Source organism: Cibotium barometz, chromosome 14 (genome assembly GCF_041138505.1).
Source record: "Cibotium barometz isolate CiBa-2024 chromosome 14, ASM4113850v1, whole genome shotgun sequence".
Classification (NCBI taxonomy): domain Eukaryota; kingdom Viridiplantae; phylum Streptophyta; class Polypodiopsida; order Cyatheales; family Cibotiaceae; genus Cibotium; species Cibotium barometz.
Window position 1 is genome coordinate 46269400 of NC_141059.1, and position 72089 is coordinate 46341488.

Sequence of the window (72089 nt, forward strand, 5' to 3'; positions counted from 1 at the left end):
AACGAATTGGATAGAATATCCACATGGACACTCTTTGGGAGGGTAGGGTCTATATAAGATGTGAATGGCGAATCTACTACCCCTCCTTCCTCATTTACTTCGCTTGTAGCATGTTCAGAGCGTGTAGCTCTACTAAAGGTCTCTATTAGACGACTAAACATGCTAGATCCGGGTTGTGGGGCCCACACTGGCATGTTTTGGCTTGTCTCCTCAGGGTTCTTGGTAGGGTGCCCTTCCATGGCTTCTGAGTCAGAAGATGAGTCACTATCCACTATTCGTGGATCTTGGGTTGCACTCCCTTGGGTTCCAGCCGAAGGCCAAGATGCCAACGTGGAGGGATGGTGTGAGCCTGCGTAAACTGAAACGCTTTCTAGTGGCTCAGGCTCTAGTACCCGACCAGAACGTAGATGCATGTGACGTGGGTACCCTACGTGCGTTGGTAACTACCCTTGAAACTCACACAAGTGGTTTCTTAGGTGTTTCGCACCCCGTTTTTACTTGTTTTTGTGTTGTTTTTAACCCGTTTTTGACCCCCTTACTTACGGTCGTTACTTACGGTCGAACTTGGACTAGGGCGTATGATAGCTCAAAACGAGCGTATCGTTCAAAGGATCCTAGTGTGCTTTACAGCACCGTGTTCGCCTATCTAGAGCTCCTGTAGTCCTCAAAACAGTCCGTTTCCCTTGGGGGGAAGGGGCAAAAGCCTATTTGCTTGTAGAGGAAAGGGTGAGGGCTTTATCCCACATACTCACTTTACTCCTTGGGGAGTGGGCTGTTGGAATTAGGGTTGCAGGAATGCACACACAACTTCAAGAAGATGAGGAAGCTTGAGCACAACACAGTAGTGTATTATGAGTGCCAAAAATGAAAGATAACAAGCCCTAGAAGATAATGGGCGTATATACAATGCACGGGGGAAAAAACCTCCTAGTGAGGGAAAAAGTGCCCCGGCGGTCCTAAGTGTGTTCACACACATCACTACTATAATATGGTAACAAATCCCCCCTGGAGTGATGCGGTGAACAAGAGCTAGCACTCATGTATAGGGAAGTGTCTAGCTATGTGGACGAATCCACAAAAGGGAGTAAGCCCAAAGCTTTGCGAAAAGCTTCGAACTTCTCACGAGGCAGAGCCTTTGTGAAAAGGTCTGCAAGGTTATCCTGTGTTGGCACATAAGCCAAACTGATCTCTCCTGCAGAGAGTCTCTCCCTGACATAATGGTAGTGCACCTCAATGTGCTTCGTACGAGCATGGAACACTGGGTTCCGCGCAACTGCCAATGCGCTCTGACTGTCAGTGAAGATGGTGGTGGCAGATGGCTGCCCAACACCCAAATCAGCCATAAGGCGTCTGAGCCACACACACTCAACCGTAGCTGTGAAAGCTGCCCTGTACTCAGCTTCACAACTAGAAGTGGCCACAGTAGGCTGCTTCTTGCTCAACCATGATATGCATGAGCTTCCAAGCATGAAGCAAAAACCACTCGTGGACACGCGTGTGTCATAACAACCAGCCCAGTCAGAATCTGAAAAAACATGTAAATCTGGCGGCAATGATCCCCCCTTGGGATAAAACAACCCAAGATGCCGAGTACCACTCAAATAGCGAAAGATACGCTTCACTGCCTGCCAATGCTTAATGCCTGGGCTATGCATAAATCTGCTCACCTGTGAGACTGCAAACTGAATGTCTGGCCTCGTAATGCATACATAAATGAGGCAACCAACAGCTGTCTGATAGAGTGTGACATCAAAGTGATCTCCAGCATCATGAAGACTCAACTTCAAACCTGTCTCCATTGGAGTAGCAATAGGCTTGCAGTCTTCAAGGCCAAATCTCCGCAACAATGTTTCAATATACTTTGTCTGACACAAAGCAATACCTCCATCACACTGCTTAAATTGTATCCCCAAATAATGATGCAAATGCCCCAAATTTGACATCTCAAAAGAGGCATTCAAATCAGCCTTAAAATCAGCAATATGACTCTCATTTGGTCCTGTGAGCAGCATGTCATCGACATAGAGAGCAATGATTAGATGTACACCATCCACACGTTTAACATACAAAGTGCTTTCTGTTGGACTATTCTGAAACCCATGTGCAGTCAAATATGCATGTATTTTTTCATACCAAGCTCGTGGAGCTTGCTTTAAACCATATAAAGCCTTTTTTAACCTGCACACTTTGTTTTCCTGCCCTCTTTGAACAAAACCACGAGGCTGCGATACATACACCTCCTCATGCAAATCTCCATTTAAGAACGCAGTCTTTATGTCCAGCTGATGTACATTCCAACCATTATGAGCTGCTAATGCACAGATGCTACGAACAGTGGTCATACGACATGTGGGAGCAAAAGTCTCATCAAAATCAATGCCCTTCTCTTGAGCATAACCTTTTGCAACAAGCCTAGCCTTATGGCGATCCACTGTGCCATCAGGCTTACGCTTCAATTTGTATACCCACTTAGTGCCAATGGCCTTCTTGCCAGGGGACAAGTCACATAAAGACCATGTACTATTCTTCATAATAGCATCGTATTCTGCTTGCATAGCAGCCATCCAATTTTCTGAACTTTGTGCCTCATCAAATGAAACAGGCTCACTTTCATCGCACATACTAGAAACAGCCAATACATAACAATCTGACGCATAAGAGGCACCATGAGAGCCAGAACGAGTGCGACTAGACAAAGGGGCATCCAACTTGCTGTCACGCAAAGTCTGCACCAGCCATCTAGGCATGTTCCTAGAGCCCTCAATCTCTTGTCTCTCATCCTCAAGTGCATCATGCACATCTGCATCAGATATAGGCTGATCTGTGCCATCATTTAAAACCTGCATAGGCTGAAAAACTGCCTCATGAGGTATTGCACTTGACTGTGCACCACTGAAAAGAGGCAACAATGTATCATAGACATCACGTGAGCTGATATCTGTCTCCTTAGTACATGAAACCAAGGGCTGAACTGCATCTTCCACAAATACAACATCACGGCTAACCAAAATGCGCTTTGTCTGTGGATGATACAAACGATAGCCTTTGCTCTCAGCACTATATCCAACAAAAATACATTTGACAGCTTTGTCATCCAATTTTCTGCGATGTTGCACAGGCACTAATGCATATGCCAGGCAACCAAAAACACGTAAATGGCCAACAGATGGCTTGCGGCCATGCCAAGCCTCATATGGAGTGACAACCTGTAATGCTTTGGTGGGACACCTGTTTAGTACATAAGTGGCACACATGACAGCCTCAAGCCAAAAACCATGTGGTAGACTTTGACTCTTAACCATACATCTTGCCATTTCCATGAGAGACCTGTTTTTTCTCTCAGCCACACCATTTTGCTGTGGTGTATACGGCACTGTACATTGGTGTTTTATCCCACGCTCAGCCAGAAATGCATTAAATTCTGAAGACATATACTCCCCCCCTCGATCTGAACGGAGGGTGCCCATCTTACTTTCTGACACATTTTCAGCCATAACCAAAAACTGTTTGAAGCACAAAAACACTTCGGACTTTGCCTTCAAAGGATATACCCATGCATGCCTGGTAAAATCATCAATGAAAGTCACGAAGTAAAGGTAGTTTCCAAATGATGGAGTTTGCATGGGACCACAAACATCACTGTGAACAAGCTGCAATCTGCGTTCAGCTCTCACTGATCCATCTTTGGGAAAGGAAGCACGCTGCATTTTACCCAATATGCAGCCCTCACAAACATGCTTGACAGGTGCCTCAAGCTTAGGCAAAGAAGACACCATTTCAGATTTCTGCAGGCGCAGCAAACTTGCAAAATTCAGATGACCAAAACGTGCATGCCACAGTTTTGCATTTGAAATAGCCTGCGTATCCATAATAGCACATGCTGAATCCTCTACACATTTGCCATCCATATTGAGCTTATACAGCCCTCGACATAGTGAACCAGATGCTACAATGATGTCACCACAAGAGAGATCATGAACAGTACATCTGTCATCCACAAATTTTACAACCAAACCTGTTTTGGCAAATGCGGAGACTGACAGCAGATTCTTTTTGATCCCTGGCACATACAATGCATCAAAAAGTGTAAAGGTGTTGCCATTTGCAACATTCAGCACAATCTGTCCAACTCCTTCAACGGGATAAGAGGAGTTATTGGCACAAGTGACAGTATTCCCTGTGGGAGCAGACTCAAGGAAAGTGAATAAACTGCGCTGCAAGGTGATATGCTTAGTGGCACCACTGTCAAAGTACCATACATCTGAATCTACTGCAGACATACATGTGTCATGCAAAGATGGGTCATAACTGCACTGCGCATTGAATGCCCATTCTGTATCTAGCACAACATTAGCAGATTCATTGTTAGAAGGAGAGGCATCTGCAACAGCCATACCAGCCTCTTTCTTCTTAGCCTCTTTCGCAGCCAGCTTAGGACACGCTTTGATGACATGATCATTTCCCTTACAGTACTTGCAAAATGTCTTCTGTTTGTCACCCTTCTTCTCATCTTTGTCTTCCTTCTTTGGTTGCGCAGCATTTGCAGATTTCTGCTTACTAGAAGAAAAGCCAGCTTTACCTTTCCCGCTTCTCTGACTAGCAACGAAAGCTTGATCTGCGACACGCATAATATTCCTGTTTTGCCTTGACTGGTCTTCTTGCAGCAAAACAGAAACTAACTCCTCAAATGATAAGGCATTGGGATTGCCTTTCATCATCAAGCGAAGAGTGGAAGCAAAACCCTGATAAGAATCTGGTAGACCATTCAAAACAGTCTGCACAAGTGAACTGTCAGACAGGATTTCATCTGCAGAAATGAGCTGCTCTTTGAAATCCTTGATCTTTGTCAAAAAGCTATCCATAGAATCACCTTCGTTCATATGCTCACTCTCCAACTGTTTTCGGAGATAAGCAACACGAGCCTCATTTCTTGCCTGATACAATGTGGCAAGTACATCCCAAGCATCCTTAGAAGTCCTGCAGGAGCGAATATGTGGGATAATGGTACGTTTGACAGACAGCGCAATCAAGGCATGAGCCTGCGCATCTCTACCATCCCAACGAATCTGCTCTGCTGAAAGTGGTGGTTCTCGAACAGCTGCTACAGCACTTGTGCCTGCACCATCATCAACAGTACCTGTTTCTGATGTGTTTGCAGCATTCCCAGCCACAATAGGACGTGCATCAATACCCTGCACAATGTTCCATAACCCCTTTGCTACCAATACATGTCGCATCATATATGCCCACAATGGATAGTTGGTGCCATCCAACTTATCCTCAACAGCCAACATGCGGAATACATCATTGTTGTCAGCCATGGCCAATGACTGTACTACTAGATGTAAATGCTGTCTGTAAGAGGTAAACCTGTATAAAATCGACCTGTGCTATGTAGCACAGCCCAAAACAGACGAATGGGCACCTGTCCTGCAGATTTTAATCTTGACAGAAAATCTGCACAGTAGGACGATTTTGCCTGCGCAGTACTTGGAATGCAAAAACGGAGGGCGAAATGACTTCAGATCAAAATTCAGAAACGACCGAGCCCTACGGGCTTTCCCACGGCATATACTAACCTGCAGACGCTCGTGAAACCTCGTCGCAATCGGAGGAGATGAAGCGGCAGGTGCCGGTGATGCTGCCCGGGAGGAGGAAGCCTGCTCTGATACCAATTGTTGGAATTAGGGTTGCAGGAATGCACACACAACTTCAAGAAGATGAGGAAGCTTGAGCACAACACAGTAGTGTATTATGAGTGCCAAAAATGAAAGATAACAAGCCCTAGAAGATAATGGGCGTATATACAATGCACGGGGGAAAAAACCTCCTAGTGAGGGAAAAAGTGCCCCGGCGGTCCTAAGTGTGTTCACACACATCACTACTATAATATGGTAACATGGGCTACATATAGGGCACAACTTCCCATAAGCTCTCACTTGAGAGAAAGCTATGGAGGCTCACTCTCCTATATATATATATATCAAAAGACCGAGACCGAGACCGAGGCCGGGGTCGTGGTCGTGGGTCAATTGGGGGTTTTTTCTTTTCAAATTTTTTTTCCAATTGAAAAATCTTTCCTCTTCACATGTTTGGTTTCTTCTTTAGAAATAAAATTTAATTTTTGTTTTTTAATTTTTTAAAATTTTTTATTTTCTGTTTTTTTTTGGTGGGATAAGTTTTCCAGGGTTTCCTTAGGGTTCAGCCTTAGCCGCGGCGCAGTTCGCACACACAGCACAGATCTGGGGATTCAAAAATCCCTCTCGCACGCAGAAACCAGATAACAGAATGCACACCCACACGCGGAGCGGAAAAATAGCAGAAATGCAGAAGACAAATTACAGAAACAGATTGCAAATCACAAAAACACCTTAACAACAAACACACAGTCGCTTTCCTGCAGTGTAGATTAAACTTCACGCAGTAGCCGAGCTGCAAACTGGAGCTTGGTGCAGGGCAACTCCCCGGCAGCGGCGCCAAAAATGTGCGCTTTTGCCGCACAGGTCGTAGCTGGGGACTTGCCGAACACCGTATGCGAGCCACGAATGGCTGCAAGCATACAACCAGGAAGGCAAGCTCAAAACAGAATGCAAAAGGTGTGTCACTCACCGCTTAACTGCCGCCTTGAAGGATTCCCGCGTCGCAGCCGCCGTGAAGGAGAAGCCGCCGCCGCTCTACCGCCTCTCCGCCGCCTCGCCGTGCCGCTACACAGTGCGCTCGATCGCTCTCTCACTCTCTCTCTCTCTCTCTCACACACGCAGGAGAAGGAAAACAAGGAGATAAGGCAAGAGCACTCTTGTATTCACAACACATGAGAATGAGGATTTTAGGGTTACATTTGACTCATATAGGTGACTTGGCCGTTCACACTTGGGCGCCCATACATGGCCGGCCGACCCTAACCCTTATCCTACTGATATCCAAGGTGCGCCTCTCATCAGCGCGATCACCCAATCCCTTCATCCTTAACATATGGTACCGACAAGCCCGGCCCATGACTCAGAATATTTAAATTAATGATGTAAAACATAGTATGTGTCCGTCATGGGTTAACACAATAGCACAAGAGAGAGAGAGAGAGATAGAGGCGTGTAACTCTGTTCTATACACAAAGAAGATCCCGTAGTAATGATGCACAATGTGGCAAGGGCTGTGGGGTCATTTTATATGGCCCCCCATATAGTAGTCGGCCTGCAGAGCAAAGGCAGTCGATAGGCTTAGAATCTCCACGACCAGCCACATGTACCAGTCGGCCAGCTGTCCTGAGTTGGTCAGCACACAATTGAGGTCGGGTACATGCAGGTACATGCAAGTACAGTCGACCAGAAGATAGAGCATCCTGCCAGCTGTCCTGAGTTGGTCAGCACACAACTGAGGTCGGGTACATGCAGGTACAGTCGGCCAGAAGATAGAGCATCTTGCTAGCTTAGGACATCCAAGCCACATTAAAATGGGAAAAAAATATGGGGAAAAATACGACGAGTGAGGAAAAATGAGAAAACACCTACAAGGGCGAGCACACCCACAACAAAGGCCCTAGTGTCAACATAAAGACAGGAGATGACTTCTAACAAAAACTAGCCATACCATTGCATCATGGGAAACATGGGTGTCTTTTTGGTCAACCAGCACTTGCCTAATGCTCATGTGCATGCTAGAAAGAACCACAAAATTGAAAGCTTGGATTGTTTTGTATAGGTTGTGTACACATGCTATCTAAAACCTTTGCAATGCTAGTTTTATAATGCACTCAACACCTACACGTACAATCAAAGAAGAATTCATTCTTGGAGGAAGTTGGGTAAGACCTCTGTACAATCAACACTACATTCAAAGAAGACTCTTGAACGAAGCCGACCTTTGCAATGGTAGTTTTATAATGTATGTAGCACCTACATGTACCAATCATCCTTGGAGGAAGTTGGGTAAAGGAAAGCTATAATATCCATGTGGAGCCATAATATAACATTATGTTCTTGGAATTTTGGAAAGCCTTAAGCAAGACTCACTGCTTGTGAATCTTACATTGCTCTTACATTACAATCAACACTACATTCAAAGAAGACTCTTGAACGAAGCCGACCTTTGCAATGGTAGTTTTATAATGTATGTAGCACCTACATGTACCAATCATCCTTGGAGGAAGTTGGGTAAAGGAAAGCTATAATATCCATGTGGAGCCATAATATAACATTATGTTCTTGGAATTTTGGAAAGCCTTAAGCAAGACTCACTGCTTGTGAATCTTACATTGCTCTTAACATGAAGTGTGAGCACCTTGTGTTGGCTTTTTTGAGCAAATAATTCATATTGGCACTGATCCATGGAAGGAGCGTACATTGTGTTGGCTTTTTTCTGAGCAACTAATACACATTGGCAATAAGTCGTGGAAGTGTAGATTTTTTGTGATTGATGCTAGTGCAATCTAAGACATAATAATTCTTAGACAAGAGTGGATTAAAGCCATAGCTTGCCATCTTAATTGGCAAGATCATTTTGCTATGCTAACACTAGGCCCAAGAATGGTGACAGTGAACATAGAAGAACTAGCATGTCTAACTTCATAGAAGAACCCACATGTCTAGCTTCATGGTTAATTGTCTCTCCAATCAAGTCCCATCTTTAACATCGATAGTTAATTGTCTAGCTTCTTGGTTAACTATCTCTCCAATCAAGTCCCATCCTTAAAATCAATAGTTACCTTCTATGAACTTCAACTAGCCTCCCCAAGGAAATCTCAAGCCTCATTAATTAAACAATACTACCCATCTTTAACATCGATAGTTACCTTCCATGAACTTCCACTAGCCTTGCCAAGGACCTCTCGAGCCTCATCATTAAGCCATACCCAAGTCTAACTTGGGTAGAAGAACTGGCGTGCCTAAATTCATTGTCAACTGCCTCTCCAAATCAAATCCTAACCTTAATATCAATAGGTACCTACCATGAACTTCAACTAGGTACCTTCATTGTCAACTGCCTCTCCAAATCAAATCCCAACCCAAGGAAATCTCAAGCCTCATCATTAAACAATACTACCCATCTTTAACATTGATAGTTACCTTCTACCACCAAGGAACTCTTGAGCCTCATCATTAAGCCATACCTAAGTCTAACTTGGGTAGGAGAACTGGCATGCCTAACGTCATTGTCAACTGCCTCTCCAAATCAAATCCCAACCTTTATATCAATAGGTACCTTCCATGAACTTCAACTAGCCTCACCAAGGAAATCTTGAGCCTCATCATCACACCACTCAAGAACTAAGAAAAGCAAGAATTAGATCTCATGTCTACTCTCTTGAACACGAAACCTTATGTTAACCACTCCGTAGGTTAACATGGTTTCACCCGCCTGACTTACCATAATCTTATCCTCTTGAACGGACACTTATATTTTGTAAGACAATATTGGAATATATAAAGCCACCTTACCCTGTGCTTAATACCAAATAAGAAAACTCTAAGGACTTTGTGTACGTATTTGCTTAAGACTAGTAATAGAGGCAGAACCATTTTTAAGTTTGGCCGACCTAGTGTGAAAACTAGTCACTTGCTTATTAGTCATTTTTGACACAATAAGCAATACACAATCATTCCCTTGTAATAGAATACTTGTGAGATCTTCTCTTCTCTACTCTTGCTTGCTTGTATGATATTGGATTCCCTCTTCTTCCTACTCTCGTGTTTTCTTGTGTTCCATTGAATCTTTGCATAGAGTGATGTATTTATGCATGGATAGGTTTGATTATAGGATTCTTTCTCTTAGCTTTCCCTTCTACACAGCTCCAATGAGATTGAACCATGGTGAATGAAACCCTCTTCTTGCCTCCATCTATGTGGATAGATCTCTTCCTCCACATCCATAGCCATGTAAACTCTCTAGTGGAATGAGGATGTAGATGATGCTGACAGTTGCATTTTGTGGGCCCTATACCAAATCTCCCAATGATACATGTTTTGGCATGGAAAGTTAAGCTCTTGAACCTATTTGGTGCCACACCCGAGTAGTAGCATAAGGGATTATCTCCAATTTTTGTCCATTCCAAGCAATTTGGTGCCACACCCGAGTAGTAGCGTAAGGGATTATCTCCAATTTTCGTCCATTCCAAGTGATTGGGTTTACCTAATATCACTTGGTGATTAGGAGTCTACAAAAGACATGATTTGGAGTCTTGGATGTGTTGATTTTGATGTTTTTAATCTTCTTTTGAATCTTATTTGCATTAGGTTTAGGATATTCCATTTGTAGGTTTTCAAAGAGAAAACCTCGATTTTCTTGACCATCTGCATAAGTTTAAGGCCCAAAAGGCTTGGATTTTGTTGCATTAAGCAAAGAGGTTGCTTAGAAGGTATGATTAGCAGTGATAACCACTCTGAAACCATTGTCTACAAGCTCCAATTCTGTAGATTAAAGTGTGGAAATGATTTTCTTTCTTGTTCATGCCATGCATTGTTTGCATTTGGTAGCATTAGAGCACATAAAATCAAAGCATAACCATCAAAGCATTACATTACATATAGACCCTTTATTTAGAATTAATATAATTAATCCTAATCAACTCGTAGAAACTATGAAAAACTAGGCCCAAACAACGCTCAGGTTGGGACATGAGCCCAGAGTCATGCGAAAAACATTCCTAATCAACTCGTAGAAACTATGAAAAACTAGGCCCAAACAACGCTCAGGTTGGGACATGAGCCCAGAGTCATGATGTGACATGAACCCATCATGGCATGACATAAGTTTACCGGAGAAGTGACATGAGCCTAGTGTTATGGATCTTTAGTTCACTCTTAGAAACATAATCACAAGAGATTTACTTGAACAAACCATAATTGTTGGTGGGGAACTTTCCATTGGTCGACCTTGTTGTTAAAAATTACTAAGCTAAGGAGGTTCAAATGCAATCAAAGCCATAATGGTAAAACTAATGACTTAATTAAGTAAGCAATTAAGTACTAATCATAAGTAAGCAATTAAAACTAATGACTTAATTAAGTAAGCAATTAAGTACTAATGACTTAATTAAGTAAGCAATTAAGTACTAATCATAAGAGCAAGAGATAGACACACAAAAACCATTTACATAGAGATCATTGTATATCTCTCATGGAGCTCGATCTCACAAGATACAAGATATGTGCACCCTTGTGCTATCCATGTGTCCATAAATGCTCACACACACTGTGTTCAAACAGCTCTTGCTCCGAATACTTTCCTAGTTCAGAGAGTTCTTGAACCCTTTCAGACCCGCTTCCCAATTTAGGTAGATCCTAATTTGGATGTTTTGATCTTGATTCCTCTTGCTTTGTTTATTAGGGGATGCACAGACACATTAACTATGGACATTATTTATATTTATAAGGTCATTTAACCTTAGGGAATGGCACCCATTCATATGTGCTGCTTGGGAGCACAACCAATTATCTTCCACACAGGACTGTAACTCTCTCCCTCATGTAATGCAATAGAAGCTATGGTAATATGAGTAATAAGTATGCATTAATCTTCATGTTGGCAATTCACCGCCAACACTTTGGCAATCCTACTATGTTTGATTTCCCTTTGATTCTCTTGGTTTTTGTTTGTTTGCTAGTATGTTCTTTTCCATGAATGGTTTTGTCACTTGTTGTTTAGGGATTACCTCTCCCACCAGCTAAGCGTGCAATTATCCGTGGTCTTTTAGAGACTGGGAATGTTGAAATCATTCATCACAATGTGGCGTCGCCGTGTTCTGTTCTTGCTTATGTATGGATTATGGTTGTTGATGCCTATATCCTCTCTTACATTGATTATTGTCTCGCTGAATTCACTACTATTCAATTAGCCAGTAGACAAGATCTCTTCCCAGGTCCTAGATAAGCTTCGTCAATTGACACAGAAGCATTTGCCAGTGCATTGATTGAGGAGACATTCAGCCCTATTGCCAAGATGGTAATTGTGAGAGCTGTTATTGCGGTGGCTGCCTTAAAAGGATGGGTTTTACATCAAATGGATATTAAGAATGCATTCTTGCATGGTGATTTGCAAGAAGAGTGTACATGGATTAGTCACCAGGTTATGAAGATGTGGGTCACCTTGATTTTGTATGCAAGTTGTGTAAAGCTTTATATGGCTTGAAACATGCAACGAGAGCATGGCATGATAAGATAGCATAATATCTTTTCACCATTGGCTTTCACGTGGCAGATGATGATCATTCACTCTGCGTGCGAAAGAGTGATAAGGGCCTTGTGGTCATCACAATCTATGTGGATGACTTGATTGTTCGGGGTGACAGTGGAGAGGAAGTTGAGAGTGTGAAATGTTTCCTCAAGCAAAAATTTGACATGAAGGATTTGGGTGAGCTGAGATACTTTCTTGGCATTGAGGTTATTAGGATGGCCAAAGGCATATGGCTGTCTCACAGAGGCAGTATACATTGGACATACTATCCAACTATAGTATGGCTGGTTGTAAGCCAATTTCTATGCCATTAGATTCAAATGGCAAGTTGAGTCAATTGCGAGTGAGATTTTGGTGAATCCCACTATGTATAGGAAGATAGTGGATAGCTTGATTTACATGACGATCACTAGGCCAGATTTGAACTATATAGTTAGATTGCAAAGTTAGTTTATGTAGGTTCCTCGGAAGCCACATTTGGATGTGAGGCGCACATCCAAATGTGAAGCTATAGTAGACTATGGTCTCTTTTATGAGGCTAGTATAGAGTTGCAGGTGTTTGGATACACCGATGTAGATTGGGCTAGTAGTATCGCAGATAGGAGATCTACCAATGGATTTATGTTTTCCTTTGGGAGTGGTGCTATGAAATGGAGCAGCAAGAAGCAGCCAATAGTTGCCTTGTTGAGTATGGAGACAGAGTATAGGGGTGCTGCAATGGAAGCATGTGAGGTAGCTTGGTTGCACAAGCTACTTGGTGATTTGGGGCGATAGGTTGACAGATAGGTTGTGTTAAAACCCTAAGATCTCTCTAGATAATTGTTATGCATAAACATGCATAAATCAGGCATAAACTCAACCACCCAACCACCCCCGAGCCCAAGGGATGCACACATGAATAATGAATGAAATACATCATACCTCTACCTTGATGTCCCATACCATCAAGAGGTATAACACAATCCAATAGCATGTAGCTATGTGTGAAATGGTAGGTGAGTGGATATGGACCTCTACACAAGAGACCATAGCATAAGCCTCCAAGCTCTCAAGCTCCAAGCCCCCTTGAGTGTGCCCCATGCCCCTATTATATAGGAGGGCCCTCAAGTGACTCTTGACTTTCCATTCCTCATGTGTGACCCTTGGATGCCTGACCCTAACCTTAAACCTTAAGGTTAGTCCTAACCCATGTTCCACTAGAGCTTGTTCCCATGCTCCCATGCTCACAAGCCTAATGTGGGTTAGCCTCCTAGTATATGCACACATAATGTGTATATAACATAGCACACATAATGTACATATAACATACTTCCCCTCTCTTAAAACATTGCACTCTTGCAATGAAAAGAAGAAGAACTGCGCTGAACAATCTCAACCGACTCCCAAGTCGAATTCTCAATTTCCCTATCTTTCCACCTTATTTTAACCTCAGGGATTAGTCAACTACAAAGTTTCCTTTCCCTGAATTCAAGTACCTTATCAGGTTCATGTGGAACATAGGATAATTCATCGACTTCAACGAGTTCTTGAGGAGTAACTGTGTCATCCTCACCTCCCAGTTTCCCTTTCAATCTATCGATATGAAAGACTGGATGAACTCTAACAATTGGAGATAGTTTTAGTTCATACGCAACCGTGCCAATCCGATATATAACTCGAAATGGACCACAATATCTAGGAGATAAATCTGAGCCTTTTCCCATTGACAAAGTCTGAGAATCTTTAAGAACATTAAAATAAATCAACGCTCCTGGTTCAAAAGACCGAGATGAGCGTCCCCTATCAGCATAAAACCGTGCCCTATCATGAGCACTCCTGATAGAATCCCGAGCTTCGGTCAGAATTTCCTGCATAACTCGCAAGAAATCCCTCGATGCATCAAGCTCGATGTCCTTAAAACTGACATCAATAGGTGCCCTGAGTTGATACCCATACATAAGTATGCACGGACTAAAATAATAGCCGTAAATTTAGAACTGTTATAGGCAAAATCCATCATTGGAAGATATTTCCCAATATGATGATTTTCTAGAGACATATGCATAAAGCATATACACTATAATCTGATTCATACACTCTGTTTGCCCATCAGACTGCTGTGGATGATCAGAACAATTCACATTCAAAGTAACTTCCTCGTTGTAAACCATTCGGAATAAAGTAGGAAAGCATGGCATTATAACAGCAGAAACCAGGGATTCATCGGCGCCCCGACATACCCACATCTGCATATGGAATAATCAACGTCTCGAGTTATCCATATCAACATAGAGAATCATCAACGTCTCGATGAGTCACATATGTCCATCCGTAAACCTATCAGGTTGATTGTGTAAATCACCTAAAGTACGAAACTAAAGAAAGAAATGCCAACAAAGGAAGAATCCAAATTTCCTTATCCGAACATAACAAGATAAACTTGTTTGAACTCTAAAGAAAGAGATTTCAACAAGTGAAAATGCCGATGAGATTACCCTCATCAAAACATGCAGGCTATAGATAAAAGAAATTTATCTAGAGAATGCCCACAATATAACTTCTAGTGAATTTAGAAAATAAGATTGTCTTTGAATGTTGAGGTCAACATGCTAAGTGATGTAAGCAAAGCAACAATCTTGAGCCCAAATTATCCCATAAGATAATATATGTGAGGGATCACTAGCGTCCCATACCACCATGATACCACCCATACATACCTTAACAATTTGAAACTCCCTAGTATGCCGTCTAGGAAAATATGAATAAAATCCTGTATAAAAGGAATAAGATGGCCTTATCCAGACTTTCACATACTAAACCTGTCTCTATATACTTGAGACTACATCAAGGAATAAATCCTTCTGAGTATATCATTAGAAAAGAAATTGAATTATTGGCGCCTTTCTAATGATAACTACCCAAAACACAATAAAGTTAGGGTAGAAAAATAACTCCACCTAGATATATAAGCAACTAGGTATCCGAGTTGGAATATGTACAAGAGTACAAAAAATATACTCCAAAATTACGTGCAAAAAACGAAGGCAAGTGCTACCTTCAAAGCACATGTAATTATCCAAAAGATCAAAAGATCCTTATAAAACCATGGATAAAAGCATAGAAGCTCCTTCAATCCATAAATAACATAGTTGATCATAAAAATCAATGCATACCATCTAATGGTCATTAATCATGCCAAAAGAAGCATTTAAATTGGTGGCCAACTCATCAATTTGGAGCATATGAACATTGTGTTGTTCAAATAAAACTCCAAAGTAAGAAAGTGAAACACATGTGTGTAGCACTCAATAAAAAACCCCTAGACACAAGTGATCTAGGCAGAACCTGATGAGTCCATATAAAACTTGGAAAACATCCAATAGAAATCCACCAAAATAAACCGATCAACTAACCCATGATAGAGGCTTAAAAAATTAAGCACAAGCCACACTTAAATAAGTGCAAAATAAATTATCATGGAAAAGTGTCAAAGGTGAAACACACTTTGAACGAAAATTATAGCCATCAAAAGAAATTAAGGAACATGTCCAAAAAAAATGGCTAAATCATGGTAAAAAATCATGAATACATCATTTAGAATTAATCCAAACATAAATATCCATTAATACGAGATATAATCGTATTAATAATATGCGAATAACCCGCATCTATCTAATGTCAGTACGAGGAAACGTACTTCAACATTAAATAACCCTCGAAAATATTAAATTCTCGAGAAAAAGAATTATCATGATTTTTTTTTAATTTTCCCAAATTTATAGGGTCTCAAAATATAATAATTTTGAATTCCACCAAACCTATCTCATGGCATTCCAAACCTATATTTTTCCAGAAAATTTTTAGCAATTAAATTTGCCAAAATACCATTGATATTTAAAAAATATCAATTTTTAGGATTTCTAAAAAATAATTTCAGAATATTCCTAATTTTTCCTGAGAATCCCATCGTTCACGAAATTTTCAATTCCGCCCGACAATTCTCAAATCCAATGAAAATTTTTAATTTTAATGGATTTTTCTAATTTTCTGGGTCAAAAAATATAATTTTAAAGGAATTTGAATGGTCACGGGTGCCCGAATGGACACACCACATGCCAAACACTAACCCCACATTTTTCCAAAATTTAAAATAACCTTTGTCTAATTTTCCACTAATTTTCAGGAATTTTTTAAAATTTTTAATCAACCCCGAACGCATTTAGAATACGAACGGTCAAAAAATTTCGGAATTCCAACGGTTTTCCCGGAATACGGAAAGCCAAAAGTTTTGGGAAAATGAAAAGACAAAAAAAAATCGGAATGTGAAAGGTCAAAGGTTTCCGGAATACGGAAGGTCAAAAGTTTTTCCGGAATTCGGAAAGCCAAAAGGTTTCGGGAAAACGGAAAGCCAAAGGTTTTCCGGAAGATGAAAAGCCAAAATTTTTCAATAAAAATTTTCCAGGAATTTTCATGGATTTTTTTTCCTCAAATCCCAAATTTTTCTGTAATTTTCAGGCTTTTTCCAAGCTTTTTTCTGAAATATATTCAAAAGCTTTTTTTTTGAAAAAAAAACTCATTTTTTAAAAAAAATGAAAAAAAAATTGAAAAATAAGCTTTTTTTTAAAGCTTATAGCAATTTGATTTTTTTTGGGGGGGGGGGGGCGGGGGGGGGGCGTTTTTTTCCGCCCGGCTGCAGCGCAGCCCCCCCCCCCTCCCGTCGCCTGCGCTTGGAAAATGTGAGAGGGAGGGATAAGCAAAACCTCCCTCCTCTCCTTCTTCTCTCCTCTTTCCTCTCCTTCATCTCCTTTCCCTTCTCTGTTAATCAGAGATTAGCTTAATCCTCAATTAAGCTTTTTTAATTAAACCCTTAATCATAATTAGCATTAATTATGATTAATGTTTAAAAAAAATTCATTTTTAAGAGAATTTTCACCGGAAAAAGAGAAAGAAAAATCGATTTGAGAGGCGGAGAGAACCCCACGCACACGGGAGAGCAATTTATGCATCAAGACGCTGTCCCCTACTGAATTTCAGTAGAAATTGACAGAAATTTGATCGCATTCCCGCGGAAAAAAACCCGCAAAAAATGTATAAAAATACATTTTAAATCATAAAAATGCTCAAAAAATTCCTAAAAAATTAGGAAAAAATTTCTAAAAATTCTAAAAATTCAGGGAATCCATCCTACAAAAATATCCACCATAAACTTTATGGTATTTTTGTAAAAAATTCCATTAATGCTCGATTTTAACCATAAAAAATAGAGAAAAATAGCATTAACTCACGGTATTCCCCCGCAACGTCGATTCGTCCATTGAATTGAAGTACCACACGTTCCAATCACCATAACGATGATCCATGTGCATTTCATCAACACAAATCAATAAAAAAAATAACATTTTATTAGTAAATATTAAAATTTACTTAAAGAAAATCAACAATTAAATAGAGATTGCTCTGATACCACTGTTAAAACCCTAAGATCTCTCTAGATAATTGTTATGCATAAACATGCATAAATCAGGCATAAACTCAACCACCCAACCACCCCCGAGCCCAAGGGATGCACATATGAATAATGAATGAAATACATCATACCTCTACCTTGATGTCCCATACCATCAAGAGGTATAACACAATCCAATAGCATGTAGCTATGTGTGAAATGGTAGGTGAGTGGATATGGACCTCTACACAAGAGACCATAGCATAAGCCTCCAAGCTCTCAAGCTCCAAGCCCCCTTGAGTGTGCCCCATGCCCCTATTATATAGGAGGGCCCTCAAGTGACTCTTGACTTTCCATTCCTCATGTGTGACCCTTGGATGCCTGACCCTAACCTTAAACCTTAAGGTTAGTCCTAACCCATGTTCCACTAGAGCTTGTTCCCATGCTCCCATGCTCACAAGCCTAATGTGGGTTAGCCTCCTAGTATATGCACACATAATGTGTATATAACATAGCACACATAATGTACATATAACAGGTTGCCATCTATTGTGACAACCTTAGCAGTTTTACAGAGCAGTTTTACAGTTAGTGAGGAACCTGATTTTTCAACACATAAAGGTCCACTATCACTTCATCAAAGAGAGGATCTTAGGAGGAGACATTGATCTCATGTATGTTAAAACACAAGAGCAAGTAGGTTACATTTTCACGAAAGCCTTGGCAGCAGAGAAGCTTCGTAGATTTTGGACTATGCTTGGAGTCCTAGAGATGGAGTTGAGCTTGAGGGGGAGTGTTGAGATGTTAAGCTCAACACGAGTTAAGACTTATGATATGCTTGGGTGATCATTTCCACCACTTACATCACTGGCGTGTTTGGTAGAATGCTGACATGATAGATCTTCGCTAGTGATTCTATAGAGCTGGACTACACCAACTACTAGTCCACTACTGAGTTATGGCATACTTATCTTGCCAGCTCACTCACTTAGCGTGTTCACATTATGGACCTCATTTACATAGTACTTTAGTACTTATTTTGTATTTCCCTTATCCTTTGGTAGAATCTTTTTGTTGAGAATAAGAACAACAAATTTTCAGCCTCTCAATCTTGTGTGTTCTTTCCTAGGGTTTGTGTGAGTGTGTGTGCTTGCAAGAGCTCAAGATCTACTCCTCCCTGCATCTTTTCAATTAGGGCTATGGCCTAAAGACCATGCCCATAAGGGGCCAGTTGAGCCAATCTAGGGCCAGTGATTCTATAGCTTGACTACACTAACTACTAGTCCACTACTAAGTTATGGCATACTTATCTTGCCAGCTCACTCACTTAGCGTGTTCACATTATGGACCTCATTTACATAGTACTTTAGTACTTATTTTGTATTTCCCTTATCCTTTGGTAGAATCATTTTGTTGAGAATAAGAAGGACAACAAATTTTCAGCCTCTCAGTCTTGTGTGTTCTTTTCTAAGGTTTGTGTGAGTGTGTGAGCTTGCAAGAGCTCAAGATCTACTCCTCCCTGCATCTTTTTAGTTAGGGCTATGGCCTAAATACCATGCCCATAAGGGGCTAGCTGAGCCAATCTAGGGCCAGCCAGCCAAGGGCAGCAACATGTGCAAACCAGCAAAACAAGCAGCAAAGGCTTGTGCATGGGCAAGGGGCGCGCAACCATAGGCACAAGACAACACTGCACATGAGCATATGGGCTGGGTACATCCACACACAAGGCAGGCCGATGTTGAGGGGCTTTCAACCTATACGTGTGTTTGATGCTTGGGGCTTAATATCTTGAAGATCCAACAATGCTGCTACGCGCTTTTACGACAATGATGGCCTTATGACCATGTTTTGGAGCAAGCCGGTGGTTTGCAAAAGCAAGCCGGGGCGTGAGATTGCCGTGTGCTTAATGCTTGGAGGGGGACATCTTATGGTCGTGTGCACTTGGCGCCTAGGAGAAGGTCGACAGTTTGCAAGCTAGCTGGGGTGGTAGTTTGCAAGCAAGGGGGGAGGCCTTCCATCCAAAGCTTTTGGCTATGGGGAAAAAGGAGGAAGAAGTGCAAGGCACAAGCAAGAAGTCCATCAAGCCCTCTTCCATTCCTCTCTTGTCAGCCCAATAGCCTTTCCTCTGGTTGATGAACCAGAAGCCCAGTGATGCGTCGATCACTATAGCCAAGGACATCTTGAATGATGTTCTCAATTGCTGTGGATGGGGCTTGAGGGACGCAAAGAAGCATTTCATCCACACCATCAGTGCTCCATATACATTGCTCTGGCTCCCTTGCAGTCGATCTCGGATTTTTGTGCTACTTAGCCCAGCTGCCTGCACTAACCTACGTGCACTGTCACCCACTACGGCCTTGCAGGATTCTAGAATCCCACTTTTCTTTCTACTGCTTTTTTATTCTAGTTTTGCCAGTCACTTCTCTTGTCCTCTCTGGTGGATTCTAGAATCCATGATTAACTTTTAGCATGGGTGTTTCTTTTTTGCAGGTCATGGCTTCTCAATCTCAATTTTTTCATGCAAGCAAGAAGTCAAACTTCAAGAAGGCAAGATTTTGTGCAACCTCAACCCAATTCAAGCTCAAGGAGGGGAAACTCAGGTGCATTGATGTCTTCCTAGTTGGTTCCCTCACCCCACGAAGTCCCACTTTTGAAGGAACGAGGCTTTTTGAAATTCCATCTCGTTCTTCTCGTCTCGAGAGCTTCTTTCTATTGAACAATTCCCTTCCAAGCTAGTGACTCAGCACACTGAAGAGCATCACCAAAAGGTTAGAAAGGGGGAAAGTCGACCTTGTACATGTGGTGAGAGAGGAAGAAACTCTTCAAAGCTCTCAAGAAAAAGACATATGGATAAAGTTCCTGCCAAAAGCAAGTACGAGCATGCTTGGACACTCAGCTTTGAGCGTCATTGGGGAGTGCAGGTAATTAATTGATTGAACAATCCCTTTTTTGATTTGTTACAAAAAACACATAGGACCTTCAATTGATTCTAACAAGTACTCTTTTGTTGGATGCATAGAGAAAGTGCAAGAGCACAAAGGCAAAAATAGGGTATATTTTCTTATTGAGCGTGATGGCTCTCACTTGGCCATTCTTGTTTTATTGAAGGACTTTGAGATGGATGAAATGAATCCTCTGAACACAAAAAACTTGATGATTGATGCAATGCAAACTTGAGACTTGGTAAGAACTAAACTTTTCTCATATTCTTTTTAGCTTTTGTCTCTTTTATTTTGAAACGTCATTGATTTCATTATTTTTGGTTGTAGACATTTGGGAGAGCCTACAGTGAGGTGCTAGAGGTTTTTTTTTTTTGGATCAGATAAGAACTCTTCAAGTGACTACATCAAAGAGGAAGGAGAAGAAGAAGAAGAGTCAATTTCTTCAAGTGATGAGGGGGTTTAGAAAGAACGCCCCCCTCTCTCCACTGATGCAAACCCCTATCACACAGGCAAGAAACAAAGCAAAAAGTCAAGTAAATCAAAGGACTCTAAGTTTCTTCGTGAATCAGAGATTGTTCCATCCCCGGTCCTGGTGGCCCCTTACCTGACACGAGAGATTCAAGCTCTTTCAATGTTTTAAGAGAGAGGGTCAAGAAAAAAAACATGGTGGATCCTTTACCTATATTTTTGAACATAAGTGTGATTGAGCACCCACCAAACATGTGGATCCCCAAATAGGAAGAAGACCCTTAGAGGTTCACGTTGTTTGTTGATCACCATGTTCATAATCTAAAGTACAAAATGAAAAACAAGACGAATGCCATTGTGGTACCCTTGCTTGTTTTAGTGGATAGACAACAATGTCCTAATAAGGAATCTTGGTTGAAAGATTAATGCTGAGCCTTCCAGATATAGGGTTCTTGGGGGCACTCATTCTTTGCTTGCCAAGCAAGAGCTTGCTATTGTCAAATATGAGCATGTTGACACTTTCAAATATGAGCTTGCTATTGTCAAATATGAGCATGTTGACACTTTCAAATATGAGCTTGCTATTGTCAAATATGAGCTTGCTATTGTCAAATATGAGCATGTTGACACTTTCAAATATGAGCTTGCTATTGTCAAATATGAGCTTGCTATTGTCAAATATGAGCATGTTGACACTTTCAAAATGGCTATGTGTTGGGTGTATGATGCTGGTTTAACAAATGAGGAGGAAAAGGTACTTGCCCTTGACCATAATATTGATTCAGACTTTTGAATGAAAATGACTTTCATTCAAAAGATAAGGTTCTTTCATAATGAGTGGATTGATTCCTTGAAGCGTGGTGAGAAAATTGATGAGAAGTTTTGAGTTGCACTTTGTGATGAAAAGTGTGGTCTTGAATTGAAAAAGAACGGTGGTCATCGTGGAGTAAGTCGGAAGCCTAATGTGAAACAATATAATAGCTATTTTCAACTTGCCTTTCGTGATGGAGAAATTTGGGATCTACAAGGAGATATTTGCAAGCTACATGAGCAGAGAAAGTTAAAAGGTCAAAAGTTAAGCAAGTTGCATGCAGCTTCCAAAGGTAAAGGTGCCTCAAGTGATGACGCACCAAACACCATTCCCAAATAAATAAAGATAACAATGTGGAGACATTTGCAAGGAATTCATGAGAAATCATTGATCATTGCAGTTCTCTCACGTGTGAAGGGTGGAAGCATCTCTTTAGAGCAAATGGGAGAAGAATTTGAAAGGTTTGTTTGTTAAATTGATTCTTTTTTTTTTGGAAGTTTTTCTTGTTTCACTAGCTCTAATTTCTTTGGTTGTCGACATATTAGGCAAAAAACCATGCTTCACATGCAGAGAATAATGATTGAAAAGTTGTATTGCTCTAATTGGGATGAGGTAGTGCTCTATCATCCACACTCAAGCAAACCCCAAGTGTTGGAGAAGGACATGTTATTTGGTAACACGATGAATTGTTCATCTTGCCTTCTCTTTCGCTTTTCTAGCAACATGTCTAAAATTCAAGTGCATCCACCATGGTCTTTGAGGAAAAACGACTTTTGATGTCTTTTGGTTGTGCCTTTGGCTTCTAGGATCCCAAGATGACGTTTTTTAATTGTTTACATGTGGCTTTGGTTTCTAGAATCCCAAGGGATGTATTATTTGTGTTTTATTTATGGATTTAGTTTATAGAATCTTTAAAATGACCCCCCTTTTTTGAAGGATTAGGATTTCAATAACCAAATATTGGCTTGGTTTCTAGCACTTCTTTATTTATGGATTTAGTTTATAGAATCTTTAAAATGACCCCCTTTTTTGAAGGATTAGGATTTCAATAACCAAATATTGGCTTGGTTTCTAGCACTTCTTTTTTGTTTTTGCTTTGGATTCTAGAATCCACTGATACCTTACCTTTTGAGATCTAATTGTGCTTAAGCTTTCATTTTTATTTAACACACCTTTTTTTTCACCTCTCACATCTTGATTGGTTTTTTTAGAACAAAGATCCACGGGTTGCCATCAAGCAAATCCCTCTTGTTTTTGAGCAATTTCTTTCCTAGAGAGGAGGAGGAGACAACAACCCCAAAGCTTTGAAATCACTCCTGGTCTCACACTTTTCATTCCTGATAATGTAGACGAGTCTCCAACTCATTGGTGTGTTCATGAAGGTAGAGTTGAAGATATAAACACTTTTGTCACAGCACATCTTTACACTTTGGCCATTGCAGATGCTCCTTATGGTTTTTGTGCTCCAAACTCAATCAATGACGATGTGAAGTCCGGAGTATCTGCTTACAAAAAATTCATAGAGTCTTTTAGCAAGGTCACTACTTGTGACTCTTGGGCACTAGTATTTTTTCATGCCCATGATCAAATTACTGCAGTGCAAAAAGCCTTCACTGACTCAAACATGATGTGTCAAATGATGACATGGTGAGTAAAACCTTTGAAAAGTTTGATACTAGCATTAAGGCGTTATTATGTGCTGCTCTTTTCTTAAATGTTAACTTTTGTTTGGTAGGACAAAGCCAAACATCCATGGTTATAAACTTGACCGTCTTTCTTGGGCTTGTGTGTTTGCTACCATTGGTTTTTACTCATCTTTGGGCGTGCAAAGTAGAGGATCATACAATTTTGCTGTGAAACCAAATCGCACAAATATTATTGAACGACAAGAGTTTGCAAAAAGTTTAAGCACACCAATGTAGGTCTACAAGGAGTCATAAATCCATATCAAAAGCTTATTTTTTGATGATGGATTTACTTTCTATGAAAGGATAGTGGTTGATTGATCTTGCAGGGAACTGGTACCACAACTGTTAGTGCATTGAAAAGAGGTAGAAATGTGGTTGCAATTGAATGTGATCCACTCCATGTAAAATTTATTGAGCAAAGAGTGACAGCTCTCAAGGAGTTACCAGATGAGTTCCAAGCGGTGGGAACGAAAAGCATGGTATCTGATACTCGTTTTCTTGATGCATCTGGAGAGCCACAGGCTCCGATTGGTAGTGAGCAAGTTGGGAGATAGTTGACCTTGTGGATTATGAGCCAGATGGCCCAGAGGCTAAGGAACAAGTTACAAACACTACAATGGGAGAGGAGGCGAGGAATGAGGAGGAAGACGAGCTTCCCATTCAAGCATAGTTGTCATGACTTTTTTAGATCTCGTTGTGACATATACTTTTAGTTTCAAAAAACTTGTCAGTTTGTTTGTGAAAGATACATGTTTTGATTTGTAGTTCAAATTGTTTGCAGCAATTGTTTGTTGAAGTTTGGCATGTTTTGAATTTTAATTGGCATGTGATGGAGTTTTATTCATGGATTATAAATTCATCAAGCTTCTTTGGAGATTGCATGCATGTAGGCCCAGTATCTTAATATCTCTTAAAGTTTTTTGGCATGTTCATTGAATGCCTAGCTACATAAGCATCAAAACCATGAAAGTTGTTGTGCTAGAGTCACAAATTTGATTGAGGTTGAAAAGGCTCATTTTTTTGCTAAGTTTTGGAAACAGAGCTTTGTAGGTGGTGTCTATGTTGTCTTTTTGTTTGAAAAATAGTTTGTTTGTCGAGACAGAGAAACCATCAAGTAATGCTATAAAATTTTGCTTAAAAAAATTAGCCTTTTTTAAAACAAAATTGAAACTCTTTGTTACAAATGGGTTTACATGCTCGAAAAAGTGGCAATTTTTTAAGTTGTGAAATTTTGGATGAGCCGTACATGACAACTCATGACTCGTGCTAAATTTTTTATGACTCTGTGTTAAAAAAGGATTGTCACTGGATACATTCAATCTCCTATTGCCCCTTTCTTTTTTCGTCCCCTTTGCTCTTCTGGATTTCATCGCATCTTCACAAAATCAAATCATCTTTTTTTAGCACGTATATGGCCTTTACCCTCTTATCCTTTCATATGGGAGAAAAAAGATTATTGGACAGCTATCTAGCCTATGCCCACTAGGTACCACTGATGTAAGATGTTATTGAATGCAAGCACTTCTAAGTGACATCACTTCAAGAAGCTTTACCACTATCAACTATTGAGAAGAACACCTTGATATCAAAAAAAAAAACTGCATCAGCATGATGATTCCACAAACAAGTACTTCTACGACGAGTTTGGCTATGTAGTACACTGTTGTAATTACCTAATTTCGATTAACTTTTGTTGGACTGCCCAATTTTCCAAACTATCTGCATAGAATGAAATCTTGTTTTTTTGTAGATAAATTTTGACCAACCTACAGAACTCAAGTTATGACCTCCACAACAAGCAAGGCCAGAGAGTGTCCAGGTTTCCACACCTAGTAAAATCTCTCAATCTGTCAGCCTATTTTCAAATCTGGTAGTGGTTGGTAATAAGGTCTCCCTAGTACTTGATGCCTATCAACTCTCTTGTATGAATCTGACTAATCTAGCTAGGGTCTACCCTTGGTAGTACCCACGTGCCCACACTCTGTATTTCTCCAAAGGCAACCCTAGATTTGTTGGAATGTAAGATGATTACATATGACTACATATGACTACATATAACTACACAATTGTGAATCTAATGAGAACCATTGTGGTATCAAATTTGGGGCAAATCCAAACTAGGTCAAATAAGTTTTCTGGCACTTTGTTTTTGCAGGGGACAGATGCAAATCAGCATGTGCTTCTAGCTTTCCATGCCTAGGAAAAAAAAGGCCTTACAATGCATAAAAACTGGTGGGGCTTCACACGTGGCCTGATAGCTACCTGGACTTATATAGCATATCAAACCTCGTCTCAAACTAACAATGTACCCTTGTTTTCAGATCACCAAAAGTCTGACAACTACATTGATTTTCATGGTTGGACTTGAAAACTAGACAGTTTCTCCACCTGCCCCCAAAAATATGGGACAAATGACATTAGAATGGAAATTATATGGCTTTGTATAAGTGTGACCCCAATCATGGTTCATAGGTATACAAGTTCTGGGGGCCATCAAAGAATAGTCACCTACTATTTATAGAAAAGAATAGGCTTATGCTTTCTTAAAGCATAAAAGCGGAACAATGATTTTTTTTTTTGCTTTTTCCACCTTGTTGCAAAAAGGCCCAAATGAAATCCATAAGCCTAGATATTTGATATGAGGATTCCCAATCCTCTCCAATACAGGTAGAATACCTTAGTTACACCTCTCTCAGGTAGATATTTTATTAAATTTTAATTAATTTATGTAAAGTTTTAAAGAGGGGCTTTAAATTCAAATCCAAACATGTATATTCACAAAAGTAAAGTAAATAATTCTATTAAAGAAAAATAGAGCATTTTAAATACATGCATGCTTGCATTGTATGGATTCTTAAAGAGTGAACCCACAAAAAAAATCGATAACTTAACTGATGGACACATTCTCAACACTCCAATAGAATTTTTATGCTTAACTCTATTTTGTGATCTCCTCTTCTTTATGACTTTTTATGCTTAACTCTACTTTGTAACCTCCTCTTCTTTACCCTCTTGTGAGTGCTCTTTGTAACCTCCTCTTCTTTACCCTCTTGTGAGTGCTCTTTGTAACGTCCTCTTCTTTACCCTCTTGTGAGTGCTCTTTGTTTCTCTTCTTGTATGCTCTCTTAGAAATCTTAGTTGTATGGTTATTTGTGCCTATTATGGCCTATTGTGGTCGTGGTTTTACTTGAGTTTGTGGGAAGACTTGAGATTTGAGTTTTTTTGCTGAGGAAAGAAGCTTATGCAAGTATCAATGTAGAACATGCGAGGTAGAAGAGTAGGATTAGAAGCAAGCTTATATTTGCCCAATGGTAGAGAAATCTCCCTTTATGCCCTTCCTCATCATCACTTCTTTTAGTTAGGTGATCTCGCTTCCAAGTGACAATGGGAATGAGTTGAATGAGAAAAGGGAGGAATGATGCTGATATATTTCAATTAATCCACTCTCTTCAAGTTGGGATTAGATGATCTGCTCCATTGATTAGCAGACCCTTGTACATACTAGGTTTACTAACTATTGACATTATGCAGGGATACTCAGGATATGATGTGAGAGCAAGGTTGCCTAAGTTTGTGCCAAGGGCAAGAAGATGGTACCTAAAGGAGAAACAACCCATCTACACCTTTTTGACTTTCATAGAGAACCCTTTGGGAACAAGACCAGTTGTGATGGTAGGTGGGCAAGTTTTGGAGAAGTTACCTCCCAAAGGTTGCACCTTTGAAGTCATGATGATGATCGCATATATATGCAGTTAGGGTATCATATCTCTTGGGGTCAATCTTCTTTTGTTTGGGAAGATGATAGGTGGGATCTCAAATGTAAGCTACTTAATTGCAATTTGGTAGATCTTGGTATGGACAAGGGTCTCTTTGGCTGATGAATCTACTCTATCTAAGAGAAATGAACTTTTTGTAAGGGTTTGTCTTTGTTAATATTATATATATATTTACTTCCCAAAAAAAGGGAGGAATGAATAGATGTAATGAGTCACTTTAGGCCTTGTAATTAGTCACCTTAGGCCTTGTCCAACCCACATGTGACTAATCACCCCAAAATCCTACAGCTACCAACATTATGTAAGTAATTGTGAAGTGCATTTCAACTAGTTACCTTGGGTAGCCTAACATCCTTGCAAAAAAGGCATGAAAGGAGAAAAAACCATGTGGCATGTAAATAAAACAAAATAAAATTATCAAAATAACTGGTAGCTCAAAAAGCTAAATCGGCCATGTAAATAAAATTAAATTATCAAAATAACTCCCTAAAAATATCTCAAAAAAGCTCAATTGGCCATGCAAGCAAACTCCTTTATATCGCTCTCTCTATGCACCCCCTTGTGACCAAGCTCATGGAGTTTGACCTTGTTGAGAAGCTAGCTGGGACTGTGTAGGTGGATGCTATTCCTCAGAAGTTCATCCTACCTGAAGAGCACAGACCTGCTTTTGCCCTCACCAGGTCTAGTGACGAGATCCCTCTGAGACATGGCCGGCCTGAAGGGTGGCAAAAGGGCGGGCACTTTGGCTCCCATGCACGAACAAATACACCTCCCTGATCGTCGTCTCCTCACCACTAGTCGGTCTTAGTTCCCACGCCTGGTCTCACACAACCTTGCCTGGTGAGAACTCAGCTCTTCATTGGTGGCTATGGTGGGTCACACTCTACTCTGTACTTCCATGCTAGCCATTGTAATCTCCTCTATGTTTAGTTACCCTCTTGATCTTGCTGGTTTTGTTCTTCCCTCACTCTCTACAGAGGAAGCATAGATATAACTCTTTCTTCAAAGGGATCAGAGCGTCAGGGGCTATGCAGTTACTTGGCACAACAGGGTGCCATGGTGGAGTAGATCTTCAGTGCAAGGCTGGTTCAGCAGATACTTGGCGCAAGACGCCGTGTGAGGTCAATCAAAGCTATAGTATAGAGACATCTACACTCTGAATTCTCCAAACCTATCTCGATTTCTGGCTTTAACTTGTTTAACATTTTCGACTACCAAATTGTTAGCAGGTCTACAACTATGCCATCAAAATCCACATTGTAGATGGAAATTCGCCCGCTAAACATAGGCGAATGATTACTCACAAAAATCCTTTGACTGAGAAGCTACTCGCATAGCATTTCGACCCCCCAAAATTTCTACCTCATGTTTGGGATCTCCTCAACACTCAAAAGCGCAAGGCTATGAGTAGCCTAACATGGACGATCTCATGATCAAAAAAAGCACTAGGCATTAGAAGCTGCATATCCGAAATCAACTTTCATCCCAAAAGCAATGTTAGGTAGCAAACAAGTACATTTTGCAAGGTTATATATGCTTAAGAATCCCCAACTACCTCATGCAAAAGATTTCTTGGTGCATAAACACAAGCCGCAAGCAGATACTCTCTCTCTCTCTCTCTCACACATACACACATCATCATCAAAACCAAGTGCACTCCATGCTCTGAAGCAGATACTCTCTCTCTCTCTCTCACACATACACACACACATACACACATCATCATCAAAACCAAGTGCACTCCATGCTCTGAAGCTTGCAAAACAAGATTGTTTTTTTAATTCTTTACCGTGTTTTGTGTGAGTGCTTGGGTAGCATACTTCGTGTAGTGTAGAGCATAGTTGAAATGCTCGAATGAACATGAATTTGAAAGCATACTTGGAAGCAATGCTAGACTGACATCCGCAATCGATGAGCTTGAAGCCTATTCTTATGTTCGTCGATGGAGATTCAAAAGTACCTCGCAAATTAAAAAATTACAAAGTCATTACCACATGAAAATGAGTTTTGTATCATGAATCAATACATAGGACTAATGGCCGCCTTCAACACTGAAGGTGTTTTGGTCCACTTTCGATATCGAAAATGCTATTTGGAAAATGGGAGGACACGTTCTCCTATGTTTATTAAATTTCGATATCGAAAATGCTATTTGGAAAATGGGAGGACACATTCTCCTATGTTTATTAAATTTCGAGGATTGTGCCAACTCCCCACTAAACTTTATGTATGGTTTTTTTTCTTCACTCACATAAAGTCTATCGATTACATGCACACTTCTTAGAGGTTGCCAATGGTGCATGACCTCTCTATGCCACTTGTGGTCATCTTTGAGATGATCAAGCAAGTTCTAGAGCTCATACCAGGCTACCCTTTCGAGAAGGCATCCAGTATCAAAGGCAGTGGACAGTGCTTTTTGAGTCTCTTTGAATAACTTCTGGAGAGAGAAACCTTTCTACTGCACATTCCAAATGTGAGACCCCACACACACACACACACACACATCTTGACCAGCAAAAGGACCCTGTTTATAAATTAGTTTCCAAAGAGTCACCAAGAACTTGATCATAAGCACACAGCAACCTTCAACCTTCTATTGAAAGATTTTCAGCCCTTTATTATGTCTGCCTTAAAGAGGTAGGTAGGCTAGATGCATTTGTTTAGTGCAGTGGCAGCAGACTCCACATGCTGCAACAGGAACTCATAAACCTTTCTCTTCACTCTATCAAGGATTTCCATCACCTCAGCATCCAAAGGGTTCTCTTTGTCCGATTCCAACTGATCCACCCAATCATTCACCCGCTTGATCTGCGATAGCATCAATGCAATCAAGTTGCTCTCTTGTTGTGCCATCTTCACTTCTGAACCCTCCACTGACCCGTCAGTGCTACCAGAGCAGGAGAATGGAAACCCACAGTCTAAAGCCTCTTCAACATAATCCAAAAACCAGCATTGCATCTCACATTGCAGCAGCCTTGCTAGCTCCAATGTTCCTTGCAGTCCATTGCCCTTGCACCAATCCATACCATCACCATGCCCTTTCTTTGATACATCAGCAAGAAGAAATCCTGCAACTTTCACCATATTTTCTGCAGCTGATGTCCCCAAGCTCCGTTTCAATGCCTTTTGAGAAGGTTGCCTCGACTCTTGATTTGTGCACCCCTTATCATTACCATGCTGAGTTAAAGATACGGGAGCCAACATTGCTTGACCTTTGTGAGGAGTAGTTGATGGTGTCGTCTTTACAGATGGTGAGCTAGGTACACTTTGAAAAGCCCCTTCTTGAGAGCTGGTTAGAGGTTCATTAAGCTGTTTAGCAAGCCCACAATGCACTGTTGAATCCTTTCCAGGAAGGTTTTTGAAAGCAGCAGCAAACTGTTTGCTGAAGTGTGCTATAGAAGCAAGGTCAGCTGACAATGCAGCACTAATCCAAGAAGCTGCACTCTTGAACGTCTCATCCAGGAGCACATCTGAGCATGACCCAGGACCTTCCCTAGCGCTCCTTAGCTCAGGTACAGAGAGTAAAAAGGCTGTGGCATCTTGAAGGGACTGGTACATGCTGAAGAAGTAGTCCATGGAAGTTTGAGGATTCTCAGGCTTTGCGGAGGATCGTAACTCAGCAAACATGCTGCAGAATGCAACAAACACTGATAAACTCCAATGTATCATGCAGCAGCCTCGATCCATTTTACATGTATCCAACTTACCTCATACATCTAATCACAGACTCATGTGCGGATGCCTCTTGCAATGCTTGTGCTGCAGCTAGTGAAGCTGCATTTCTTCTCTGCAGAACATCCTGTCATGGCACAAGAAGTTAGACTCCAAGCTTTCATGTGGAAACTTCATCAGAATGTCACACAAATGAAGTCCTTGGTAGAAAAGTAGCACCTTGCCCAAATTTACTAGGCTAGAAGGGAGAGTGACCCATGATACACTGCCGTCTGTCCATCTCTTGTTATGAATTGTAGGTCGGTGCATTGTAGAGGTTTCAGAATGGGAGACAGCCTTCTTGGTTGATGATGGCCTGTGAGGTTTGGACTCGAGCTTCTGTTGCAGATGGTCAGACTCTTGCTGTTTTCCAAAAATTACTTGGCTCAGTATCTCAACAGTGCCTATAAGAATTGCATGCATGATGTGTGTATGTATGTACATATATAAGCATGCACATGCAGATTGTACCACACTAAATATGAACAAAACCTTGTATCGCAATTCACATCCTTGATGACTGTAAATACATAAATACATACCTGATATGAATGCCCAACACAGCGACCATGTGTACAGAAAACCAGCAATTTTGTGACAAAAATATGCATGTTTATATTTCAAGTAAAAGCTTGCAGATGATAAGAAAAATGTGAAATGAGACTGACCATCGAGCAGCTAGGAGTTTTGGGGTCCCTTGATTGTCTGACAGCAATTTTCACTTTGTCAGGAGTCTTTTCGATGCTTTTTCTCAATGTTTTCATGCTAGCAGCAAGCAGATCAACAGCTTTGGAGTTAGTACCAGCAACATAGATGGAAGACCTTCGTCTACTTCCTTCTCCAATACTGACTCTGGGAGCTCTGCCTGTGCTGATAGACCTTTTTCCAGTGGGCGATGACTGACAAATCCGGCCACTGGGCGAACCCTGCCTTATCTTGCCTCCTGGGGAGCTTTGTCTTACCTTGCCACTTGGAGAATCTTGTCTCACTTTGCCAGTGGTGGGGGAGCTTTGCCTGTATCTGGAAGGGACTATATAGGCACCCTTTCTGGAGGACTCTTTCTCAGGGGAGAGGGATTTGGTGCTAGACCTGCAATCCTCTGCATGTGGGTTAATGTTGTTGTTGCTGAGAATGTTGGTGGAGGTGGTGTTGTTGCTGTTGATGTTGGTGGGGATGGGGGTGTTGTTGATGTTACTTTTGGGGGGAAAGCTGTGCTTGTTTGGCATTGGGTTTGCTGATGAGTGTGGCTTCCCTGCAGGCGATTCGTCTCTGAAGATCTTTGATTTCACAACTCTTCGTCTTGCCTTAGCAGCTGCTTCTGCTTCTAACTGCTCAGAGTACACATTCTCTGTGTTTTCTATTAGCTTCTCACCAGCTTTCGATGCATGCTTTTCACTGCCATAGCTAGGGGTGCAGGCCTTGCTGGGGTGTCGATCTGCAGAAGATCTATCTGAAAAGCGATTGGCAGAGAGGGGCTCTGGTTTGTCAGGCTTGTGCGATCGATCAGAAACTCTGGAAAATTCCGAAGCCCTAGCATTTTCTTGCATCCAAGAAAACTCAGAAACCCTAGGGTACTCAGAAGCCCTAGAATGCTCAGAAATTTGAGGGTTTTCAGAAACCCTAGGGTTGTTGGAAACCCTGCAATGCTCCGAATCTATATGGTTGTTTGAAACCCTAGAATGTTCAGAAGCCTTGGAAACATCAGATCTCTTAGCAGGGAGGGCACTTTCCATGATGTTTAGTGAGGAATTGGAGGCGGATTGGATGACGAAGCCATTCTGTAGGGAGGGGGCAGCCCTGGCGATGAGATCTTCAGGGTTTCCGACACAGGGGTGTCGGCCTGGAAGGGGACGGATGCCCACCACGCGGGGCACAGGGCTCCCCGATTCGAGCTTCTCAACGTACATGAACTGGCCCAGCTGCAGCTTGTCATTCAGAATGAGATCGTTGTCCTCGTCGGCCAGTGAAACATAGGTCGCGTGTGATGAATCCGATAGCTTGATGTAGAAGCCCTGATTTGGCCATAGCTCCCCCCCGGATAGCGCAGGCACTATCCCTATCACCTGTAGCAGTACCGAGCGATGCTCCCCTGCTACCCTCACATCCAAGTTCATGTACTGCAGAAGCTTAAGCAGATTGCCCGGGTTTAGTGATGCCATTGTAGATATGGCTGTGGTGAAGCTGGTTATTGCGATGCTGAAGCTTCAGAGTGATGGCAATTGTGGAGATGGCTATGGCGATGCTGAAGCGAGCTCGTACTGAGGCGTTGTGGTGAACCTTATGGACGGGGATAGCTACGGCTATGGTGAAACCCCAGAGAAAGGCGACTTTGAACCTCAACAAAGAATGCTATGGGGAAGGTGAAGCTCCAGAATTAGGATAACTGTGAACCTCAATAGAGACGGTTATGGCGATGATGAAGGTCTAGAGTTAGGATATCTGTGAACCTCAATAGAGACGGCTATGGCGATGATGAAGCCCTCAAGTTATGGAGACGGTGGACCGCAACAAAGATGGCTACGGCGATGATGAAGCTCCCAGGTTATGGCAACGGTGCAGCACCGCAACAAAGATGGCTATGGCGAGTTTTAATCTCAACAGAAATGGCTATGGCAAAGCTAGGGCTCAAAGGAGATGTCTATGGCTCATCGTAGATTGATGGTGAAAGCTCCAAAAAGATGGTTATGGTGAGTTGAAAAGAGCTGTCTTTGGCGATTGCACAGAGAGATGGCAACGGTGAAACCCAGCAGAGACGATGATGGGGAAGCTGAAGCTCCGATGGGAGAGCTCAACAGAGTTGGCTATGGCAACGGGGATGGTGAAGTTAAAAAGAGAGAGATGGCGATGGAGGAAGCTTGCGCGCTCCATAGCCATAGCTAGCACTGAGATGAAGACGACGAGGCACCTCTCGATGCCATTTGATATAATAGAGCCTTCCGTTCAAATTTCAAAAAAATAAGACCCTTAACGGTCCCCATCCTTACTTTCAAATCTTTTAGTTTTTTTATTAAGCTCCCGCCGTTACAAATTTAAAAATATAAAATTTCAGGGCATATAAAAATTTACTTGAAGCATTTTACCCCTTTCATTTTTACTTGAAGCATTTTACCCCTTTCATTTTTTGAAAAATACCCTTCCACTACAAAAAACATTCTTCTCGACAGATTCAAAAAGCATTAAAAACTTCAAAATGTTGTAGGTATTTTGTAGATTTTTTTAGTTAAAATTTGACTAGAAATTAGAATGTCTTAAATTTTTAGAGCGGTGCTTCGCGGGGTGACTCCCATAATCGGGCTAGTCTTTGAACTTTGCAAGTGTAAATGCCCCACGCCCAAAAAATGAAGACTTTCCTTTTTTCCTAAAGTAAAAAAGTTACTTTGCAAGTCCACCTGAAATAGTCATGAAGACTTGTGTATCTTCTAGGGAATTGCATACAAGTACCCAATCTCATCCCTCCTCTGAGGTTGAGCTCTCCAATCTCCCAACATTGATAGATCGTTGCCAAATTATCTTCCTCCTGGGGTCCAAAGACCAACACTTTTACTCAAATTTTGCATGGGGTGTTGGATCAATCCTGACTAACTTGTTTGGTGAATAATGTGCATGGAGAGAGAGAGAGAGAGAGAGAGAGAGAGAGAGAGAGAGAGAGAGAGAGAGAGAGAGAGAGAGAGCTCCCCTTTGTGTGAGTAATAACTCATCTACATGTATGAGTTGTGATGCTCATAGGGCTCTCGTACACTTGTTCCTACTAGCTTTCACACTCTTAGTGAATACAGACATCACACCACTAAGGGCTCATATGGTCTTGTTAAATTCATAAACTACCAAAATTGAAACCTTTAGTTTTTATTTTACAACAATGCACACCTTCATATGTATGGAAGATCATGTGCCTAGAAACCCATTATGTTGTTGGGTGCACGGATTTGATGTAGTGCAAACCTTAAACTTACTATATTTACCTTTCTTTCTTTTTTTGTAATAAAATCCCCCCCTCCCCCCTCTCATCATTTTCATTGTTTCTAGAGGCAAAACCCAAACCTAGTTGCACCTTAATCTCCTTAGTAATTTATTTTTGGCCAGATTTATTAGACTTGCAAAGACATTATCTTCGCTACAAGTTTTTCAAGTCCCTATGTGGGGCTCTGCTCTACGCTAACCATGTCAAGTGGACATAGCAAATCACTAAGTAGGTAAACATCAAAAGACAAAGGTAATTTCACATTGAGAAGGTGTATTAATGCTTGAATGTTCAAGAAGGTAATGGCAATAAACACCAAGATATAGACAATCCTTAGAATGTCTAAGTGAAAGGAATGGGTATGCTCCCTATGCTATCCACCATGAATAGGGCATTCTTCATTCCAAATGTGTGTAGTGTTCACGCTAGACTCCATGTAAGTTATATGGATTTCAAGATCATCTACCTACAATAGTCAATCACTTAAAATGTGTAGATTATACAGTCTAAGGTAATCACATATGCATAAAGAAGATTAACTTTTAGTGGGAGATAAAATCAAGTTGTATGTGAGGCGAGAACCACTTGTACAAATGGGTGATAAAATCAAGTTATATGTGAGGCGAGAACCACTTGTACACATGGGTGAGAATAACAACCCCCATTATGAATTTTGAGTGTGTGTGTGTGTGTGTGTGCATGCATACGTACGTATGTATATGCATGTGTGTGTGTGCATGCACGTGTGTGGTAACCACTTTGGTTCACATTCTTTACAATTTTGTAAACACTAACCTCGCATATATCCCAGAACCTATTAACAAAGCTACTCATAGAACATTTGAGGGAGCCTCAAAGCATGCCAAAGGTCTTGACCGCACCTGTGACCATTCTTAAGTGGCCACAAAAAGAGCTAGCTTTGAAGCCTTCACCTCTGAAACCAATCAACCAAACCCCACATTGCTAGATGTAGTGAAGGAGAACTCAATGCCTTCCATGGGTCATCATCATCACTATAAGATTTTCTTTGAGGAAGTGAGATTGGCAATGACCGCATTTCATTTCCTTCAAAGACACTACCTCTGAAAGGGAAGGATGCATTACACATTTCCTTCAAAGACACTACCTCTGAAAGGGAAGGATGCATTACACATTGGTAGGTCTAAACCCACCTCAAAGTGAGTATGAACCAAGAGAGTGTGAACTCTTGGGGACATAGCAACCCTCACAACCTTCTTATCCTTGGAAGTTTGGTCCCAATAAGTTTTCTTCTTTTTTTATAAGGAAATTCTAAACTTTGGAGAGACTTATCTAGCTAGATGAATTCTCAACTTTGGAGAAACTTATATGACTCAATGAATTCTCAACTTTAGAGAGACTTATCAGACACTGGATGAATGGGAACCTAAGAGCCTACACAACTAAACCCACCTCAAAGTGGTAGGTCTAAACCCACCTCAAAGTGAGTATGAACCAAGAGAGTGTGAACTCTTGGGGACATAGCAAGCCTCACAACCTTCTTATCCTTGGAAGTTTGGTCCCAATAAGTTCTCTTCTTTTTTTATAACGAAATTCTAAACTTTGGAGAGACTTATCTAGCTAGATGAATTCTCAACTTTGGAGAGACTTATCTAGCTAGATGAATTCTCAACTTTGGAGAAACTTATATGACTCAATGAATTCTCAACTTTAGAGAGACTTATCAGACTGGATGAATGGGAACCTAAGAGCCTACACAACTTTAGAGAGACTTATCAGACTGGATGAATGGGAACCTAAGAGCCTACACAACTAAACCTAAACGAGGAGGATATTGAGCACTCTCTCTCTATAACTAAAACCAAAGGATAGCCGAAAGTGCCCATGAACAAGCTAGGGCACTATTTTGAAAGTGACAAAATGAACATCGTGTTATGGAATGACGGTCTACTCCATAATCTTGGATGGTGGTGCTAGTGTCAGCATAATCACCAAGGATTATTTAGAGGCCTAGGGAATCCCACCACTCATAGGAACAAGCCTTGTGATCAAGCTTGCCAATGGGAACACAATTAAACTCTAAGTCATCCTGTAAGATGCAAAGATTAAGACCTTTGAAACTAAGTTTCCACCACACATTCCTAGCGATGCATTTCCAAAGAAGAGGGTCGACCATACACCATGATCCTCTCAAGACCTTACATGATCCTCTCAAGACCTTACATGAGAGAAGTAAGATCGGTTCATGGTTGGGAAACCAATCACATTAACATGCACAAAGGTAACCAATCCTTGAAAATAAATTAAAAAATAGGGAAGACTCGTCCCATGAGTCGAGGCATTCTTGGCAACATGTGTAAATGTTGCAATGGATAGTGAAGATGATAACCAGGACTACAAGCCTCTTACAGAGCTTGACAACTCTGAGGATTAGATTCATATCTCGACAACCATAGACACCCCCCCCACAAAACCCCGGAACAAGGTTTGCACAAGACTAGATGGAACAGAAATCCCCTGCTTGCAACATCCCTTTTGGAAGCAACTAGTGACTTTGAGCCAATATTGGCTAGTGATTCATCTTTTGAGGATTCCTTCGTGGAAGGATTCGTCTTCCACATTGCCCAGGAGAAAACCACATAGAAAGCCTAAGAAGTATCTTCTCCCCATTGCCCATAGTCACATAGTCAAGAAGGAAAAAACCACATAGAAAGCCCAAGAAGTATCTTCTCCTCATGGAGACAGATCTTCATTGGCTTTGCTATGTTGAGGTTGTGGATTCACATGAGACCTACACCAGATAGTGGGAATCTGACCTAAATAAGATCATCCTTCAGGCCAAGATAATGGCCAATAATGGCGAGGAGCCCACAAGCTTGGAGTAAGCTTTGAGCAAGTCAAGCTTTGCCAAGCCACCACAAGCTCAATAAAGTCAAGGCTAAGGTCGAGAAGGAAGGTCTAAAACAATTGCCCGACTACTAAGTCTTACAAAAATGAGGACATGGTGGTACATAGTGAGAAGGCTTATGATCCCACAAAGGGTAAAGAAGTTTATTTTGCTAGCTTGGTTTCCAATGATCTCACCCCTATGCAACGAGAAGATTTGATAGCCTTACTCAAAGAATTTCAAGGTGCTTTTACTTGAAAGTATAATAACATAAAGGAAAGTCCTTTGGAAGTGGTGAAACACACCATCCCTCTCCACGAAGGCACAAAACCATCCAAATAAAGAGCCTATCACATGAATCATAAGTATAGAACAATAGTCAAAGAAGAGATGGACAAGCTCACCGATGTGGGGGGGATTTGTATATGAACTTAAGCACACCAAAAGTGGTTATTATTGATAGTGATCATTCCCAAGAAGAGCGAAAATCTTAGAGTGTGTGTTAACCTCAAAAAGATTAATGCCACCATAGTTTGCAATCACTATCCCCTACCTTACATCAACCCCATGTTGGAAAGAGTAAACACAACAGAAGCTTACAACTTCTTGGATGGCTTCTCACATTACAATGAGGCGACAATTGATCTAGCTGATTAATATATAAGACATCATTTTCTATGGAGTGGAACCTATGCTTATTGTATTATACCATTTGGCTTGGCCAATGCCCCTATCACTGCTGCCCAACAATGTGTATAACCTTCAAAAGATCTTAGAGATATTCATTGATGCCCTATGCATGCACTCGAAGTGGAAGGAGCATCTTACTCATCTTATGCTAGCCTTTGAGAGATGTAGATTATATTGCATCTCATTGAACCCACTTAAATGCAAGTTTTGGATCAAATATAGTGTCATTCTCTTAGACACATTGTCTCCAAGAACATCATCTCCACATACGAGAACAAGATCCATGGGATCTTGCTCATCTTATGCTAGCCTTTGAGAGATGTAGATTGTATTGCATCTCATTGAACCCACTTAAATGCAAGTTTTGGATCAAACATAGTGTCATTCTCTTAGACACATTGTCTCCAAGAACATCATCTCCACATACGAGAACAAGATCCATGGGATCTTAGAATTACCACACCACCATTAACTACAAGGTGGTGCAGAGATTCATGGGGCACATAGGGTATTCATCTTCTTATGTGCTGCATATATACTAGACTCTTATATAACCTACTGATATTGTCTTCAAATGGATAGATGAATGCATCCAATGGGCATATAAAAAAACTAAAGAAGCTATTAGCGAGCACACCCATCTTGAGATCCCCCAAGCTAGGATCTAATTTTTCATGTGCATATCGACATCATTCCTATTGGATTTGTGTTAGCAGAACCGAGGCACAACATGAAGAAGCTATTAGCGAGCACACCCATCTTGAGATCCCCCAGCTAGGCAGCTAGGATCTAATTTTTCATGTGCATATCGACATCATTCCTATTGGATTTGTGTTAGCAGAACAGAGGGAGTACAACATGGACTTTCTTGTGACTCTTGCTAGCCGTCAACTCAATGATGCTACACAATTGTACCACCAGTGAGAGAGAGAAGTTATGTATGGTGTATTCTCTAAAGAAGTATAGACATTCTCTTAGTTATAAAGTTTATCTTTTATGTCACGACCCCACCAAATACTTCTTTATTTGGTGAACAGGCCTTGTACCACGAGATGCATCACTAAATGGTTTCTCATGGTGTATGCTCTAAGAAGTATAGACAATATATCTTAGTTATAAAGTTTATCTTCTATGTCGTGACCCCATTAAACACTGCTTTATTTGGTGTGAACAAGCCTTGTGCCACAGGATGCATCACCAGATGGTTTCTCACTCTTTTAGAATTTGATTTCATCATTACCATGCAAAAGCAATTCGTGCATGTCCATGGTGATCACCTTTCTAGAATTCCAAATGTAGAACCCCTCTAAGAGGAGTGGAAGATTATCTTCCTAATGCTCCACTATTTGCACATTTCATCATTGCCATGCAAAAGCAATTCGTGCATGTCCATGCTAATCACCTTTCTAGAATTCCAAATGTAGAACCCCTCTAAGAGAGGAGTGGAAGATTATCTTCCTAATGCTCCACTATTTGCACATTAACCATGTATTGGAATGGAGCAAAGACATCACCCACTTCCAATGGATTTGTAATTGAGTGTCCTATCTAGAAGGACAAAGCGCTCATCATGAACTTATCAATTGATAGTGGGAATGCTTTAGAAGAGAAGGGCCAAAGGTTTTCTATGTTATAAGAAAATGGAATTGTATATACCCCTAACTAGTGTAATTTTGGGATTAAAATAGGGTTTAGATTTTGTGGGTTGGCATTAACTGAACTCTGTTAAGAGAACCTAGGTGTGCTTCATCATAGTTGTTTCCATTGATTTTTTCACAAAGTGGGCTAAGGCCAAAGCTACATAGAATGTCGACGTGAGGTTTACCACCAAAGGAAACCCAGAAACACTTTATCATAGTCAGCCAATGATTACTTTATGAAGTGGAATGAAGCCAAATCTATGTAGATAGCTAAAATGAGGTCTTACAACCAAGTCCCTCTCTATGAAAATGTGATCCAAGACTCTTAGCCAAGACTCTTTATTGTCCTGTGGCATCCTTATCCATGTGTTTTCACCTTTCCAAGATAGAACCTACCCATGTGCTTACCCTTCCAACTTTACATTGGCTGTCTTGGACGCTGATGAATTTTTGGAAGTATATGAGCTAGAAGCTGAAAAGATGTAGCAATGGGAAGGGCAGGCCATTGAAGATCTAAAGGAGGTGTGGGGGGATTATTTAAAGAAGTTGTCAGCAACAATGCAAGCCTCGACACCATCCTGCATACAGATAATCCCCTACCACTCTCACAGGATGACAATCCAAAAGGAGGCTCCGGACAGCCACAAACCAAGCCCAGCTAACAGGCCCGGAACCAATAGGAGCCCTAGAAGCAACACCACTTAGCCAAGAAGCAAAGGAGGCCAGGGCCAGTGGGGGTAGTGCTAGCAAAGAAACGCAGATGCAGAAGGAGATTGAGCAGCTAAGGAACAAGGTGGAAGTCTGGAAGCATAGGTTCACACTCTTGAAAGGAGGTAGCCGCGTCAATAGTTGGAAAGGGGAGGGAGTTGTAATATACAAGGGATCATCAACGGACCTAATCCCTGACAATGAGCTAAAGGAGCATGTGTGGGCTGCGACAAAGAAGATGGAGGAACAAGAGAACTACAAGGTTGCACTTAAAGCACAGATTGAAGAACTAGAAGCCCTTGTGGAGGAGTTCAGATAATAGCAAAGGCAAGATGGGTTGACCATAAAGACCCTCAAGAAGGAGGTAGTATCTACAACCCCTGCCAAGAATATAAGAGCAAAAGGAGAAAGAATGACCATCAACAAGCTAAACGTCGCCCTGACGATAGCATGTGCAGACCACCAGAAGAGACACGATCAACTGGATGGCATGAGGAAGGGGCATGCCGAGGAAATTAGGGCCAAGGAGAAGATGATAGAAGACTTTCAAGGATGGGCCAAAAAGGGAAAAGAGGGATAAGGAAGAGCTGCAGAAGAGGGTCTAGGAAGAGCTAGGGCAACATAGCATGGGCGTTTGGAAGGGCATTGGCCTAAACTACATGTAGACTTTAATTCAGACAGCACAATAGGCAGGTGCCTTGAGGCCTTCCAAATGGGAGGAGATTGTGAAATTCATGAACCAGTTGGAAGGGTCGAAGGCTGCTCACAAGCAGGGGCAGGGCAGCTCACGTGCAGGTGCAATACGACAAGGAAGAAGCCCCTCTCCCATATCCAGAGCAGTACGCAAAAGAATCGGTCTCTTATGACTCATGGATCCGGGTGAGGCGGTAATAGCTCATTTAAAGAGTAACATTGCTAAAGCTCCTCACCCAATAGAGTCAACCAACAGATAGGCAAAGGGAGACGCCAAATCCAGAGCCTACAGGAACACCACCTTGTGGGTGGAAATGGGGTCGGCGGCGGGTGGCAAGAGAAGGCCCACGGAACCTCATCAAAGAAGACCTCATCAACCTCGAGTGGATAGAGCCTCATGCCTTCATTGCAAGAATGGCAGTGGAAGTAATGAACAGGGCAAGGGCAAGGCATCTAGACGCAAGGCCCATCAAAGTGCAGTTCTGAAAAGCAGATGAAAGGACCGGCATTCAGCACGCTTGGGTAAGCAGCAAGAAGAGAGTCTACAAGCCGCGGTGACTCGCGGATCCGGGTGAGGTGGCAATAGCTCATTCAAAGAGTGACATTGCTAAAGCCCCTCACCCAATAGAGTCAACCAGCAGATAGGCAAAGGGAGATGCCAAAGCTTGAGCCTACAGGAACACCACCTTATGGGTGGAAATGGGGTCGGGGTGGCAAGAGAAGGCCCAAGGAACCAGAACAGATAGTGTTCAAAGAAGACCTCATCACCCTCGAGTAGATAGAGCCTCATGCCTTCGTTGTAGGAATGGCAGTGGAAGTAATGAATAGGGCAAGGGTGAAGCATCCAGACGCAAGGCCCATCAAAGTGCAGTTCTCAAAAGCAGATGAAAGGACTGGCATTGAGCACGCCTGGGTAAGCAGTAGGAAGAGAGTCTACAAGCCGCGGTATGCCCCTAATCGCCCTATCAAGTTCATCTCAAAGGGCATTGCCATGGAGGAGTTACTAGAAGAAGGCGGATGGAACATGTCGTAAGGAATATGGACGGGAGGATCCGCACCAAGTTGCAATTCATGATTATTTTTTTCAAACCGCAACTGTGGACTTCACTGGCACAGCATCCGCCGTGATTGCCAGGTGTTGGCAACCAACCAACCCGTTTGGTCACCGCCCAGATTGCCGCTGGGTCTTCTTGTTTTGTAACAAACTTGTAACAGCTTCTTGATGAGAACAGGTAGTACCCATGGTTGTAATGGAAAGAGGGTGATTATTCGGATAAGGGGATAGAGGAGTGAGGGTGAGTCTAGTCTACCCAGCTGAGACTGTAGAAGGTGTACATTAGTGTCTGAATAGAGATACATGTCGTGTCTACTCAGGCTCTGAGGAGAGGAACCGTACCGGATAGGGACACATGAGAGTTAAGAGGGCAGTTCATGGACAGAGTACTTCTAAGGCATTATATCGTAATATTCAGGAATGGATTTTGTCTCATCTCATTGTTGCTTTCTATCTACTCATCTCTATCTGTATTATATTCAATCTTGTGTTAAGTTATTCCTATCTAGATGTGATAGTTAAGTTATTCCTATCTGGATGTGATAGTTAAGTTATTCCTATCTGGATGTGATAGGTTGTCTGGAATCTAGATAGCCATAGGAACTAACCTACTTGCATTCATGCTCAATCTCCCCACACTTAGGTAGACAGTAGCTCAACATTTGCATGTTGGCCTATCGCATTGGGTACAGGTGCATTAGTCGTGTCTCCTCTGGAGCTGACTAGGTGGTCTAGAATCACGTAAGTGTCGCGGGTCGTGACCAGACACCGACATCATCTTCAAAGATCATGCCAAGTGCTGTGAGCAACGGACCACCGGAAAGAGATTCATTGTGCTGAAATGCACTGTGTGTGAACGTCCTCCAAGAACCTTAGAGTAAAACCCTTAGGGCTTGATTATTTTTTTGGTAAAGAAATCGTGGATTTATTTTTTGCGCTATTGACCGGCGACCACAGTGATGGTGGTGGCTTGTGTGCTGCAGGATCGTGAGAGAGAGGCGAAGGCTTGGCAACACCAAACAATAGGGCTTAGGGCTTAGTCCCCACCTTGGTGTGGTGGAGATAGCCGATAGCTATCACATCAACGGCATGCAGCAGATGGATAGACATCAACGTCCGACAGACTGAGGATAACAGCAAACGGAACGACCGTGTGATGGACGGAATTCCAGTAGCAAGACGGACGAATTGTAGTAGCAACAAAAAAAATCGTTTATCTCTACGCTTCTCCTTGCTCAAAGCAATCTCAAACTCGCTGCAAGCCTTGCAAGCCTTCCCCCATAGCCAAGAATAAATCCCTAAGCTCTGATACCAGGCCTCCATACAAGGCAACCTAGATCTTTGATATTTAAACCTCATGAAAAAAACGTGAGAGAGAAGAAGAAGAACTCAAAATTAGCAAACACAAACTTAACTAGGCATACCATGTTTAACCACCCAACCATTATATATACCGATATCCCTGGGCATCCAGTGTGTACCTTACCGGCCACATACCATACTCACGCGTCCCCTGTGTCCCCACCACTGGCTACACATCGCTGGGTCTTTGGCCTTCAACCTTCACTCACGAATGTTACCCATTCACACTTATTATTATAAGCGACGATATGTAATAGTATGCTGCCATTGGTTTTCCCATGCAACATCCACATGTCCCACACATTACTGGCATATAAATCCCATGTATTTGTGTGTACACATCCCATGTGTTATCACATGTAAGTCCCACGTGTCGCCACATATAAGGGTCATAGCAAGTATCTTTCATATTTTTGTGTGCTCAGGGTGTTGTCCAAGGTGGAACCAATTAAGCCTAGTTTTAAGCGCCTCTAAAGGAATGAATATGGAGTTATAAGATGTCTTTAAAATATTTAAAAGGTCCTTTATGAGTCCAAAAGAAAATTTAAAAGTTTCAAAGGCCTTAAAGGGCTTTGTATTTCCACATATAACATGCATTTGTAGCTTTAAACGATGTGGAATTTATTGGGAAATTTAGAGATTATGTACCTAGATCTTCTAGCATTTGAGAGCATTTTCTAGCATAAAAAGATTTACAAGGCAAAGGAGGTACAGGCTAACATGATCTTTGAGGTGGTTAAAGATGAAGAGGCACCATTGGATTACACAGATGAGGCTAAATTTCAAGATTGTGCAAATGATGTGATACAAGAGCCTACTCTTGACCCTTCTCAAGAGTTCCCATTTGATCTGGGTGGAGAGGATTGGGTAGAAGTTGAAACAAAAGAAAGGACAACCATGCTATGTGTCATTTTACAAGAAGCTAAAGTGAGATTCAAAGGTTCCAACACTTTGAGGCTCGTGGTGGGAAAGATTGTGGGTATATCCATTCACATACTTGTTGATTCGGGGAGCACACACAGTTTTGTGAACTCTAAATCAATAAATTTTTTGAAACTATACCCAAGGGAGATGATGAAGCCTCTAAAAGTGGAGGTTACGAATGGACAACATGAGCTGAGTAAGAGTTGGGTTGCAACAAACATTTCTTTGTCTTCTGATTATGCCTATGATGGCCGTTTGATTGTGCTTGACATGGGACCCATTGATGTGGTGCTTGCATGCGATTGGTTACACACTTAGGGCAGGTTTTCAATGGATTTGAAGCACATGAAAATGTGGTTTATGCATGAAAGCAAAGAGCTACGTTTGGATGGAATTTGCAGCCATGCTTTAACCTTGGTGTCTATGAAGAAAATGAAGAGAGAGTTGAAGAGCTTATGCCTTGTTTACATGCTCGTTAAGAAGCGGATAATGGGCTGCAAATACATGATGAAGGGATGGATGCCTTGTTGCAAGAGTACAAAGATGTGTTTGAAGCACCTAAATGCTTACCACATACTAGAGAAGTCAACCATGCCATAGAGCTTGAGAAGGATGCAAAACCAGTCAATAAGTCTCCTTATAGACTTTCAAAGGTTGAGCGGGAAGAGGTGGCAAAGCAACTGGAAGAGCTTTTGGAAATGGGATTCATACAACCAAGCTAATCACCCTTCACCTCACCCATTTTGTTGGTGAAGAAGAAGGATGGATCTTATAGAATGTGCATCGATTATAGGGATCTCAATAAGATCACTATAAAGAATCGATATCCCATTCCAAGGATTGATGATTTACTTGATGAATTGAAAAGAGAAAAACATTTCTCTAAGATAGATCTCAAGTCCGGGTATCATGAAATAAGGATGAAAGATGGTGATGAGTTTACGATGGCATTTCAGATTGAACGGGGTCTATTTCAGTTCATGGTTATGCCTTTTGGATTATCAAATGCCCCAGCCACATTTCAAGCTCTCATGAACAAAGCTTCGAAGCCATTACTCTACAAATCAATTTTGGTCTTCTTTGATGACATACTTGTGTAAAGCAAATCCAGGGAAGAGCACTTGATGCATGTGGAGAAAGTGCTGAAGGTGTTGAGAGAGCACAAGTTGTTCGCCAAGCAAAGAAAGTGCACCTTTATGTCATAAGAAGTGGAATATTTGGGTCACATTGTGAGCAATGATGGTATTAAGATGGATCCCAAGAAGGTACAATGTGTGAAAGAGTGGCCTACACCCACCAACACTACTCAATTAAGGGGATTTATGGGATTATCATCCTTTTATAGGAGGTTCATATGCCACTATGCTCACATGACAACCCCACTTACCGATAGGCTTCAGAAGGAAGCATTTTTTTGGGATGTCATGGCTGATAAGAGCTTCCAAGAGCTCAAGCAAGCACTAATTTCATCTCCAATATTGGTTTGCACTGATTTTTCTAAGCCTTTCACTATACGGGTTGATGCAAGTGGGGGAGGAATTGGTGCCATGCTATATCAAGGGCATGGAGTGATTGCTTATGAGAGTAGAAATCTCACCGAAAAGGAGAGGGAGCTTCATGTTGATGATCAAGAAATGTTGGTCATTTTGCATATCGTAAAGAAGTAGCATCACTATTTGTATGGTGGGCATTTCAAAGTAAGGACCGAGTACTCCAATTCTTCCTCACCCAACAAAACTTTCTCCAATGCAAAAGAGATGGCTTGCTACCTTGCAGAATTATGATTTCAAGATCTCCTACATGGCGGAAAAGGACAATGTTGTGGCAGATGCACTTTTTAGGATGTGGGCTTGCACTATACATGCCATTTCGGAATTTCGGAGGTGCATTATGATTGGATTCATGAGATACAAGAGGAGTATTTGGTGGATGACATGGCTGGTCCAGTGTTTCAAAAATTACAGTAAGGGTTTTGTGATGAATATTCACATTTTGAGGTGCGCAACGGGTTGCATTGCTACAAGCAAAAGGTCTATTTGGTCCCTCGCTCATCCTTCAAGATGAAAATCCTCACCAATGCCGGGTCATTTGGGAGTGTTCAAGACCTATGATAAGATACAGAAGAGTTTCTTTTGGAAAGGACTTTGGAAGGATTCGCATGACTATGTGCAAAGGTGTTTGCCTTCCCAACAAAACAAGGATCCCAATTAATTGTTGGGAGGATTGTTGCAACCATTGCCTATTCCGGAAAGAAAGTGGACACACATAGCCATGGATTTCATTCCTGGGCTGCCCACTAATAAGCAAGGGTGGAATAGCATCTATGTGGTTGTGGATAGATTGACAAAAGCAGCTCATTTCATACCCACAAAGGTGCAATATACAACTTCTATGGTGGCTCAACAATTTATGGAGCATGTGTTTAGGTTCCATGGAATGCCTAAGCAAGTGGTAAGTGATAGGGATGCAAAGTTCATGAGCCATTTTTGGAAGAGTGTCTTTGATTCCATGGAGACTACACTCACTCCAAGTATGGCCTATCATCCACAAACGGATGGCCAAACCGAGAGGGTGAACAAGTGGCTCGAAATCTATTTGAGACACTATTGTTATAACACCTAAGCTTCATGGGGATAGATGGCTACACTTAGCTGAATTTTGTCATAACAACACCTATCACATGAGTATTAGCATGTCTCCATTTAAAGCCATGTATGGGTACAAGGTGCATGTACCTTCTATTGCATTCAATGAGGAAAAGATGAACCCTCAAGCTAAAGAGGAGATTGAGAAGATGTGTGCAATATTGCAAAGGTGAAAGGATAACATGGCTAACATTGAAGGGAGACACCAATACAAAGCTTGCTCATCACTTTTATATGGACCTTACAAGGTGTTGAGAAGAATTGGTGAGGTTGCCTACCAATTGTTGTTACCTTCTACCCCCACCACGAGGATCCACAATGTGTTTCATGTGTCACATTTGAAGAAGTATGTGGGACCTCAATTGGAAGTGATTGATGAGTTGCCTCCTATGGATGAAGAGGGAATGATTCAATATGTGGCAGAGAAGGTGATATGAATGATGGAAAGACACCTTTGTAATAGGTCTATTGTTGAGTACCTTGTGAAGTGGAGAGGATTACCTAATGAAGAAGCTTCTTGGCAGTCTGAATGCTTCATGAAAGACCATCCGAGGCTTCTACAAGCAATGAATCATAGTGGATAAAGTGGGTAGCTATACGGTGTCTTTGGACAGCTATATGCATGGATTGGGATGATGGTATGAAGGGTGTCATTGCTGTAAATTTACTATATGGACAGCCATGGCCCTTGGTGTGCTTCATCACTCGTCAATCAAAGCAAGGTGCAACAAGATTCCATGGGCTTATGGGTATCATCATAGAGAGCAGTCAAAATGTATATAAAATAAGTGGATAGCTTTATGTGGAGTTCTTTTGTGCGAGATGCCTTTTTGGATTGCAAAGAATGTACTTCCACACTCATGCTTGAAGACAAGAAGGTTTTCCATAGTCTATACATTGTTCCCTACATGGTTTTGAGGACGAAACCTTTGGGTGGGGATGGTTTGTAATGAAGGGGGCTTGGTCTTGGACATAAGGGAAGCCCATGGGCATGGATATGGCCGGGCAAGTATGGGGGCCCAACATTAATAAGTGTGAAAAGGTGGGCAAGTATATACGTGAACAAATTGTAATTAGGGACATCTAATCATTTGACTAATCAAATCATACTTTCTTGGAGCTCCAAGCTTCCATGGCTATGGTGGTACTCCCTTGAGTGCATGTGGTACTCCATTATGAGTGCATTCTCTTTCTCTCTCTTTCCATCATTACACATGCCATGTCTTTATTGTGGTTTTTTATTTGAATTTTTAAAGTTTTTTAAAGATAAGGAAAGGGAAATTAAATTAAAGACAGCAATGTTTTGAGAAAAACTAGAGGTAGACATTTGAGGGTCCCCTTTCTCATAGTGCTTTGAAACAATTTATAAAGCAATGGCTTGGAGAAGCTCACCACATCATCTTCTAGATGTATGAAATGATATTGGCAAATTTTGTACCCATCCTAGATGAAAAAATTTCATTTAAAATCTTGGGCATATAATCTCTTGAAGAAACATGAATTTAACATTCTTACACTTATCAAGAAGTGGAGTAGCTAGTTGGTTTGTGAGACATTGTCTAGGTAGGAAGATGAGATGAGTAGGGGGTGCAAATAAGTGTTATCTACTTAAAAGGGTGAGTGGGTTTAGGGTTGGCCAACCAAGAGCACTATAATTGAAGAAGTAGGCATGAAGATGAGACAACTAGGGGGTGAAAATGAGTGTTGAATAATAAAAAATGTGAGGGGGTTAGGTTTGGCCAACTAGAATCTAGAATTGAGAAGAAGTAGGCATGGATTTGTTTACATAGCTTTTGTCCATGTTGTGAAGGCAAAAACTTGAATTCGGCGTGAAGGTGAACATGGATGACATAGATTCTATCCATGTGAAGGTAAATTTGAATGTCGTGTGAAGGCAAACATGGATTCATGTGCATAGTACATTGGCTTATGAAGTGCACAAGGCTAGCAAGTGCATAATATTGGACTACCAAGAAGTGCACGCGTTTAGGTTGAATGAGGCGTGAAAGACATGGCCATTTGAAAGAAACATTAAGGAGTAGTTGCTTATGAATCCAAGCATTAAAGTGGACCCACTTGAGGAAACTATCTTGGAGGAGCTACTCTTTGAGAGAACTAGCATGTAGAGGAGTTTCTTGTGAAAACTAGCAATGTGTAAACGAGTTGCTTGAACAACCAACATGGAGACGTGCTACTCTTGAAAAACTACAATGGAATAATCTAATCCAAAGCTACGATGGTGAAACTCAGACGTTTGAATTGGCATGCATGTACTAGGTTAACCATGGTGCCACTTGTGGTAGCCAATGTGGCATGCAAGGGAAGATGATTGAGTGGGTTTATGACATTGATGTGGCATTTTTGAGAAGTAACTTGCTTGCTTTTATACAAATTTAGCCTAGCTAGCATTCTGAAGGTGACATGACATTTTGTGAAGCTGAGTTTACAAGGTTGGAAGTATAAGAATATAGCATAGCGGAAAGATAGATAGCAAAACAAAGTGCAATAGACAATGCAATAGATATAGAATTTAAAATCAAGGTTCTCACTAAAGACACATGCACCAATGGCGTCTCCTCATAATGGGGGCCTATACAAATTTGCACCAAGCATAGATGTGAGATACATGCTGAAAGGCGGGCATACTAACACCCCCTCAATGTGCATCGAGTATAGATGTGAGGTACATGCTGAGAGGCAGGCATTGAGTGAATGCTAACACCCCCCTGAATGTCTATCCAAAGATAGATTATGTTCTTGGTCCAACTCTAAGCCAATGAAGATGCCAAGTGAGCTCATCTTTCCCAAGAGCCTTGGTGAAGATATCAGTGCAGTTTTGGTCCATAGGACAGTACTCTAGCTCCACTATCTCATCCTCAATCAGCTCTCACACATAATGATACTAAATCTCAATGTGCTTCGTTCGAGCATGGAACATAAGATTCTTGGCAATAGTAGCCATGCAACTCTGGTTGGTGCATTGCAAGGATGTAGCCCCACTAATTTGAACTCCAATGTTCACTAAAATCCTCTCAGCCATATTGCTTCACAAGCAGTAAACAAGCTACCTTGTACTCAGCTTCTGTATAAAAAAGTGTCATTGAAGTAGGTTTCTTCTTACTAGTTCAAGAGAAAACACCAGAACTAAGCAAAAAAATAATTCTAGAAGCTGATTTCCTGGAATCACAATCTCCTACCCAATCTAAATCACAGTAACCCATAAGAGGCTCACCTGTACTGTAAGTGATGTCATACTCAAGAATAATGTAGGTATAAGAGATCCTAAAATTAGGGTTTTTTTAATTTTCACCATTTTATATTCAGAGAAGGTTCCCCAATCATATGTAACCTCCAAAAATATATTTTCAAAGACCTTTTCAGCTAATAACAGCCTCATTGTAGCCCCACACATTTTTTCATCATATCTTAGAACTCATAAATAACATAACTCTTGTAATATAACCCCACAAATAAAATTCGTATGCTTAAAGGGATCCTACAATTAGGTTGATAAGAATGTATAAATTGGGTGACTTTTATTTAAAAATGGCTCCCTAACCATAGGTAACCTTAAAAAGTAAATTCTTATTAATTTTAGCCCACAACTACCTACTTATAGTCCATATAAAGAATATCTTCGATGATTTTCTTTTTGTCATCTATATTTATACTTTAATCTTACTCTCATCCTTCTTTTATTCCTGACCTTAGTCTAAACCATGCCTCCCTTAGAGAATATTACTAACGTGAAAAAATATAATATAGATCTCCATATTCGTGTAGAAGAGGATGTAGCCATTTATACTTTACTCATTCTCATTAATCTAGTTTGAGTGTTATGCTTCTATCTATCTCTCCTTGATTTTTGTGTCTATGTGTGTGTTGCTACTTTGATCTCCACTCCACTGATTGGTATCAAAGAAAGGTCTCTTGGATCTCACCCCCTTCTCATCTTCTCTTGGAGTTTTTCTTTTGATTGTCTCAGATTGAGCTATCCTCTTAGGTGGAGAAGGTATGCCTTATAGTGTGCTATTAACTATGTTAAAGCTTCTTTATGCATTTCAGAGTGTTTCGGGGCAGTTTGTTCACAAGGTCTTTGTCTATAGGCTCCTCATTTGAACAATCTTAGATTAGGACCAATGATTCACCCTTTCCTATCTTCTTTGGTCACCTTCACCAGATCGAGTTAATGCATTTAGTGGGGCCATGTTTCATTATTCAAGTTGTAGACTTATCAAGTAGAGGCTTATTGATTGGTGGAAGTTGTGGCTTTCCCGCTTGGCTTATATGGACAATCCTTAATGAGATGGTTTACTCCTCACTTTTTACAAGTAAATTGGTGGAGTCATTAATTCTTGTTGAGGAGCTTGCTACTACTGAGTAGGAGCAACCATTTTGAGTGGGAACTCTACTACTTGATGGGTTCTTGATAATGATAACATTATCATAGGACCCTTCGAGATGCTGTATTCATTTCTCTATCCTTCCTTTGGACAGAGTTTGAAATATAAGCACTGGCATAAAGAGAATGAAAGGGAGAGGGAGAGCTTGAGTTCCTTACAAAAACATCACACACATAAGACAGAACAAGACACAAGAGAGAACATCACACACATAAGAGAGAACAAGACACAAGAGAAATATGGATGGTTGAATTTTCTTCTATCTTCTTCTCTTCTCTAAAACCATAAACTAAAGAGATAAGAGTACATAATAAAGAGATAAGAGTACATACTATAAGGGAAAGTACTCTCCTGCTATAACATACAATGGTCGATCCATAGTGTGAACCCAAATATATGAGATGGTGCTATAATTATACTCTAGTAAACCAAATGTGAATATCACACAACCTATCATTCCCTGGCAACATATTAACAAAATCTCACTAACCATGCCAGTGGCATAAGTGCGGAAGCTATCACCTATGCAGGTCACCAATGCCTGCAGCACTAGTTGAGCTCGACATCTTGACACTCCCCCCCCTCGAGCTCAACTCCACATATTATACAGTGTAAGTAATCTCCTAAGCTTCTTTACCTAATGTCTTTGTGAGACGATGTCAACCACCTAATCATTTGTGCTGCGATATACTAGATTTGCATCACCCTCTACTAGAACGTTCTCCCTCTCACAAAGTGATAATACATCTCAATGTGCTTTGTCCTAGCATAATAGACTGGGTTATTGGCTAGATGTATGCTACTCATGTTGGCATAATAAATAATAATAGCCCTATCCACGAGCTCACCCATATCACCAAGTAGCTTCTTTTGAAACTAAGCTACCTCACAAGTTGCTTAGCAGCATCCATGTACCCTGCCTCTGTTCGATGAGGAACCTATCGGCTATTTCTTGCTACTCTAACGTCTCCAACTCATAGCAGCACTCTAAAAGAAAATATAAAGTTGTAGATCTCATGTCTGTTGTGACACTACTAGCCTAATCAGCATATATGTACCCATGTAGCTGTATATCTATGCTAGCCTTATAGAAAATTCCATAATTAATTGTAGATTTTATGTCCTTGAGAATCCATCTAGCCACACCTAAGTGTGGGTTCTTGGGGGCCTACATAAATTAACTCACAAGTCTAACAACATATTTGGCCTAGTAATGCTCATGTAGATCAAGTTATCCAAGCACTTGTATATAGTGGGGTCCTCTAAAAGCTCACTTGTATATGTGGAATGGTTTGTGTTTTGCTCCAACGACACTGAAATAGGCCTATATATTGTCATACCATACTTGGACAACATGTCTAAGCTATACTACCTCTATAACAACAAAATGCCATGAGGTGGGCTCACCACCTCTATACCTAAAAAAAAATTGCAGCTCACCCAAATCCTTCATCTCAAACTTCTATTTCAAAAGCATCCCGACATCATGTATGCCAATATCACTATGACCAGTGATAATCAAGCTATCCACATAAGTGACTAATAGCATGATCCCTCTATGTCTTTTTCACATAAAGTGAAAAATCTACATTAGATATTTGAAATCCAATGGTAATAAGATACTGCCCGATCTTATTTAATCATGCTCTAGATACCTACCTCAAGCTATACAAGGCTTTGTATAACTTGCACATAAAATCTGGGTATACATCACTCTCATAAGCTGCATCATGTATACTTATTCTTGTAAATCACTATGCAAGAAAGCATTCTTTACATCCATCTGTGGTATAGAAGGCACCCAAAGAGACGAATATCCTAGCTCCGAAAAACATAGGATCATGTAGATGCCCATGGGAGCCAAATGAACTCATCTCAAGGTCAGCCTCATGTAGGATCAAATAAAAACCCATGCCATCATCATCCCACATAGCTCCACTCAAAAAGTTGAAGGCATGATCCACTGCATCTATATGTGCATGAGTGTTATCTGACCATGAACTATATCCTCATGTGCAAGACCCTCTATGTGTATTTAATGATCCAGGATATCAATATAATCATCAACATCATCGTAGTCATCACTGAAAAATGAAGAGGTATCCTCACTTGAAAAATAAATAGTATCATCTACTAAATCATCATCTATGGCATCCCCAAGGCCTCCAAGGTCATCCACATATGACACCTTGAATACACACAATCCTCTCAATAAATCAATCACACATCACTTTAAAATTAAGAAGACATTTAAACAAAATGTAATGCTAAAAGAATTATGGAAATTTTTTTGTAATCGATGGAGTTAAATGAATTATGAACTTTTTTTTATAATCAATGGAGTTGATTGCTATTTGTTGTCATCATTTAGTATCCATTAAAATCACCAATAATGTCTATCCACATGTTAGTATTCATGTGTCTAGATTCATGACACAAGTTAGGAAACATCATCAATGTTGTTGACCACCTTGGTTTAGATTTGCATAAACATATGTAGATTATAAAAAGGTCAAGTGGCTTATCACAATCAAGGGATCATTCTTACGCATGTGATCAAATATGTCAAAAAATCCTTAACAAAATAGTCATTAAACCACCTTCGGTTTAACTTTGAACAGGCATATGCATATAAGAGAAAGAAAAAGTTGATATATTACAAATTCAATGGCTCATGCTAACACATGCACCAATGGCACAAACAAACTATTAACAAAGAAAATCATTAATTGCATCCTCAAGTTAACTTGGTAGAGGCCTAGGCTAACATTCTTCTCCATTAGTTCATAGAAAGTTATATAAATGTAGAATAAAAGCAAAGCTAAGTAGAATAAGGGTTTAAGTCTACTAAAGTTATCATCTCCCATCATATGAAAGTGCATGTTTTGATTAGATGAACTCACATCATAATATTTGTCTCCACCTCCTAATTATTTTAAGTGGTAGTTATACTGTGATTACATACATGATCAAGTAATTTTCTCAAATTTAGAATATAATCACATTGTATATCCTCAATGAAGTTCACTCTCAAAAGCACAAAATCTAAATTTTCAACACTTATGATATTGTGTATCATGAATGTGTACCTTGAATGACACATGGAGGATTTGTTGGCCCAAGAAATCTAATAATTGTATAAATGGTAATTGTGGGTTAAGGAAAGTTCCTTAAACTATTTAAAACTTGATTATTCTCATCTTACATCAGCAAATACTCTTTGTGAAATCCAACTCTTCTCCTCTTTTCTTTCAAATTCATCCAATGTGAATGTTACATATTCTTCCTTGTCTATATTTACTTGTGATTCTTATTTATGGAGAGAGCATTAAGGATGCATTTAACAATGTGTGGACTTGTTATTACTTTGCCTTATCCTTCACATTTCTCCCATCCATTTTCTACATTAACTTCATATGCTCTCATAAGTCCTACCTTCTTCTCATTTTTCATACTATAATATAATGTTTGTAAGATTTCAAAAAGCACTAAAAAAAATTAACAAGATACATGTAAATAATTTGGGGTTTCTTTAAGAAAATGTAAAAAAACACTCCAAAATGTGTTCGTAATTGTTAACATGTTAATAATTGTCATAAAATCCTTTAAAGCAAATCCATCCCTATTCCCAAAATGTAAACAATTTGACATTATATATATATATATATATATATAGTTTCTTTCAAGAATCATATTTTCCACTACACCTCTTTTCCTTGGGTTGTGTGACATATACTTGATAGTCAAGGCACATTCATGATAAAATGGATTATAATGTACTTCCCCATCTCGAGACTTTGAACATGTTGAGTTCATGTCCCAAAATCAATGTAGTTTCAAGAAAAATAAAGTTTTAAAAGAACCCCTTTGATAATTGGCATTTTTTATTCACATAAATATGAGACACTATGTTTTTATAGTAAATAAGCATAAGGGAAGAGGTATTGCGTAACTCACATTAAAAATAACAAATCCAAATACTTGGCATTAGCTTATTATCTACAATAGTTTTGTTTTGTTGAATAGTTTGAATGGTTTAAAATGAAAAAATTATTTCCAAGGGTAAAATATATATATTACTTATTTCCTAAGGGAATTTCATCATCATTAAATGGATTCTTGTCCAGTGTGTCCCTTCTCCATACATGTTACTTCTTTCTTTTAAGGATATGTTTTTGGAACATTTTTTAATTAGTGTATTGTATGTTTTAAGTTTCCTCGTGATTTTTTTTGGTCCCTATTTGGTGTAACCCGCCATTAAAAGATGCTATAAACTTTCTTGTTTTAAAACACTGTTTCAAAAACATCTTACTAGATAAAGAAGCCATTACTCCAATAATATTCAAAAACATCTTACTAGATTAAAAAAGCCATTACTCCAATAATATTCCTATTTGCCTCATGGATTTAGTTATAGTAGTTAAAGGACATTACCACTTAAATTTATTTTGTTAACCTACTTATAAAAAAGACTACTTCTTTTGTCAACACTACTTACAAAACCTTATTAGATAGAAAAGCTATTGTTCCAAAAATATTTGCATATTAACATCATAAATTTAAAAGTGCTTCTTTATAGTTGGAGGGCATTACCATCAACTATTATTTTGTTTCACACACACATACTTACACATGGAAAAGTGCATGCATAGACTCATACACACTTTTAGCATGCACACGCACGCGCACACACACAGTGCACACACACACACACACACACACACACACACACACACACGTGTCTTAAGAGGGTGAAATTAGTTCAAATAAGCTATTTAATCAATGAAACATGTAGGATTCTTCTAAATAGGTAAGTGTTTTTTTACTTTGAGGTATATAGAAGAAGGTATGCCCATAAACATTCCTAGGTTAATACTTTTAATATAAATGTATAGATAATAAAAATAATGAATTATGAAATAAAAGTATAAGGTAAATAAGGTTTTTAAGGCTAATACTTTTAATATAAATGTATAGATAATAAAAATAATGAATTATGAAATAAAAGTATAAGGTAAATAAGGTTTTTAAGGCTATATGTGAAGTTCTTTAAAATGAGCTTTTCATATGCAATATTATATTGTGAGCTAATCCCCTTATTTTTCACCTATTCTTATCCCTCTCTCTCTCTCTCTCTCTCTCTCTCTATATATATATATATATATATGTTTGTGTGTGTGGCATTGTGAAGCTTATTTCAAGGATCCATAAAATTTGTTGGTTCTCATAAAACATATATATATATATATATATATATATATATATATATATATATATATATATATATATATATATATATATGTTTGTGTGTGTGTGTGTGTGGCATTGTGAAGCTTTATTTCGAGGATCCATAAAATTTGTTGGTTCTCAAGTTGTCCATTGATTTCTCATGTTTTAGGCTTCACCAGAGAAGTTATCTATGGTTGGGAGATTGAACATTTGTAGAGATTGTAAGTCTTGAGGTTAGATTTTCCCACTTTGCTTAAAATCAATATGTTGAGTGAAGTGGAGAATAAGTATGGAAACTAAGTGGAATATATGATGAGCATAGGCACTTAGTGGATAAGGAAATTAGTAAGAGGATGTGCTCAATGGATTAAATGGTAAAAAATGTAGGCGGCCTACTGTTTCTAGATTGAGATCCTAATATGGGAGAAGTATTTAGTTTTATATATTTTGAAGGAAAAAAATGGAAATATTCTAATAAAGTCAGGTCCTAGCAGCGGTTGATGATCTTTATATGTGTAAATGTATCCACAAGTAGGAACTAGCATATATGTGCAAATGTCTTCATAAGGAGAAACTAGAATATATGTGCAAATGTCTCCATAAGCAGAAATTAACGTATTGAAAAAAACATCTCCACAAGTAGAAACTAATGCATTAAGGTCCTAATATAGGAGAAATACTTAGTTATATTCAACATTATGTAGGACAAAATGGGAATACGCTAGTAGAGCTTTTTAGTGGTTGAGGATCTGTATGTGTGAAATGTCTCCACAAGAAGAAACTAACATATTGTTGAAAAAGTATAGTCTTACCACCATGAATGTTTATAACCAAAATATAGTTTATGGCGCATGTATAAATTCATAAATCATGTATAGTTTTACTTTTTAATGCATAATTTCATAAATCATGTAGTCAAGGTGTAGTGTTATGAGGAAACTTTTGTACCATCAAGAACCTCTTGTAAAATACAAGTACTATTATAAATTTTTCTTTGAACATATTTATTTACTTTTATCACCCCCATAGGTTTAACACTCCCATAGGTTAATAGTGGAGTGATAAAAGAGGTAGAGTAAAATTAGGTATATGATAGTCATTTAGGAAACATCCCATGCTAAGTGCTTCTCTATATATTGATAATGGGTATAGTGAGGAGCACACAAGAATGGCCTATTCAATTTCCACAACAAGAATGTAACTGCACCTATAACTAGTGCTCCTTAGTTGAAATAGATATTTGTGTGATCACAAATTTCATAGTTAACGTATTTTTAGCTTTGTTGCTGAGGTTACTAGCACCATAAAGGTCTAAGCCCACACTCAAGATGTTGACTAAAGCATGTAAAAGTACTATGCAAGTTTCACGTGAACGTTTTTCCATAAAAGTTTGTTTAGTGGAACTTCTTTAATTTCATCAAATTCTTTCCATGTGATAAGAAATTATTTTCCATGTGATAAGATGTTTTAACCTTGAGAAGAAATAGTCACTTGCAATAACTCTTTTACAAGAATTTAAATGCATAAAAAGGCATTTGCTACACAACTTCATTTTAGTTTATAGCTTCAAGACATGAGTCTAGAGGCATGAACATAGACACGTAAGCCAAGCCTAGACACGTTTGCCAAGAGATGTGAGCCCAAACATGTGAACCTATAGATATGAGCCTATAGACATGTGCTATCGCTAGACGTGAGTCTAGAGACCCAGTGCCCTTCAAAATTGACGGGTTGGTGAAATATAGCAAGTTGTTTTGTACTTTAGTGTAATTTTTGACAGGCATTTTAAAACTTTGTAAGTGTTTTATAGTCAAGATGCTCAAAAGATCAAAATGCTCCAAAACAGGCGTGATGCCTGTCAAACAGCAACTATGCTCACCTCAAGTGTGTAACACTCAAGAGCATAGACGACCTTACTAACAAAGGATCCTTCACCTTCCAAGCCTATAACACGAATAGGAGGAAAAAGGTAGGGGGGCATCTGAATCCTCCTAGTTGGTAGGTTCTACAAGGGTTGCACCTCAAGGAATTTTTAAAGGACAATCGAAAACTATGGAGGATGTGCAATTTCATCCCTCCAGTGATCAAGGATTTTGCAGTGTTGAAGATGATTCTTGTTTGACCTTGTGGGATGCTTTGAAGGGGTCAAAAAATCCCATGATGCGGATCTTCATTGTGTTGATCAGAATTCATTGGAAAACAATTTGCTTCTTAATAATAAGTGATGATAGAGGCATTACGTCTCTACACAACATTAGACTACATCAACCCATATGCAACTTAACCATGTAAGCCTCTCTTTCTTTCATCTTCTATTGACACTTGATCATTTGGTTAAATTTTATATGACTATAAGGTTAGTCATAATTGTAGAGATAGAAATATTAAAAAAACTTACAACTTTCAATATGTCAATGTGAAAAGGAAAGTAAGAATTACAAAGCTATGTATGACTAAATCAAGGTCTGTGCACCTTTCTAAAAGCTACTTCTTTTTAGTATATATTAATAGTAACCTAACAAGTTTTGTGAATGGAATTCTTGTCTCCAAGGTAATCAAGCAACTAATTTGATCTTTCATAGAAGGTATTAGAATCATCACGGCATTAATTGTCTTCAAATTTGTATTAGCAGGGATGAAGAGGGAGGTTTTTACCTTTTATTTGCATCATTATTAGTGACTTCTTGTCGTCTTGTTGATCTTGTTTTTCAAAATATAGTTTAAAATATGACATTGTTGGAATTATCTTATATTTGCAAAACTTGAACTAAGTTAAAGACAATTTAAGCAATGATGGTAGAAAGTATGACTAGATAAAAAGTAGATGTAAAATGTGCATCGTTAAAATGGGATTTTTTTGAGATTATTACCTATTAGTTAATTGCAATCAAATCCAAAATTAAGACTGCATTCTTTATAATTAAATAAAATTTCCATGAGAATCTAGTATGATGAGAAAGGATATTACTTAACAGGACCTTGGTTGAGGGTAGGTATTCATCTAGGTATGATTTAGAGATAGTAAAACATATCAACCAAACTATGACACTCTTGCCAAAGCAAGAGGGAAAATGTCAATGAGATAAGAGACCTAAAAGGGGGAATCTTTTGCATCATTGATCTTAGAGACATGGGTTCCACTTTTGCCAAGCAAGAAGGGAAATTGTCAATGAGATATGAGACATAGATATGATGAGAAAGGAGATTACTTAATAGAACCTTGGTTGAGGGTAGGTATTCATTTAGGTATGATTTAGAGATAGTAAAACATATCAACCAAACTATGCCAAGCAAGAGGGAAAATGTCAATGAGATATGAGACCTAGAAGGGGAAATGTTTTGTATCATTGATCTTAGAGACATGGGTTCACTTTTGCCAAGCAAGAAGGGCAATTGTCAATGTGATATAAGAGGGAAAATGTCAATGAGATATGAGACCTAGAAGGGGATATATTTTGCATCATTGATCTTAGAGACATAGGTTCCATTTTTGCATCATTGTTCTTAGAGACATGGGTTCCACTTTTTCCAAGTAAGAAGGGGAACTTTCAATGAGATATGACACATATTTTGAGACATAGAAGGGGAAGTCTTTTGCATCATTGATCTTAGAGGCATGGGTCCCACTTTTGCCAATGTAATGCACAAGGAGGACGACCCAAATTTCTATTGAGCAAGCTATTATTTGGTTCCATGGGTCTATTTTTGGAATTAAAAAATATAATACTCTAGATGTGGAGGAGAGTCACTACATTTGGATGGGGTGGGTTGGACCAAATGTTATGTGATAAGTCTTCTTATTTGTTGATTTTTCACTTTGATTTCTATTTATTGATATGCTTTCAGGTCAAGTCTCGTCATCACAAGACATTGTCTTGTACTATAGGCTATTGATCCAAGACATAATTCTAGGGTGTGCCACCAAACCTTACAAGTTCTTGCTCTAATTGAGGTCTCATATTGTTGAAGTCAATTCTGTTATTCCTAGACTTCACTTTCTTATGACCAATTTTTTAGTTTTTAGGTATTTTGTCTTTTTTAAGACCATTAGGGGTAAAATAGAATATGCTTAATTATAAAAGAGAAAAAATGGACCAATGTGAGAGGGGCCGTGGATGCATGAGACCACATTTTTTGTGTCCATCAAAATCTCTCATAGGACCCTTTCTGTTTCGGTTAATCATGTTGGCTCTCAAGATCCTTTTATGATATAGTATTATATACTCACACAAATTAAATGCTTTTTTTTGTCATGTTTGATCTATCCTTTCACATTAAATAAAGTTTTTGGGATGGGGTCAAGGATAGGCTCGTGTAAGGTTAGTGGTTTGCATTCGACCACTTGCTCAAGGATAGGCTCAAGTATGGTCAGTAGTTTGTATTCAACCACTTGATCAAGTACTAGCTCTAGTTCAACATGTACAAGCTCTTGGGCTTGTTTCATTTACTCTTTTTCCAACACGGGGGTGGGGTACTCCTTGAGTTTCTTTCAAAGGTTTCATAGTCAATGGGTTTCTTCTCTTTGGAGAGAGTTAGTCTGAACAAGGTCGCTCGTTATCTCTCTGAGGAAGGCAGCTTTGGAGCTATCATCTAAACCAATTTCAATGATCACACAATGTCATTTCCCTTGACAACTAATCATGCATTATTACTTTTCCTCATGCTCTTTGATGTCCTTGTCTTCTGGACCTCTAGTTATGGTTCATTAGCCTTTTTAGGGACTAATGCAACCTTTGGGGCTTGCACCTTTGGAACTTGGGTTACTGGCTTGGAGGTCAAAGCTTGAGCTTTTTGCCTCTTTGTTGCCTTGGATGTTTCCTTGGCAACCCTCAACTTGGTTTAAATCCTTGTGGTGGCGTTAAGGGGGATTGTATGAATAAGACCACCTTATATACTCAACAAGTCAAGGATAATTGATGTGGCTGATACTCTTGCTGCTATTGGGTGCTTGTCACTTTGTAGGGATAATCCTTGAAACCATGTTTGAATCCGCACTTGTAACATGTGCCTTTGTATGGAATGACATTAGATTTTGGAATTGGGTTTGAGGATGGAGTTGGGACACTACATGAAATTCAAAACATTGAGTTAGTGGCCTACATATCATATTGTTAAGGTCTCTTTCTCTTTGTTGTGTGGGTATTGGTGCACCACCATGGATTTGAACATAGAGGTATAATCTATGGCTAGGTGTTGCTCTAGATATTCATATGAATTATCTTGCTCATATGACTCATAGCTCTTCTATCCTTGGAGTGCGCTGGCAAAGTCACTGGGTACTATTGTATTGATGCGGTTCTAGGAGGTATCAATTGGGGTGGTAATGTCAAAAGTGGTGGGTATACCATTGGTGATAGTTTGTACATACCTCTCAGTATAGGGTTCGGATTAATGGGCACTAGTTTATGCACCGGGTTGAGAATAATTTAGTATGGTCAGTAGGGATAGTGGTGGTTACTTTGGCTCCCCGGGAGCATTAGTTGTGGTGCCGGGTTTCATTGGTACCAACAATGAGATGTGTTGTGGTTCCCATGGTGCTAGTAATGAGCACAATACCATTGCTATCTAGCCCTCTACATTAGACACTCTGTCTATTATGATTTTGGTTATAGATTACATGCCAAACCATGTCTCTTCATGGGAATATATGTGGGCATTGTGCTTGAAGTCTTGGTTAGGGTTGGCCTTGAGTTTGCTCTTGGGAACTGGGCCCTACCACTACCCTTGAAGTTGCCCTTGGGATTGGCCCTACCATAGTAGATTATGCACCAAACCATATCTCTCCATGGGAATAGATGTGGGAAGCATCGTGCTTGAGGTGTTGGCTGGGGTTTTTAGCCTTGAGGTAACCCTTGGCATTGGCCTAAATGATTTAGAAAATTTTCTACCAAATCATCCATGCTCATGTCCTTGACTAGGACTCTAGCTGGTGCTGATTGGGAACCCTTGGCTGACCAATAAAACTTTGGATGATGTGTCTCCTATCTCTTGGTTTGGGTGGAATCATCAATTTCTTGCAAGTTGTCTACTATGTCTATTTGCCTCACATGGAAACACTCATCAAAGATGTAGCGTTTAGAGCTATAGAGATGGTCATTAAGCCTTTTATTCTTAAGACTAATCATAAATCAATAAATCGATCATCAAAGATGTAGCATCTAGAGCTATAGAGATGGTCATTAAGCCTTTTGTTCTTAAGACTGATCATAAATTGATAAATCGATTGATGAGCGATAAGTCATCTAGTTTCTCATAGGTGATGTATCTCATGTGGAGATGCTTGGTTTGTAATATAGTCCTACATTGTTTCTCCCTCATCATGTTTGACGTTATAGATCTCCATGTGATGGGGCTCCATTTGGCTCCATTGGGCAAGAATCTCACTATGAAAGTGTGTCTCAAGACCTCTTATAGGGGCTTGGCTTTTTCAAGTGAATTTAGTGACTTAAGCCATTTTGCTTTCGAGGAAAATTCCAAATGAGTAGATCTTGGTGGGATCATCAATCCATCCCATGGCCTCACAAATGTGATCAAACTTCTCTTGATATTGAAAGGGATTTCCAATTAGATCAAAAGTTTTCATCATCCTTGAGATGTGGATGGCTTAGTTTTGCCCGACTTTGAGCCTCTAAGTGCTATGTTGGTCTCGATTTCCCTTCCCATTTCGAACACCATCCTCATCATATCTTATGTGTGTTCACATGGTAAGAAGGTGGTTGCAAGGTACAGATCTCTTGCCTAATAGGGTCAGGTTGTTGTATGGCTTCCAATGGCACTTATCCTTTGCTATTCTGACCTTGAGGTTGCAGTCTTGCTACATGATTGAGGACATGTTTTGTGAATGTCCTTGTAGATCCCTTTGTGATGAGGTCATCTTGGACATTGGCTCTTTATCCTCCTTCCCTGGATTCCTTGTTCCTTGTCCAAACAGAGAAGAATAGGAACTTGGTTCTATGGTAAAAGGGATTTTGTAATGGGATCTAGTGGAGAGCGAGATTCCTACTTATGATGTGTGTTCTTTGTACTGTGGAATATTTGTGAAATATTTATCCTTGGTGATATGGAAAAAGAGACATGTACCGTTTGCCATAAATTGTAGACGTTGGGCTACTTGGCTTGCTTGGGATAAACCCAGCTTAGAATCAACACCAAATGTTTAAAACATTATGGTGTCAAACATGGTTTGACTTCTTTCTATAGGAGTGAGCCTTGAGGTTCCAAGTCTTGCTCCCCCTCCTTCACTAGAGCTATGAAAATAGGGTGGTTGAACACCTTCTTCATAATATTTAAGGCTTTGTTAATAGAGCTAGTTGGTGATTCCGAAGTTCTGAGAACCATTGGCGGCTCCTATTTCTAGGTGTTTTATTGTTCCTCCACTCGTCTATATTTTGTTGACTCATTTCTTCCCAAATCTCCTTGTGATAGTCATCAAGGATGCACTCTGGTTGACCATTTTTTGTAAGTTGCTTATTCCAATTGCAAGGTGAGTGATGGTCATCAAAGTGCACACTCTAGTTGCACTAATGGTTGTGCTTCTTTATGTACATTCTTGGCTTTAAGTATAATGGCTTAAACTCTTGAGAGGTTGTTGAGGCCCTCCTTATAGATCAAACCTGGCGAGCTCAAAGAGAGTGGACGAGCAGATGGAGTTATGTAGTTGAGCATGTAATCTTCCTCCGCCATAGCTCTCTCCCGATCTGCCATACGAGCTTCTATGCAAGGGTCTGCACACTAGCCCTTACTCTGCTACTTCTCCCACTTGACCTTGGCCTTGAGCTCACCTGCTCTTGCTATTATTGGAAGAGGAAGAAAGTGCAATTTTGGTTTTGTTTTGATAATATAGATTGCCAATACAAATACAACGCCTGGTCAGGATAAAATATAGCATTAATTAAATTTAAAAATTGGCACATTGCCATAGCTACTCCATGTGACTACTCCATGTGACACCATGATTGCCACTTGCACACCATGCTAAAAAACACCATCCATACTACACCTCAATTGGTACCCTCATAATACATAACAACTATTATTCACAGGTGTCTAATCACATTAGTTAGAATACAGTAAATCACCCGTAATACCAATAATACTAGCATGGCCCTGAATGTATATACCAATAACCTTAGCCCTTGTGTATCACTCACGATACTAACTACCAATATGGTACAACGGTGTCTCAATCATCCCCGATCAACCATAGAGTGGCATCTATAAGAATTGTTTGTTTTATGTGAAGGCACCATGCTTTGCTTCATGCAAAGAAGTTCAATTGAGAAAGATTTTGGGAGACATGAGTGTTGCTCAAAAGGGAGTAATAGTGCTACTTTGTAACCAAAGTTGCATATTGATTGCTAAGAACTAAAGTCATATTCATTCTCACATGAAGCACATTGAGATATACTATCATTATGTGCGTGAGCTTAGCATGGATGGAGAGGTGGAGATTTGGGTATTGCGTGTAAGCAACACTCATAAGGCGTGGAATCTTCAGTAACTTGAAACTTGAACTTATATTCTCCTTAGATTACATATTAATGAATATGTATGAGAGTGATATATACAACAGACAGCTATGAGGCCCATGTGTTCCTATAAAGGGATCTTTGAATGGATATTAAAGTTGAGTACTATATGTGAAGGGATCTTTGATGACTATTGAAATAGAGTACTATATCTTAAATAGAAGCTAAGGTGTAACATATATTATGATAGATAACCTAAAAATGGGTAGATTGGAGTATGCCTATGTAAATAGCATTTGTGAACCATGTTTGATCTAATTGGCCCTCCACAATCACCACATGGTATACATAGAATGGGTGCAAATGACTTTTTTGTGTCCATTAATCAATAAAAATTAGTCACCCAAGACCTATAGTCTTATAAGTCAATTAGCCAATACCTATAGGCTTGCATAACTTTTGGTCCATCTAGGTACCGATTATGAGAATATTGGCCCACATAAGCATGTACAAATCGTGTCCTCTTAGATCACCAACCTATGTTGACAATGCTCTATTCTTGGGGATCTCTGAACTTCTTAATAAGGGTCATATCATTAATGCCCAAATATTAAAACATAAGAGTGGATCAACACACACACATCCCTACCCGAAATGTTCACTTGAAGGTAAGGTACATTTGTGGTCCCATGTTGAGTCAATGAAGATGCATCTCCTTTTGTTCCCTCCTAAGCAAATTGGTGAATACGTCTACCAAACATGAGAGTGCACATCCCTACCCCAAATTTCCACTTGAAGGTAAGATACATTTGTGGTCCCATGTTCAGTTGATGAAGATGCATCTCCATTTTGTCCCTTCTAAGAAAATTTGTGAATATGTCTACCAAACTCTTTATCAACAATGGATAGTACACCGCCCGAACCACTTTAAACATGATTGCTAGCTCATGTTCAAATTGATAGTGAGTCTTGATGTGTTTTTAATGAGATAGTTAACCATCTAAACCATTCTAAACATGATTTCTAGCTCATGCACAAAGTGATAGTGAGCCTCAATGTGGTTTGCGAAAGCATGACACAAAAGGTTTTGAGCAAAGGTCTTGTAACTTTGGTTGTCACATTGACATGTTTTGGCCCACTTTTCCACCACTCTCATATCCTAAAGAATCCTTCTTATTCATTATGCCTAGACGTGATGCAAAGTAAGTAAATTTGTACTCAACCTTTTTCAATTATCTAGAGTGCAACTGAATGATACTTCTTATTGATCTAAGAAATACATCCCAAAACAAGATAAAAAGTTATCCAACATCTAGACACCATACAAATTGAGAGAGTCTTGCTTGTAGTATAGTTGATGACATACTCTTGAGTACCTCATAATGTACCTCAACCCCTGCCATACCTGAAATTGAATGGTTTTCCCATGGCTTGTTACACAGAACTATCTCAAAAAACCTAAAACAAAATTGGTCTTGCTTGGTATCACATAAGAGTCACATAATAAGACTCAACTAGCTTCCTATAAGGTCTCATCGACAAGAGCTGAAGTATCATCAACAAAAAACTTTAGGTCAACCTCTATTAAGGTGCCAATAACTGAACCTTGCCAAATGTATTAAGGATCTCCCATGAAAACTTTTGATAAAAGATGAAAAGGTTGCTTAACTTTTTGACCATTTGGGTACCTATTTAGGCCACATAACCTCAAGACAAAGTGTCCAATAGTGAAGTCTACTAACCCCATGTTTGGTCTATTATGGGATAAGGGTCCACATAAGTATGCATCATATTAGCAGTGTACAAATCTACCTTGTTCATCTCTACATTACGTGACCACCATCCTATGTGAACATGAGGATGTTAGGTTACTTTGCATAATACATGAGCTATTCAATGCCAACTATTATAATATAAGGATGGAACATTGATATCCAACAAGTTTATTGCCTAAATCTTGGAAAACAAATCTTGGGATTGTTCCCAATTTTGAGGTGAACAATTTAAATCAATTAGTACCCTTACTTCCCTCCTTTAAATGACCTTGAGCTAATGTCATAAAAATTAACAAGGTGGGAATTGTGCTTCTATTGCTTTCCCATGTTATAAAACTAGCACTAGCATAAGCACCTCATAAAAAATGAACCTTTGGTAAACCAAAATCCTCCCTATCCAAAAGAAACTTTATAAATATTAGAATAACTATTAGAAAGTAGAGAAACTACCTAGCACACGTGTTCCTTCTATTGCATAGATTCAGTGCTATCACAATCCTATAACTATAAAGTTATCCATGGCCCCCACTAACTTTAAGGTGGTAAATTAGTCATGGTTCCATGACATGTGTTGAGTAATTTTCATGGTTGATAATCCAAGTATTATTTGGCACATTGTTATGAATTGTCCATCTATGAGTTTATTTGGGATATTATATTTTTAGTTCTTGACAGGGATACCCGTGTGAACTGTGCCTGTGTGCATGTATATTATTTTGATACCGGCTACTAAATGATCTATGGTGGATGGATTTCCATGCTTGAGGGTGGAACCCCATGTGTTTATATTAACATTTTGCTTATTTGGTATTATATTTTTACTATGTTTCCTATTTCTCATTACTATGTTTCCTATTTCTCATGACTATGTTTCCTATTTCTCATGACCTCATTGGGATTGATTGACGTGACTCCAATTGATTGTTTAACTAGCATGGGTTACGTTTATGAGTTTTAGGTTATGAGCTATATGAGGGTACCAACAGATGTATCACACAATGTGAGGATACCAGTTGACACAAACCTGAGAAGGTTTAAGGACAATTGACAATGTTATATATATGTTCAAAAGTCCAAGCATGGATGTGTACGCTATTATTGGCTCAAGGGCCTATTTTGGAACTACATTAAAAATACCCACATTGAGAAGAGGGCCACTCACGTTTGGGGGGGGAGATTGCACCCAAAGTTTTTGCCTATTTTCTAACAACAAGATTAAGATGAAGAGTGAACAAGTTTATATTCACTGCATCTATATTAAGACTCTAGAGCAAGCTCATTAAGTCAAAATTGAATTCTTGAGGGACAATATACCAAGAACAAGACTCAGATCAAATTGCTCAAGTGTGCGAGTTCTCAATGCTAGAAATAAACACAATCAAAGTCTGGTAAAATGAAGGATTCTTCTCAAATCATAGATTAGTACATATCATGTTGAGTTCTTGTAGTTATCTTACCAATGTCAGTAGATTTTCTTGTAAGGGTTGAGATAGTTTTTTACTTGAATGATTTTTTTCTTTGGATGCCATGAGATGAATGTTAGCACTTGAATTCAAAAAGTATAATTTTTCTCTGAGTATTTTTTATTCTTGAACGTTTAAAGTTTTCCTATTCTTGTAAAATTAAGAGTCTAGATGCTTTGATTTTGAATTTGAACAATAGAAATAATCAATACTCGCCAAGGGTAATAATCTTGTATATCTTTTTTCTTAAAAATTTGTTAAATGAGTCTTGGACCTTCTATGATCTTGTCCCTACTAAATTGTAGCTATAAACTTTAATGTTTATAATACTTAGCAAATGAATCTGGAAGAATCTTGGACTTAAAAAATTTGTTTTAGGTCAACTTGTTGAAATATTGGTTAGCTTAATAGTATTCAGCCTTGCCTCGAATTAATAACAGCTTAAAAATGAAAGGATTGGTATAATTTCTTTTCTTTGTCTCAGGAATATGGTATTATGAGTACTTACAAACCATGGTTAAATCTACATTCTTAAAAGACTCTCTGTACTTCATTGTTCTTATTACAAAATTTGATTGGTCTTGGAATTGAATAATCTTGTTGACTTGAAATAGTTCTAGCACTTGAGCTTTACAATGAAGGATTCTTAATCTTGAGGAAATCTTTTACTTGATGAATTTAGATTTTTAAATTGTTTTACTAACTATACTTGAGAAATAACTTACATAAAAGTTATCCCTATCACTTAATCACCACTCTTGGTGTATAAACTACCATTTTTTCCCCATCTCTTTCACTGGCCAAATAAATTGAAGAATAAATTAAAATAGAGTTTTTAGAATTTAAAATTATCATTAGTTTTAAGGTAAGAAAAATTTGTGTCAAGATGTAAGTTTCGGGGGGAAGTGGCCCTTCAATATCAAACTTATGTTCTTAATGAGTCTTTTATATGGATTTAATTCGGTTGCATCAGACACTTATGTTGATTTCATGTGAATACACTAGACACATTTATGTCTCTTATCTTATACCAATAAGTGTTTATATATGGAATGTGCCTTTGTGGTATGGGACAATGTGCCTTTGTGGTATGGGACACTTAAACATGTTTCACATATACGATTATGTCATGGGACCTTATGTACTTCTTGAAGAAATAAATCAAAAGTCAAATAAATCAAATATTAAAACATAGACTTGAATCAAATTGATATAATAGAGTGTAGCATAGCATAGCATAAAACAAGAGAAATAGAACAACATCACCATCAAGACACTATTGGGTGCAATCTCCCCCCTCATGCGTGTAGCTCCACTTCCACGACATGAGTATTTTGAGAATTCCATTCAATATATAGCCCAAGGAGCTATTAATAGTTGTGCATACAAAATTAGGCTTGCTTTTTCACTTTTACAAAAATAGCTCAAGCACTAGAGCTTGTTCACACACTAAGTGTAAATAATCAAAACTCTTCTAACATATGTGCTAGGAATATAGGAATATAGCCCAAGGATTGTCCCTTTTCATATTTCATAAAATGTCTTATATTCAAGAGCTCTCATTTTACAATAGTAGGCAGCCACCCATTTACAATAGGCAGCCGCCCATTTACAATTGGGGGCCCAAAACTAGCTTGCTAGCTCTATGTACATCTCTTTCCTATAATGGCTGGCATTACACAAGCCATAAGTTCCGTCATCCCATATCTCTTTTTATCATTAAGAGCTTTGCGCAGTTCCAAAAAGATAAGTTACAAGAAGTGTAACCACGCTTGAAAAATAATGTTAACCAGAGTAGTTAACATACTCCCTCCCTAATTCAGGTCCGTCCTCCTTGGAGCTGGCTGGATCTAGCGGTAGGCAGATCGAATAGGTTTTGACAAAATTGTGGCGCGAGGTAGGAGTCGGGGGGGCTTGATGGAAGAGTGGTCCAGAAGGTAGTCTCCATCATGTCTTCAAAATTTTGGAGGTACCAAGCTAGCATCCACATGATACGCTCGTACTAGCCAAAGATTTGCTTTAGTGTTGGCCCTTTATTGATGTCGAAGGTCAATCCCTGCATGCCTTCATGATGGTAGTGGTTCTAGTCGGGGAATACCTCCAGCAACGTGATGACGAGGTTGAAAAAGCAAATAGTGGCAATTACCACCAGGGTCGGGGATCTGATCATATCTTCGGATGAACTCATGAAGAAGTGCTCGATCATGCTCTCTTCTGTGTGCAGGGCTGCTAGGGTGTCGGAGGAGCGAAAGCGGAAGTTGAATAGCAACTTGGGTTTCTTTTACTACTCTTCATGGCCTACGAGCATTTGATTAACAGGTGCTTGGGGTTGATTTGAAGGGGGCGGGGTGCCTGTAGTAGTAGTTCTCCCAATGTAGGGTTTCAGTAAGAATGGGCACCTCTAGGCTAGCTTCTTACCCATGAGATTAAAAGTTATGGGGCAGCGGTGTGGTGGTAGCCTCCTCGTGTTGGGAGAAATGTTCGTGCCTCCAACTGCGATGCTTCGCGTCGATGTACGAATGCAGGACATGAATGTTCATGCGATCCATGACCCGTGTGAGTGGTGCCACCTGGAGTTGTCAACCGAGCACGATTTGTGTTGCTTGCTTGAACTCCATTCTATCGAGGGGGTCATGCCAGTTCAGCAGGTTGAGCGAAGGGTTGACTTCCTCACGCTCGAGTGGTGGCATGGCGCGATCTTGCCTTCTTCCAAGGGTAGGGGGGAGGGGATTCTGGGTGGCAGCGGTGACGAGGCTGGAGGGTTGGTGATGATGAGGTAACCGTGGTGGCGAGGTTGGCATGCAACACAAGGGAAACTTTGCCGATGTTGAAGGTAAATCTAAGAGGGCGGTGGGCATGCCAAAATGTAATGTCAATGTGGGAGGTGAGGGAGGTGGGGTTGTAAAACGGAGGGGTGTAGATGATTGGGAGGGGAAGAGGGGGAGTGTTGTGGTTCCAAATTGGGGTGGGGGTGGTTTGGGTGTGCTGGTGCTTGGGTGAGAGGGGTTGGGGGGTGGAGGTTGATGGGTGGGTGATGATGGCAGAGGCTGAGGGGGTTGTGCTCCTGGGGCTCCATCTCCACCGTCATGGTCGTCGTCCATCACTACCATTGTATTTGTTGTCAGAGTATTTTGGGCCATGTGCCCGGAAGAATACCTTAGCTTCCACAGATTCCTCTGGTGTAAAGTCCATTGGGAACACCATGTGTGAAGAGTCATA

At 39.9% G+C, this 72089-nt stretch overlaps 1 protein-coding gene and 1 pseudogene across 1 annotated transcript; one reads left to right on the top strand and one right to left on the bottom strand.

The window, feature by feature from the left end:
• Positions 1-21336: 21336 nt before the first annotated feature.
• On the top strand, positions 21337-28055 carry LOC147632088 (uncharacterized; annotated as a pseudogene).
• A 1817-nt stretch (positions 28056-29872) lies between these two features.
• LOC147632089 (protein CORTICAL MICROTUBULE DISORDERING 2-like) lies at positions 29873-33881 on the bottom strand. The gene is made up of 4 exons (XM_086808668.1): positions 31658-33881; positions 31170-31352; positions 30986-31077; positions 29873-30906 (listed from the first exon to the last, which is right to left on the bottom strand). Exons 1-4 carry the CDS (start codon positions 33146-33148, stop codon positions 29925-29927), a joined length of 2748 nt encoding a protein of 915 aa, XP_086664794.1. The 5' UTR covers positions 33149-33881; the 3' UTR covers positions 29873-29924.
• Between the last annotated feature and the right edge of the window lie 38208 nt (positions 33882-72089).

Excerpts from the sequence above, each read along its gene's own strand:
- LOC147632089 (XM_086808668.1), bottom strand. The coding sequence starts at position 33,148 with ATGGCATCACTAAACCCGGGCAATCTGCTTAAGCTTCTGCAGTACATG. Across the intron at positions 31,353-31,657 it reads AAACTCCTAGCTGCTCGATG|CAAGAGTCTGACCATCTGCA; the intron begins GTCAGTCTCATT and ends TTTGGAAAACAG. Across the intron at positions 30,907-30,985 it reads TCTGTGATTAGATGTATGAG|CATGTTTGCTGAGTTACGAT; the intron begins GTAAGTTGGATA and ends TGCATTCTGCAG.